This window comes from Lactuca serriola, chromosome 2, assembly GCF_051521515.1.
Source record: "Lactuca serriola cultivar US96UC23 chromosome 2, Lser_US96UC23_V15, whole genome shotgun sequence".
Taxonomy (NCBI): Eukaryota; Viridiplantae; Streptophyta; class Magnoliopsida; order Asterales; family Asteraceae; genus Lactuca; species Lactuca serriola.
This window is the reverse complement of record NC_136409.1, coordinates 84,379,687-84,451,775: the sequence shown is the minus strand read 5'-3', so window position 1 is coordinate 84,451,775 and position 72,089 is coordinate 84,379,687. Positions and strand designations below refer to the sequence as shown.

Here is a 72,089-nt window from a genome sequence, read left to right as displayed (position 1 = left end):
AAAAAAACGAGCATGAAACAAATCGGAAAACTACCCCGATGAACAGGAACAGAAAACATAAGTTTTCATGAACGTTGCTTGAACAAAATTTTGATTACATACCGCCAAAACACCAATAATCTTTAATATATGTGCAGAAAATCACCAAACCAAGAACCGATACTTCAAAAATCAATTGATCTTCAAAGACCCGCTCTGATACCACTTGTTGGGATGAAAACCCTAATTGTGATTTGATGAACAAGATGCGGAAAATAAGAACAAACACAAATAATGAAGATTATGTCAAATGATCACTCGATTTATTCAATATGAGGAATAAATTACACTTTCAGCATAGACTAAAAAATCTAACACTACATAAGAAATCTCACGTGGCGGCTACATTTTGCCTCACTCTTAACCCTAATTGTGAATAATACATGACTATTTATAGGGAAAAGACAAGTCTTGGGATTTTAACCTAGAATTCATCAAAGGGGCCCATTGCCATCATCCATGGAGTGCTTTGAAACCCTACAAAAGTAGTTTTATTACTCAAAATAAAACAAATGAAGAGTAGAGTCCGTAAACCAAAGTTAGTTTATACTTATTTGCAAGTCATATAACCATACTTGATATGACCTAGAGATCTTTCTAACGTTCTTCAGGCGTTAGGCTAAATGACATTTGTTCACCCCAGGCATGTCCGCCTAATTGTAGCTAGCAGTTCAGGTGTGGGATTTTCAGTCCCAAATAGATCTATTCACAAATCTCACGCTCTCCCTCCAGGAGACTCTGGTTATACTAAAAGGATTTATCCATGTACACCTAAGGGTAAAGTATTGAAGTAGAGCCTTACGATTCTGTATAATCTAGTTTACAAGCTAGAGACAGTATAAAACAGTAATTATCCATGAATAAATGTACTTTATACTCTTGAGAAAATATATAACATAAACTAAATCTGCCATAGTTTATACATATTCATCCATGAAATCTGATTTGGTAGAAAACTGCCTAGTGGGTTATCCCAAACTATACCCATTATAGTTTATTAGAGTTGATATGGAAAATGCTTTGTAAAAACCTTTCTGAAAGCTATGAAGTTAGATTTCTAAAATAAAAGTTTTCCTTATGCTCAACATATTACCAAAAAGGGATAAATATTCGAATATGATATTAAACGTGGAAATCGTTGGGCTGTATTAATAATTTTAAAACTTAATAAATACTTTGTGTTTGGCTTGTATTCCCCCCTGAAAACATTAAAACACGGAAAATGTAGGGGTATGAACTCACCTCGGGCGATTTGAATGAAAGATCGATACGGAATGTCGGATGTTCAAGTGAAGCCTTGAACACGATTTGATCCTAATTAACATGTAATGACACATAAAGGAGTCAAATAAAGGTATTTCTCTACTAAATGTGATGGAGAACCACTCTAAGAACTTGGGACTACGTACACTAAGTGCTAGAACCTTAAAGGATTGCATGAGGAAGATTTATGGCCACCTTAAAGGTGTGTACAGCCATGGGTGTGCGGCCGTACACTAATGATGGAAGGTGCTTTTGCGGTGTTTTCAAGGTCCATACTTGCATCCATGAAGTGTTCTAGGTCTATACTCGGTTGTAGTGCAAGTTAAGGGTCCTAGAAGTGGGTTTGTGGTCCTAAGGTGTGTGTGTGGTCGCACACAGGAGTGTGTTGCCGCACAAGTGTGTGTGCGGCTGTACACCGGTGTGTGCGGTCATACACCCTACATGATGATGTCCAAAAAGCCAATTCTAAGGTGTAGCAAAGCTAGGTTCATGTCCAACTCGAATATGGAAGTCCAACTCTCACTTTGGAGGGTCTTTTAGGAGTGTGAGGCCACCTTATATGGGTGTGCAGCTACACTCCCTCAACGAGATGAAGAATATGACGGGACTCAATGATTCAAGGCTTAGATTAAGTAGTTCTTCAAGTACAACAAGTTAAGGGATGGATTACTCACGTTTTTTGAAGCCTTGGGAGGGTTTGTGGTTGAAGAAGCTTGAGAGAAATGGTGTTGTGTGCTGCCAAGGTGTTAAAGGAATGAAAGGAAAGGGGTCTACCCTTTATATAGGGGTGGGTGTGCTGCCTAGAAGTGAGTGTGCGGCCAAGAGCTGAGTGTGTGGCCACACACGCATGTGTACGGTCGTACACTCCCCCTAAGGGTGTGTATGGCCCAGTTTTGTCACCCTATGGCTTGCTAACTCATTCCTAAACTCAACCTTGGTCTTACTCATGCTTAGAACTCTCAAATGAACCCTTAAATATCACGAGAAGTCAACAGAACAAGTTTAACTTTGATTGAATTGGCTAAGTGTACAAGATAAAAGTTTCGGGTTTTCACAACTGACTACATGACCCATAAAATTTACACTGCGGAGCCAGAACTCGCACTTGGAGAGTTTCACATACAACTTTTCCGTCCGCAGGGTTTCTAAAATTTGTCGAAGGTGTTGGCTATGATCTTCTTCGCTTCGAGAGTACACGAGAATATCATCGATGAAAACGATTACCAATTTATCAAGGAATGGGCGGCAGATTCGATTCATGAGGTCCATAAATGCAGCGGGGGCATTTGTTAGACCGAAGGGCATTACGACGAATTTGTAATGACCGTAACGAGTTCAGAAAGCAGTCTTAGGAATGTCCTATTCTCGGACCTTGAGTTGATGATAACCAGATCTCAGATCTATCTTTGAAAAGTAACTAGCTCCTTGGAGCTGGTCAAATAGATCATCGATTAGTGGAAGTGGATACCGGTTTTTGATGGTGAGTTTGTTTAATTCTCTATAGTTGATGCGCATCCTGAAAGATCCGTCTTTCTTTTTAACGAAAAGAACTGGAGCTCCCCATGGCGAGAAGTTGGGTCTGATGAATCCTTTATTCAGGAGTTTGCTTAGTTGGCTTGATAATTCTTGCATTTCAGCAGGAGCCAACCTATAGGTGATTTGGCGATTGGAGTGGCTCCAGGCACTAGGTCGATTCAGAATTCGATTTGTCGTTCTAGGGGTTTTCCTAGAAGATCTTCTGGAAACACATTTGGGAAGTCACACGCCACTGGGATGTTGTGAATGCTTGCTTCCTCTTTGGTTTTATCCACCACATGAGCGAGGAAGGCGTAGTTCTTCTTTTGTAGACACTTTTGTGCCTTGATACTTGAGATAAGTAAAAGGTTTGCGTCGGGTTTATCTCCATAGATTATTAGGGTTTCGTGATTAGGAAGATGAAGGCGAACGACCTGCTCGTGACACATAATATCAGCATGATAGGGGCTTAACCAATCCATGTCGATGATCACATCAAAACTCCTAATATTTACTGGCATCAAATTTATTTGGAAAGAGTGGTTGTTTAGTGTTAACGTACATCCTATATAGACATCTTTGGTTGTTTCCGTTTTCCCATTAGCCATTTCCACCGTAAAGGCTTCGTTGAGCTTCTGGGGTTGTTGATTTAGCAAGTGTTTGAATTTATTACTAACAAAACTTCATTCCGTCCTACTATCAAATAAGATGTATGCATACGAGTTGTTAAGTAGGAACGTACCGGTGACTACGGCTGGGTCTTGTACTGCTTCACCCTGACCCATTGTCAGCACTCTCCCTGCTGCTCCTTCCCCTTGATTGTTCGTTTTGGGGATGTTTCGCCTGAAATGACCGGTTTTCCCACATCCGTAACAAGTATAGCTGGCTCCAACATTGGTGTTGTTGTTGTTGTTGTTATTGTTTGTCATCTGGTTCTGTTGCAGCTGAGTCCTACAATACTTTGTTGTATGGCCCTTCCGGTTGCACCTTGTGCAATTCATCTCTCTGCACTCCCTGTGATGGTGGAAGTTGCATTTGTTACACTTGGGGAGATTTCCTGAATACTGCTTGGGAACTTTTGGCGTGGATGAGGCTGGAGCATGTGGTGTGGTGGTAGCTTGTGTTTCAGCATGGACAGACACTGTTTGTTGCTTCTTAGAAGATTCTGAGTATTGCTTTCCCTTTCGCTTGTTGTTTTTCCCCTTCTTGTTCTCACCTTCTTTTTTCACCTCTGCTTCTGCTGTTTTGACACCCTTTTGTTGCCATGATCATACAATTTCTTGGCCACTCTCTTGGCACTGTCAAACGTCTTAGGGTTTGTCGCAATGACATTCCCTTAGATAGGTGCAGTCAATCCCCAGATAAACCTCTCAATCTTTTTCCCTTCTGAGGTGATCATTCCGGGACATAGAAGAGATAGCTTACTAAACCTGGATGTGTATGCATCGATATCGGAGTTTTGAACCGCGAGGTTCCATAACTCTTGTTCCATCTTCTGGATTTCGCCTCTTAGACAGTATTCAGCTAGAATCATTTCCTTAAGTTCTTCCCAGGGCATCGCATTTGCCACCGGGAGTGTCATGGCCTCTACGTGGCCATTCCACCAGGAGAGGGCCTGGTCAATGAAGGTGCAGGCTGCGAACTTGACCTTATACTCATCCGGACACCCGCAGATTTCAAAGACGGATTCTATTTTCTCGACCCATCGCTTAAGGACTATTACGCCTCCTGTCCCATTAAAGGTCCGAGGTTTGGCATTGGTAAAGTCCTTGTATGTGCGTGTTCGAGCAGCTCCGTGTTTCGTCCCTTGATTTGTGCTTTCGGCTCCTTGCCCGTTGCCTTCTCCGTTGTTTCCATTGTGAATCTGCACAAGAGTTGCAGTGACCGCAGCGGACACTGCTGCCTAGAATGCAATCGGGTTTATCTCAGGTGGGGTCGGTGTTGCGTTGTTTCCACGGTTGGGTCTTTGAGGCATCTTTTTGTCATGGAATGGAAAGGTGTTGAGTGCCTATTGTTTTGCGAGTTTGGGATTCCATAGATTAGGCGTATAGTGTGTGTATTTAAGTAATTTCATGCATTAACATAAAACAAGGAAAATAAAACACATAGCAGATGACAACATCATGATAAAAATTAAAGCATTATCATTAATACTAATAGTTTTGATACATGAAAATTTTCTGGATGGCATACAGTACGTGGGGGAAATATAAAATCCGACAACATAACGACCCTATGAGTAGTGTGGTCACTTAAACATAGAGTTGATAGTACATAGCATAGTACGCCTAATAGAAACCTAATACTAATAGGATACCCTACTAATCCTGATCATACGGAGAAGTGTCTAAAGGTGGTAGCGAAATCATATCCCAAAATATTGTGCCAACAACTAAGCCATCTCGGTCATTTCTCCGATGACCTCATCCCTTTCCTGCTCAGCTTGCACGGCTCGTGCCTCTAAAGTGTGGTTACCTCTGCTTCCAGAGAATGATCCTCACCAACGGGATCCGCTGGTGGAGCAGGGTGGTCCTGGTGTGCCTCATCGGTAGGTGGTTCGAAAAGGGCCTCATTCGCGTCCCTATCTTCCTCCATGTCTTCGTCAGTCCCCTCATACTCATAGTCGGTATCAGTGTACTCGTCGGGCCCAACGTCATGGGCTCCCCCTTGTTCTTCTTTGGGATCCTCCTCAAGCATCCATTGAGCCACTAGCGCTTGATAGAAATGTACCCCTTTGCTGATCATCATCCATGGTGACTGCATGGGGCCGCGGGAACAAGTCATGTTTTGATTATTCCTATAGTATATTTTAATTATTTAGATTTGAGTTCTATTGAGTTATTGGGGAATGAGGTAGGCTTTTAGATTCATTTCCCACTGTGATTACTCCCAAACACATGTTGGTCATATTCTGAATAAATATAGTTGATCAGGATATATTTATCCCTAATATAACTACATAACTGCCTAGGTTTAATCATAGTGTTCAATTTCCTCCGGAAGCTTTTATTAAATATCGTTAGGTTATTATCCTAAGTTACGTACATAAGTGTGAAATTATTGTTTTATTCAGAGTTATTTAGTCCCATTGTGTTTATAGTTGCATATCATGTATGGTTAGATATGCTAGTTCACTATAAACAATGCTTTGATACCAACCTGTCACACCCCCGAACCAGACGGCGGAAACGTTCGGGGGATCGTGTGACTAACAATTGAATTATCATCACAATGAATACACATGAAACATAACACATTCATCACCAACATTTCATATTACAACTGACATTGTTCACATCAAGTACATTGCTATAAATACATAAGTTCAACTATTAAAGTACGATGAGTGATGTTACATAAAACAAAGCATACGCTCTTGAAAATCTTCCAGCCTAACGATTACCTGAGAATACAATTTATTTTGAAAATGGTCAACATATATAATGTTGGTGAGTTCATAAGTATGTTTGAGTAAAAGTCTTTGTATCTTTCGTAAAAACCTAGAAAATCCGATATTTTCTTTAAAATGTTTGAAAATGATGTGAAAATCAAGTATAAATGCATGTGTGAATTTCACAATAGTAACATATATAAAAGTAGTTTAGATTTCTTTATAATGTAGGTAAGTGATAGTTGTATATTAATCTTTTCCCAGAAAATCCGATATCTTCCGATTTATAAAATTGTCGAGGTTCTTGTATAGTTAGGTAAGTTGTTTCGTATTGACACAATCGAAGGGTTAATCTCCAAAGTGTTAACTTTTGGTATTGGATCTCTATATGAGCCGTTATAATCATACATGATAATGGCTAGGTTGCTTGTCTTAACATTTTTCCAAATGCCGGTATTTGCTCAAGGTTTTGTCGCCCAATACTGGCCTAGTCTAGTTGTAGCGAACAACTAAGGCGTGGGGGGTCACCCCGTATAGATCTATACACAAACTTTCGCTCTCCCTCCAGGAGACTCTGATTATAAATACAAGCTACGATTGTACACTCAAGGTGCCAACCGACACGTCTCACTAGATTCTCAAACTTTCGTACTATGTTTAATGTTTACGTGTATGTTATGCGTTATCCATCCAAAGGTACATTTATAAGTATACAAAGTTCAATAGTTATGTAAAGGTATAGTTACGATTTACTAAGCATGTAAATTTCAGTCCAAGCCCAATTAGCATGTAAATGGATCACAAATGTCCAATAACATGTAAGTGGGTAATTTGGGCCCAATAGGTATGTAATTGGACCACAAAGGCCCAATAAACATGTGACCCATAACTCAAGCCCAAATTAACATGTAAATGGATCGTAAGGCCCAATAAAAATGTCATGGAAAAATATTGGGCTCAATATACACTTGAACGGGGCTTTAAGGCCCATTGGCCACGTAAGATGAATATTAAGCCCAATAAAATTATTATCGATGTTTTCCGTCCATTCGTATTGTTTCATTGTTTATTTTAGCTCGTGGTTTACCAAATTTTATTATAAAAAGTCTCCTTTTTCATAAAACAACATTTTTGGTCAAAAGCCTCAAATTTTCAATTAAGGCCCAAAGTTTTGCAAAAATGACACTTTAGTCCATAATTTGTAAAAATTTGTAATTTTGTCCCTGTAAGGTCAAACCTTGAAATATGATAATGTTTAAAACAGACTCAGCGTCAGCACATATCTCAGTATCAGCATCAGCGTGTAACTGCTCAGTTTGTATTAGTTTAGTTTTGTAACAAATCTTGTAGTTATCGTGTTTCCTTAGTTATCTTGATTAATTGGCTAAGCGTATCCCTGAATTGTAGGGATTGTCTAGAATAGCAGTATATATTATCTTGTACAGGTTTGTGAATTGTCACGCTTTTCACAAACCCTAATCTCTGCTTTGTGCACACGATAATCTCTTTGTGAGATTATCTTTCTTAGTGAAAGTTTTTCTTCGTGAATTGCTCTTGTTCTTATTTATCGTCATTGTTTGATATATTGATTGATCTGAAGGCCTCTTCAATTGGTATCAGAGCAGGTTTCTTTTATCAAACAAATGGCTTCATCTTCCTCTTCATCAAACTCATCAAATCATCCTTCTGCTAAAATTCCTCCTTTTGATGAAACGAACTTTGCTATGTGGAAAATAAAGGCTCTATATGCCTTAGAGTCTGTTGATGAAGACATGCTGGACATCGTTGAGAATGGTCCTTATGTTCCGATGTATCAGCCCCTTAAAAATAATGTTCCTGATGGTACTATGAAGAAAACTCCCAAAGAAAACTGGACGGCAGATGATAAGAGAAAACATGGTCTAGATGTTCGTGCTCGTGCCGCAATCAGCTACTCTCTGCCATACAACATCTTTGGGCTGGTTCAAAATTGCATCTCAGCAAAAGAGATGATGGATACTCTGACTGTATCTTTTGAAGGAACTGAAGAAGTCAAGGCTACTCAAATAAATGATCTTAACCGAAGGTATGAACATTTTTTTGCTAAGAAAGGTGAAACCTTGACTCAAACCTTTAACAGATTCAATACTCTTGTTAATGATCTTCGGAGACTAGATCAGTTGAAGCATAGAACTGTTCTAGTGCAAAAGTTTTTGGATTCTCTGGGTGCAGGTTGGGAGAATCATGTTGATGTGCTGAAAAACAGTCAGAAGATCAACTCTATGGACCTGCAAAGTCTCTATGGAAATCTTCGATACTATGAAGAATCCAAGCTTCAAAGAAAGGAACTGATGAAAGATTCTCAGCCTGAATCTTCTGTAGCCTTGTTCTCCAACAAAAGGCTGGTGTCAGATTCAGACACTGAAAGTAATTCAGACACTGATTCATCTAAAACTGAAACTGATGATCTTGAAAAAGTTGTGGCTAGTGCAGCTTTGATTGTAAAGACCTTTGAAAAATCAGGTCGAAACTTCTCAAAGTTTCAAAAGAAGATGGGTGGAAAGTTCTCAAAAGGTTCAGCAGCTGATAAAAGGCATGGTGCTGATAAGAAAGAGAAGGCTCAGTGCTTTAACTGTGGGAGCACTGATCATTTTGCAAAGGAATGTAAACAAAAGAAACAAGGCTCAGATGAATACTGGAAGCAGAAGTACAACAAGCTGATTGAGAAGCTGAAAGCTGAAAACTTGGAACATAAAGTGCTTGTAGCTGAAGAAGAAAAATGGAAAACTGATGAAGAGTCATCAGATGATGAAGTCAAGTGTCTAATGGTCAAAATAGAGGACCCGGCTATTTCTGATAAAGACAAAAGTACTTTTGACACTGATATGTCTGATGCTGTTGAAAATTCCAGGAAGCACAACATTGACTCTTCTTCAATGTACCAGGTTAAAAACTTTGTTTCCTATTCAATGAATGAAAAAATAAAAATGTTTGAGTATTTGGGTGTCATTAATTCTAAGAAGAATCAAACCATAAGAAATTTGCAAAATCAAATTGATCTTCTTGAAACTGATATATCCATGAAAAATAGCATTATTGAGTCCACTCAGGAAAATCTTAGAATTACTAGTTTGTCAAATTCATCTTTGTCTACTGAAATTGACAATGTTAAAAATCTTTTGATCAAAGAACAAATTGTGCTTCACACTTGGGCAAAATCTCATAAGAATGCTAATTATATTATTTCAGCTCAAAGTCCACATTCTTGTGAGAAAATTCTTGGGGGTAATTTTGCAGAAGCTGAAAAAGTTTTTAAATCACAAGAAAAGGACTCTGAGGTCTATTCCATGAATGAGATGGAAAACAATTTCAAAAATAAGTTTGTCAGTAACTCTTTTATTAATCAAAGTTTAATTGATGAATACTGTATTACTAATTCTGATGGTATTACTGAGTGTAATGTTGAAATTACCGGAATTGATCCTACCTCTTATCCCGCACATCTTGTTAGACCAACCCCTCTAACTGAGAATATTATTGCTTTTCCTATCTCAAATGGAGTGTTTCATGCTGTTCATGAACAACTCAAGCATTTCCCTGATTGCAATCCATCTGTGAATGAGTCAAAATCAGATACTGATAGTTCATCACCTAACACTGATCAAACTCCTTCTGACACTAAATTCAGTCGTGACTCAATGATAAACAAAAGGACTCAAAGCTCTCTTGGTGAATCTTACATGTCAAAATGTGTTAAATCAAAAAATTTTCTCACCAAGAAGAACTTTGGTACTCGAGTTTGTTACAGATGTGGTGATTCCTCTCACAAGATCAGTGAATGTTCTTTTGATAAATCATCCTCAAGAGCTGAAAATATTAAAGTTAGAAAAATGGACCCTTAAGTCAAATTCTTTAAACGGTCTTCCTAGGGAGTGTTATAATCTATTGTCAAATAACTTTGTGAATGACCCATCTTCGAATGGGTCAGTATGTTCTAACTAGTTTCTCAGCACTGCAGGGTCAGGAGCATCTTTGGTACTTAGATAGTGGTTGCTCAAGACATATGACAGGATCAAAGTCTCTTCTGGAAGATTATGTCAAGAAAACTGGTCCTGCAGTTACTTATGGAGACAATGGAAAGGGGTTCACTAAGGGATATGGAAATATCAAGTGCAACAACGTGATTTTTCAAAACGTTTCATATGTAAAGGGTCTCAAACACAACCTTATTTCTATCAGTCAATTGTGTGATGCTGACTATGAAGTTCACTTTACAAAGAAGGAAGGAAGAGTTGTTAACACTGACAAGAACATCGTACTTTCAGCAAGTAGAAAATATGATATATATGTTCTTGACATGTTCTCAAGTGACAAGGCACTGATGCAATGCTTCTTTACAAAGTCTCAGACGAATCTTAGCTGGACTTGGCACAAAAGGTTTTCTCATCTGAACTTCAAGAATCTATCCAAGATATCCAATCAAGATCTAGTTAAAGGGCTCCCAAAATTCAGCGTTGTGAAAGACAAGATGTGCTCAGCTTGTGAACAAGGAAAACAAACCAAGTCTTCTTTCAAACCCAAGTCATGTTCCAGTATATCAGTCCCTCTTCATCTACTCCACATGGACTTGTTTGGACCTATTCCTGTTCGTTCACTAGGTGGAAATAAGTATACTCTAGTGGTCGTATACTCTAGTGGTCGTATACTCTAGTGGTCGTTGATGAGTTCACTCGATTTACATGGGTAGTTTTCTTGAAGAAGAAAAGTCATGCTGCACAGGAAATTATCTCACTGATTCGTAAAAATGAGACACTGACAGGTCTTAAAGTTAAGCAACTAAGAAGTGATCATGGTATTGAGTTCTGAAACTCAACTCTTGAAGAATTTTGTGATCATAAAGGAATTGGACAAAACTTCTCAGCTCCTCGTACTCCTCAGCAAAATGGAGTTGCTGAACGAAGAAATAGAACACTGATTGAGGCAGGAAGGACCTTGATGATCCATGCTGGTCTTCCTATGTCATTTTGGGCTGAAGCTGTCAATACATCATGTTTTACTCAGAATCAATCTCTAATTCACAGGATTCACAAGAAGACACCATATGAAATGCTGAAAGATCGAAAGCCAGACGTATCCTTTTTTCACGTGTTCGGATGTATTTGTTATATTATAAATCAGCGTGACCCAAGATCCAAGTTTGAACCTAAGGCTGATAAAGGTATTTTTGTTGGGTACTCATCTATTTCAAAGGCTTTTCGTGTTTTTCATGTGAACAGGCAATGTGTCGAAGAATCCATTCATGTGAAGTTTGATGAGGAATCATACACTGATGAAAAAGTCACTCATTCTCCTTCTATTTTTCAAGAGCTTCTCTCTTGTCCATTCAATGAAGCACCTTCTGCTGGAGATAAGACTGATTCCTCTGATTCTATCATTCCAGTTCCATGTTCCTTGAATCAAGATACTGCAGCCACATCAGCAGATAATTCATTAGGTGCTGATGAAACCCTTGAAGCTGAAGACTCTCCTGAAACTGATAATGTGTCAGTGTCAATCTCTCCGGAATCAACATCAGTCATTGAACATCGAGATCATCCCGTTGATCGAATTATAGGGAATATACATGATGGTGTCCGAACCTGATCTAGTGTACTTAATAACTTTTGCATGTACGTTAACTTTGTTACAATGATCTTACCTGACAAAGTACACACAACTCTTCAAGATGTTGATTGGATCAAAGCCATGCAAGAAGAACTGAATGAGTTTGAAAGGCACAAAGTTTGGACTCTTGTCCCAAGACCATCCGGGAAGACTATCACTGGAACTCGCTGGGTCTATCGTAACAAGGTTGATAAAGATGGAATCATCACTCGCAACAAGGCAAGGCTTGTAGCTCAAGGGTTTACTCAAATTGAATCCATCGATTATGGGGAAACTTTTGCTCCAGTTGCTCGCATTGAAGCAATCAGACTGTTTCTCGCATACGCATCCTACATGAATTTCATTGTCTATCAGATGGATGTGAAAACAACATTCCTTCATGGTGTGTTAGAAGAAGAAGTATTCCTAAATCAACCCCCAGGTTTTGTGGACAAAGATCATCCTGATTACGTGTACCGGTTAGACAAAGTTGTTTATGGACTGAAGCAAGCTCCCAGGGCTTGGTATGAGACGCTGACATCGTATCTACTTGAAAATGGATACAGACGAGGAGCAATCGACAATACTCTCTTCATCAAAAACAAAGGCTCAGATATGGTTCTTGTTCAAATTTATGTCGATGACATCATTTTTGGCTCTCCAAATGAGACACTGAGCAAGGAATTTGCAGAGATCATGTCTCAAAGGTTCGAAATGAGCATGATGGGGAAGATGACTTTTTTCTTAGGTCTTGAAGTTCAGCAACAAAAGACATGTATTTCCATTTGCCAAAGTAAATATATTTCTGACCTGCTTGTTAAGTATTCTCTCAGTGACTGCAAACCAACCTCTACCCCAGTGTCTAAGACTGATAAGATACATGCTGATCCAACTGGAACTGATGTCAATCACTCTCTGTATCGAGGAATGATTGGATCTCTCTTATATCTCACAACAAGTCGTCCTGATATCATGTTTGGAACCATTCTCTGTGCTCGATTCCAAGCTAATCCCAAAGAATCTCACCTCATGGCTGTCAAACGTATTTTTCGATACTTGAAAGGAACTCAAAACCTTGCACTGTGGTATCCTCGCGACTCTGCATTGAACTTTATGGATACACTGACTCAGATTATGCAGGATGCAATTTAGACAAAAAGAGTACATCTGGTGGATGTCACTTCCTTGGCAATCGTCTCATCAGCTGGTCTAGCAAGAAGCAAACATCAGTAGTCATCTCAACTGCAGAAGCTGAGTATGTTGTTGTTGGGAGATGTTGTGCTCAGCTCTTATGGATTCAAAATCAGCTTCTCGACTATGGGATCAAGTTCTCAAAGACTCCCATATATTGTGACAACACCAGTGCCATTCAGATCACACAAAACCCTGTTCAGCACTCGAAGACAAAGCATATCGAAATCAGACATCACTTCATCAGAGATAATGTTGAAAAGGGAAAAGTTGTTCTTGAACATGTCAAGACTTCGGAGCAACTTGCTGATATCTTCACAAAGGCACTGGATTCTCAATCAATTGCTTACATTATCGGAGAACTGGGAATGATTTCCTTGTAATTAATTTTGCTGTTTAATTGTGCTAATGTTTGATATTGTCTTATAAGCTGATGTACATTGTGTTGATGATGACATACTGATGATATTTGCTACTGAGCACTTTGGTTTGATTTCTTATCTTTATCTCTTCTTCAAGTCTTCTAAATAAAAGTTGAATGATTCACTGTATTAAACCATACACTGATAACAACTTGAAACTCCTTGCCGATGGTTAGATCAAAACACCAAGATCTATCACACGCAACTACCCCTTCTTACCAATCTTACACTGACTCTGTGATTCAGTGTGCCAAAACACACACTGATGAGAGTCTAAAAAATCTTTGTCGATGGTTAGATCAAAACACCAAGATCTATCACACGCAACTACCCCTTCTTACCAATCTCACACTGACTCTGTGATTTGGTGTGCCAAAACACACGCTGATGAGAGTCTAAAAATCTTTGCCGATAGTTAGACCAAAACACCAAGGTTTATCACACGCAATAATCCCTTCTTTACCCTCCTCTTATTCAGTGTCTAATGATTCAGTAAGATAAACCACTCACTGATAAAGTCACAACACTTTGTGCCGATGGTTAGATAATATAACTAGTATCTATCACACGCACCAATCTACTTGCTAGCCCCGATTAAGCAAGTTGTACATTGAATTGACGAAGAAATATTTTTCAGCATGTAACTTCTGTAACACTGATCTCAGCGCTTCCGCAAACACTGATTGACGTTTCACCTTCAGTCAACGGCTCTTTTATCCAACGGCTATTTTCTGCTCTGACAGGTTGTTACGATGCGCCGTTATTCTTAATGAAGATAATCATCACCTATTTAATGAAGATAATCATTACCTTTTTAAAACCCTTTTTTCTTTTCATTCCATATTTAAACCTCTCTCTCCCTTGGTTTAACCTTTCCTTCCACAATTTTGAACTTCTCTCAAAACCTTAGAATTCTAAAATACTCTCCAATGGCGGCATCTCTGTTCACATACTCCTCAACTTCTCGAAGGGTCATTCCTGCCCTAAACTCTCCTCCACTTCCAATTCACATCAAGGCAACAAATGTCGTCTTCAACCCTGATATTCCAGAGGTTCATCGAGGTCTTGGACTCGATGATTTTGTCAATTTCTTAGCTTCTTGCCGCCTACGATATGCAATCAGTGATGTTCCGTCCGAGTTCTTCCCCGAACAAGTATGTGAGTTCTACTACACTGCAACTGTCAATGAAGACAATAGTGCCATCACCAGGACCATTGGCCATGGAAGACACTCTGTCTTCATCACCGCAGAACTTCTCAGTGCTGCCTTAAGGTTACCAATTTTCGAACCTTTCTCTGAACCTCCGACTATTGAAAGGTGTAAACGTATGTTTGATCAACTGGGTTATGATCACTCAAAGGTTGGTACTCGATCAGCTCTTATTTTGCGTCAGTGCATGACCCCAGGTTGGAAATTTTTCACTAGTGCTCTATGCAAGTGTGTGGGTCACAAGTCTCGCAGTGGTGATCAGTTGAGCAATTATGAGCAACAAGTCGTCTACTCCCTTCTTCTCAACAAAAGACTGGATTATGGGGCTCTATTCTTTGATCAGCTTGTTCAGCTTCTTCGTGCAAATGTGCGCGCTGATCATGTTCCATTTCCACTCTGGATTGCCCTGGTGTTCGACAAATTCTTCGCTGCAGACTACTTTTCTCACTCTGGGAATCCAATCCAATGCCCTCGAATGTCCGTTCGTATGTATCAGGATGACCCTTTGGATACTGACATTGGAATCTCCGATAGGATGAGAGAATGGATTGCAAATCTGTACACTGTGCCTTCTCTCACCGCTGACACTGATGAAGGAGGTGCTGATGGTAATCATATGGATCATGCTGATCAAGAGGTTGAACATCATGATGGTGGTCATTTCTCCCCTCAACTTTCTCATCACATCATCTCGGATACTGACAAAGCTTCCTCAGCACCAAAGGATTCCATGAATCAGGGGGAGCAACCATCTCAGGGGGAGCATCCCTCACAAGGGGAGCATCCCTCACAGGAGGAGCATCCGTCACCAGCAGCTCACCACTCTTCTCCAAGGATGCAACCTAGCTCTCTGGTTGCCCCAGTTGCCTTAATTGTTCAAATTCCCGCTTCAGCATTTTCTGAACTGATGACACTGACTCGGGACATGAGTCAGCTTCTACTTCGTATTGAGGCTGATGTTCAACAAATCAAGGAGGTTCTCTTACTTACTCCTCCCTCTAGTCCCAAATCTGATGATGCTCAAAAAGGGGGAGATACTGATGATGATGTTGATGCTGATGATCATGCTGATAGTGAACCAAACAATCATGAGAAAGACACAGAACCTGCTGACAACACTATCATTCAGCCTGAATCACCCAAGCCCATTCCTGAGTCTGATTCTGCGGGGCATAATAGTCCAACTGCTACTGAAAAAGTATTTGAAGATAGTGAGCATGATGAAGATGATGAAGAGCATGATGAACCTGATGATGAATGCCAAATTCTTGATATGAACTTCATTGATCCTCTTATTCCAGTTCAGCAAGAAAGTTCATATGACCTTGAAGAATCTCATCCGATATTAGCCAATACTATTGCTGATCCCATCTTTTCGATCCAAGGAGAGGATTCGGACGTTGCCAGTGAAGAATCTCATCCGCTGTCTCGAAAGCGTAAGGTAGCAGATACTGACTTGGATCATTCTCAAACTGATACTTCTCTGACTGTGAAGAAACCTAAGTCCATTGTCAATATTTCAAACCTTGCCGCTGAATGGAACATGTCCCCTGATCAAGTCAAGCAAATTCTTGATGAAGCCAATCGAGCTCAACTTCTAAAGAACATTGCTCAAGCTGATGAATCTCTTATTCAGCACAAACTTCAGGCCAAGGGATCTTTTGAAGCTCAGATGCAGAAGTTCCTGGAATTTCAGTCCAAGGCTCAGTCTTCTCAACCTCCTCCTGGCTCTAGTAAGCCTAAGACTGACAGTGTTCTTGACCGGATTGGTCGAAAGAGATTTGAAGATGTTCTTAATCGGCGAATGTGTGGTGATAAGATCATCAAAGTCAAAGCTTCCAAACGTCGAAACGAGAAAATCCTTACATTGCTGATCACTCGTCAAGGTCCTCAGCATTCATATACTGAAGTTGTCAAGAGGGATGAGCTTATCAGATATGGATATTCGGAATGGATGGAACTGCTCGATCTAGCATCCAAGCAAACCTCAGCTCACTCTTCGGAACTGACTTGTGCTCTTCATCTGCTGATCAAGAAAGTTCAGCGTTTGGATCTTGTTCCTAAAGAACGACCTCAGCATCAAGGCCAAAGGTCGTCAGTTCCTAGATCTCAAAGAACCAAGTTTCAAGTTGACGGTGAAGATGTATTGGTTCTAGACTTTGGTGCTGGTGAAATTAACAATTCACTTCCTCTCAGTGTTGATCCGGTTCAGCATCAATTTATCTCAGCTCCTGAACACGGGATGTTCTATCTTGATAAAAACAGGAGGATGTGCTTTTAGCGAACTACTGAGATCCCAAAAGCTCCAACCACTCATCTTGTTGGCTTAAGGCAAATGTGCATGAGTCATCAAGATCTATCCGGAATATTTCACATTCTTATTGCCATGGAGCTGCTGAACAGAAGACAGGATTTGCTGGATAGTCCTTATTGGCCAGTCAAAATTGAAGCTGAAGCTGAGTATGAAGAATTTCTTTCCAGAGGTGTCTTAATTTAGTTTGTTTTGAACATCATCATATTGGGGGAGATTGTAAGGTCAAACCTTGAAATATGATAATGTTTAAAACAGACTCAGCGTCAGCACATATCTCAGTATCAGCATCAGCGTGTAACTGCTCAGTTTGTATTAGTTTAGTTTTGTAACAAATCTTGTAGTTATCGTGTTTCCTTAGTTATCTTGATTAATTAGCTAAGCGTATCCCTGAATTGTAGGGATTGTCTAGAATAGCAGTATATATTATCTTGTACAGGTTTGTGAATTGTCACGCTTTTCACAAACCCTAATCTCTGCTTTGTGCACACGATAATCTCTTTGTGAGATTATCTTTCTTAGTGAAAGTTTTTCTTCGTGAATTGCTATTGTTCTTATTTATCGTCATTGTTTGATATATTGACTGATCTAAAGGCCTCTTCAGTCCCAAATGTCTAGAAATTCACGATTTTAGTCGAAAAATATATATTTTGACATTTAAGACCTAGTTTTACAGAAAAGTGCATTTTCATCCCTTTGTTTGTAAAAATTTACATTTTTGGCCTAATTTTGATAAAAGTTACATTTTTGGTCCAATTTGAAAATAAATGTTATTTTCACCCCTAAATTTGGTTTATTTACATTTATGACTCAAATTTTGCTCAAATAACATTTTTAATCCCAAAAACTTCATTTTTTTCGCAAATTTGGGCCCAAAACCGTGAGGCCCAAATGTTTGGCCCATTAAGCTCAAATTTGCATTATTGGCCCTTTTTAAAGTATGTTTAACATAAAAATCCCTTTTTATACATGTAGGACCTGTTTGGTCCCTATAAAAACATAAATGTCTCTTTTTGCCCTTATCTTTTGTTTTCTTGACAATTTTGACCCTTGACAAGGTTTTTGTTTTAACTTTTATATCTTTAACACATAATCACTTTTGGCTTGATAGTATGATGTATATAGTGTCTTAGTTCATGGATCTTTACTCAATGTCACTTAGAATGTCGAGATTTGTTTAGATCTAACACATTTTTACAAAATAAACTAAGAATTCACACAAGACATGCATATAACACATAGATCTACACATTTTACTTGCATTCTCCCCCAAAAAGCATGTAAAAACAAAAAACAAGGGGGGTATGAACTCACCTTTGCTTGATGTTTCGGTTTTTGAAGAAAGAATGGAAAGGATTTTGGTCCTAGCAACACCTTGAAGTGGATCTCGAGCTTATGAAGCTTCTAAGGTGTGATCATGGAATAAAACTATGTAAGAAGGAGTTTTTAATGTTAAGATGAAAGAAGATACTTGTGTTTGACAATAACTTACCAAATATTGGAATGACTTGATGAAGATCCTTAGAACTCTAGCCGATTTTCGAGATCTTGAAGGAAGGAGGAGATTCTTTGAGAGTGTTTGGAGAGTGCTTGGAAAGTTTTTGGAAGAATGTGTATGTGTGTGTGTGATTAGCTCTTGGTCGAGATATCAAGAAGATAGGGGAGAGAAGGATGAGGTGACTTTGCATGGAGATATGGGAGACCATGCATTGTTACATGGTGAATAATATGGAGGTTGCACCTCTAAAATCAACACTCATTTCATTTCCCTTTTTTTTTGTTAAATGGTGTTGGGCCGAGATTTTGGGCCAAGAAGGTAAGAATGGAATAGTTTGAGCCCATTAAACTTTAGTTGGGATTTTTGGAGCCTAATTATAAAATTTTTGGCCTATTGGTCCTTTAGGGTAGTTCACGGCCCAATAGTATAAAAGAATGGGTTTTATGGTCCATTAAGGTTAATTGGAGTTGTTATGGCCCAACAAGGCCCATTAGGGTTAGAATGAATCATTCTAGGCCCAAATGGTCCAAAACATTATAGATTTGTGAATGGGGTCCATTTAGAATCCAAATAGGGTTTCCAAGCCCAAAATGGTTGAATTGGATGCTTTTTGGTCCATTAGGCCCAATAAGGAAATCCTAGTCCAATATGCTTATTGGTCCATTAGGCCCAATAAGGAAATCCAAATAAGGTTTCCAAGCCCAAAAAGCATTAAGTTAATTGTAGGGGCAATATTTAGTATTATTTAGAATTTAATTAATGGCTTTAACGCGGGTCCCGACCAACTCCAAAACTAGGGTTTCTTGACATTAGGGTTTTCTAAACCCTAATTAGGGCTTCAACCCAAACACCTGCCAACTAGGTCCAAGGTTTAGTTTTAGATTAATTTGGGTTTCACTAGGTCAGGGCGCCACCTACTACCACCTCGAGCGATGGTGGTCGACGATGGTTCATGGCGGTGGTGGCAGTTTTCGAGTTAAAATCTGACCACAAGGTTCCAACACGACGGTTGATGGCGACAGAAGGCGACAACCATCATGGTTGGCTGCCATGGTGGTTTCCCACGTTTTCCGGCCAAAGAACCCACACATACACACCTCCTAAACATGAAATAACACTACATAAACACACCCACAGCCGCCTTCGCGGTGGCAGGCGATGGTTGGAGATGAAAGCCACCACCTCATGGTGGTGGATTTTCCTTTCGAAATCTAGCCAAGCAATTACACACACACACACGACACATGCAAGTTACGAGCACAAGCACCCACTTGGTGGCGTGCGACAGTCAGTCACGAGCAAGCTGATGCGGAACAGAGTCAGTAGCAGAAGGAGAAGGGGTGGTCGCAGCGAGGAACGAGAGTTGCACCTTTACCGGAGAACGACAGCGACGACCCCGATTCATGCTTTAGGTGACCCATTGCTTCGGTGTCTACGTGTTGCTCTTCATTGTTTTCGGCAGCTTCACCGACGGTTTAGCTTCAGTGGTTTCCGGCTTCAACAGGCAAAGAGGCGGTGGCCGGATGTAGGGGATATAAGGATGGCGGTTGTTGCATGAGATTAGGGATAGGATTTATGTTACCTTATAAATGGAGGCTAAGAGGCGGGTGTCGGGTTTATGCCCGGTCCATAATCAAACTTAACCCATTATTACACTTCCAGTCCCTCCCTCTCAATTTCTTTTCAACTTAAATCCATATTTTACCAAACAACCCTCAGCCTTCAGAATTCCTTACAATCCAAGTCCAAAAGTTACAATTTAACCCTCAATATTCACAAATATAACTTTTAACACCCCAATGCATACACCCCGTTAATAATACGACTAGAATTAAAATAAAGTATAAAAATTACATCTCGAAGTTTTAAGTATCATTATTTATTTATTTACTTATTTTTGCTCTAAACAGAATGTTACATAAAGATAAACATATAGTGGTTGTTTTAACTATTCGTCAACCAAATGTCTAATTTGTTATTATGACTTGTCACACTTAACGATGAATTTAATATAAACCTATACGTTTCTTGTTGTTCTTTTTTTCTTTTTCAATAAAAATGATGATTGTATTCAAGCCCGATTTTAGGGGGGGGGGGGGGGTGCATTCGCATAGGGCCCCAAAAAAATGGGCCTTAGTTTTAATTAAATTATATATTTAGTAACTACATATATATGAATTTATTCAAGTTTTTCCATAAACGTTGGGTAGCCCAATTGGCATATGGGTGCCTTTTGTCTAAAATTAGTTTACGTTCGATTCTTCTTGTTGACATTGATTTAAATAAATATATAAATTATATCACCTTATAATATATATTAATTTTATTGTATATTTTATTCTAATATAATTAATTTAATGTAATTAGAGTATCAAATTTCAAATTTAAAATTTCAAATGAATAATCAGTTATTAATTTAATGTAATTAAAGTGATAAATTTAAAATTTAAAATGGATTATTAATAGGTTGACATGTAGTATATAATATTAATAACTAGGTTATAACCCGCGTTAAATGCGGGGAACGCATAAAAAAATACAAATGTCTATAGATATTGCATAATAATTATAAAAAAAGTTATGGTTATTGATATTATTGAAATGTGTAGAAAATACATTGAAATCGATAAATATCGATATTCATTGAAGGACCTCTTTGCATACAACATTTTTTGTTTTATTAGTTGAATGGTTTTCCTCGTCACATATGGTTATGATATTGGTATATAAGCATAAGAATTCTAATTAGACGTTCATTCCATAATAAGATTATTTAATTTAAGTTTATATTGACAACCAATATACTTTTTTTTTCATTGCATTAAATTTTGACAACTATTTTATTTATTCAAATAAAGTCATAAAGTATAATTTATGGAATGTTAAATGTTATATAGATTTAATTTTAGTATATCATCAATGAAATTTTTTTCTAAATCATGATTGGTTTATTTTAAATTGATTATGAATATAAGTGCTAGCTTTTATGTTTATTTTTATTTATTTGGTGTTCGCAAGGACTTTACATTAGTTTTGATGCAACTTTGAATAATTTTAATATATCATCAATGTAATTTGGTATATCTTTCAATTGTATGAAATTTCAAATAATGACATTTCATTACTATTGTGATAATTTAATTTATATATTGCATTTTTACTAATCTTAACGATCTTATTTTTTTTAATAACCATAACGCTTCTACTAATTGTACTTACAAATCTCCTAATATTTTATAATTTTTATCTTACTTTATAATTTTCATAACTATACTATTTACAAGATTGATTGTCTTAGCAGTTAGGTTTTTTTTCTTAATCTACTCAATTTTATATTTCATTGCACAATATCATCGTTTGTATGTCTTCTGAAATTTCATTTTAAAAATGCCTAATGTTTACATCTTGATGTTTTTTTAATAAACTTGTGTAATATTTATGGTATATATATCTTGTTTGAATTAACATTTACTTCCTTCACTGAATTTAATTCCTCATTAAACGGATATATTTTGGAAAGTAATAATTATAATGGGGTGAAATTATGGATGAAATTCCTGAAGAAAATTATTTTTGAGGGAATTGTATTTTGTAAAGTATAATACTATGACAAAATTCGAAATATGCATATTTTTGTGTAAATTTATAAATTTTATTGTTACTATATAAAAGTAAAACAAAGTAGGTTGGTAAGTTAAATAAAAAAATAATTTCAATGAACATATGTAACTAAAAAATGGAATTTGGAAATGAAAATTTAAAACTTAAAAGTATGAAGACATGTGATAAAAAAAGTGTGAAAGAGCTTTAACCACATTTGACTAATTTGTTAATGAGAAGATCATAAATGGACCATCTTATAATGATCAAAAAATTATCTCCTATATGACAAAAAGTGAATTCTATAATTAATGGATTCAAATTGTTTTAAGTAATGCTAAAATAAACATGTATATTGAAGTGTAGATGAACATGTCATTTTCATGCAAACGACATGTTTTATGGTATCATGTAGAAAAATACTTTAGAAAATAAAATGTTTTAAACATATATACTTAACTTAGATCCTGATCTACCAGGTTCATGAACCGTTTCTCCCTTAAATTTTCAATAATCACTTTCATGGGATTAGTCGACACAACCTGACCAAGAAAATCTTGAATAAAAAATAAACGGTTGTTGTATTATAGATGTGTAATACAATAAATATTTACGTGTAGATAAGATAAAATGTTAAAATAAAATCTTACTAAATGCAACACGAGTGTCCAGATTCATGGTTATCAAATCCTAGAAAGTCACAAAATTATAAAGATTCACCATAATAGCAAAATCATTTGATATATGAACTTTGGTTGTTTTGTAGAAATTATTCTTATGCTTATGATCAACCAGCATGTAATCTCCTTCATTAATGGTCCTACCAAGACTACTAATTTCCCTTATAGATCCTTCAACAAAGAGGGCTTCAAACGATCTAATGAGATTTTTTTTTACTGTTGTTTGTATTTTAGTGTCATGTAAGTGAAAAAAATGGTTAAGTTTAAAATTTCATAAATTAAAAGCAACATAATAATAAAAAGAAAAAAATATACCTACTCGTAAATTAAAATCATGTCCAAATTGCTCAACACGTTTGGATTGTATTTTAAGTTTGCTTCCAAAGCAAGAGTACGTGAACACGAATGTTTCAGGTTTACTTGGATGCATTGATGTCAGCAACCTTATCAAAGACGATCTCATTGTGATTATTTTGTACCATGGGTGTAAAATGAAAGAGAAAAAAACAATTAGAATTAGAAAAAACTTTTATATGAAATAAAAAAGGCATATACAATGTATTTATCTATAAAGGGGTATGATTCATAAAGAGGTATGAAAGCTATTATAATTGTCAACAAAAAAAATTTCATACTTAATTTCAAATGATGCATAAATAGATTATATATTATATCCTATTAAAAAAACTAAAAGTGTAATAGCATCATACCAAAATATTTTAAAATCATAAAAAAAACGGATTCTTATGACATAATAATAAAAAAAAATCATAATCATCTCTAATATATAAAACTAAAATTTTCCTAATTAGTGTCAATTCCAAATATAGTTAATTTATGTTTTTTTAAAGGTAGATACTATATTTTCCTGTTTATTTGAAAAGTTTCAGAAAAATAGTTAACCGATTTCATGTAATTTGTGAAAGAAAATTGAAATATATGAATACATATATTTGATATAGGAACAAAAAAATAATCAAAAAAAATATAAAAAGCGAAAGAAGGTACTGACCTTCTACTGCACAATAGCAAATGTTTGAAGCTGAGAATGATGATGAAAGTTATAAACAATAAGAATGATGTTGTAGGAGAATATTTGAAGAAATTCAACGATTGAAAATAAATGTGAGCCGTAGATTCAATGATAAATCATATATGTATGCGATAATTTGAATCTAATTGTTTGGTATTAATGGTTTTATAATAAAAATAGATTTTATATTAATGGTTACTAATATAAAGAAATTTTTATTAATGGTTGATATTAATGTCTTAATTGAAATGATTTGTTACTAATATATTTTTAAAGCTGACCATATTAAAATCTTCATGACCGGAAATTCAAGATTTAAAATATGGAAAGATTTTATTGGAATTATATACATTCCATTTTAACGGATGTAAGTTAATTTTGTTTGAAAATTAGAAAGCTTTAATTGGAATGAAATATATTCTATTTGAAGAAGATGATATCAGCAATTTGATCTAACGGTAGAAAACATAAGATTGAAATACAATCAAGAGTCCAGATTGTTTAAGATGATGTCATAAGGTTTTTCTTTTAATAATATTTAAAGATGATTTTTAATATTATGAAAATAAAAAAATAAACTTATTTATTTATTAAAATAGAATTTTTTTTAACAAAAATAAAATAAAATAATGGCAGTGTTTTTTTTACACGTATAAAATTTTGGCTGCAAGGCGAATAATAAGTTCTAGTTAACACTTAAGCAAAAGTGGGGCATACTATACAATACTGTCCTTGTCTCTCTCGCCTCTCCATAGTTCAGAACCCAAAAAAGGCAAACCTGTAAATCGTACGAACAAGTTCGATTCCGGCATCTTCGATACCTTCACAAGTCTTCCATCTCTGCCTAAGAATCTATGCAACCGTATCGTCGCCTCTACTTCTGGTATGATTCCCCCTATTTTACTACATATTCTAGGTTTCCTTAGATTTTGTTCATGATCAAGCTTTGTCAATGTTGTGTTCGCCTTTGAAATCTAATGTCATCATATCTCTTTGTTCTCTGTCTCGCGTTTTTACGTTTTTGCAGTCAGCATTTGATTTTTTTTTTCAGTTCCAATTAAACAGATCTGTTCGTTACTCCATCATTTTCAGAAATATGATATTTAAGGTGAAAAATACTCTATAAGTTTTGGAGAAAATCTCATTATATAACCTAAAACCATCTCAAATAGTATAGATACAGCAACATTGTTGCTGAAACTACTCTTCACCCGTTAAACCCTAACTTTTTATATATGTGCAATCATTTACAAAAGCGTGGCATCATTTTCTCAAATAGTTTTTAGACATCATCATTCTGACAAAACCTAATGGCCATTCTATTTCTTCTAATCAATGATAATTTGTATATCACAGAATCCCAGTTTCCACATTTACACCCCATTTACATTCGTAAATTATATTTTCCAGATTTTGCAGAAAAACTTATAATTCTGGAGAGAATCATGTTTGTGGTTGGGTCAAAGAATTTGGGATCTCAAATTAGCATGCTTGATGTTTATTAGAAAGAACAACATGGGTCGAGCATCTACACCTCTCTTGATTCTAATAGCTCTTGGTTTCTTCTTTGGTACCTATAATTTGGTGACTCTGGTAATTCACCATACAAGTGATTCCCTGAAATTAGGGGACAATGGTTCAGAGTGGTTTCATGATGCCATTAGAAGCATGACAGAAAAAAAGAATTTAAAATACCATGTTGCCCTTACAGCTACAGATGCACCTTATAGCAAATGGCAGTGTAGGATTATGTATTATTGGTATAAAAAGGTGAAGGACTTACCTGGATCAGATATGGGAGGTTTCACTAGGGTTTTGCATTCGGGAAGCTCTGATAATTTGATGGAGGAGATTCCAACTTTTGTGGTTGATCCTCTTCCTGATGGGCTTGATCGGGTGAGTCATCTTTTTTTCTTTTTTTTATAAAACAAAGGTTTATTAAAGGGCTTAATGGAAGAAATAGCAATGTACTTATGTTTGTTTGATTATTATAGTATCCTACATTGTAGTTTGAAAAATCTGCCCAATTATAGCAATGAATATTGGTTTGTATTTGGATGACATTGCTATAATTCGATAGGGTTTTCAAAGTACCTTAATAAGAAAAAAGTTGGAAGTAGAGTGATGTAATACAAAGAAATGAAAGTAGGATGCTATAATAAACAAATAGTGATCTTTTTACATCATCTCCTTCACATAATGATCTATCATACTAAGATGCTATTTCCTGACAATGGAATTAAATGGGAACATGACTTAATCGGTTAAGTTATATTTGTATGTTTCTTTCTGACTTAATGAAAAGAGAACGATTTAACATCATACTTTCATTTCTTTCAATCACAACAGTTTGCTTTCAATGTTTTCTTATTAAGGCATTATACATTTACAATTCATCCAATTATAGCATTGCACTTTCGATCTTTTTCTTATTAGGGCAATTCACCTTTGAAAAATCATCCAATTTGTATTAGTGAAAGCTGCTTTATATTTTAATGACATTGCTATACTTGGTAGTTTTTTTTTTTTTAAGTACAATGCTGTAACATTAAAGAAAATGAAAGTATGATATTACAATAAACAAATCAACAAAAGTTGGTTGCTATTTCTTGCATTTGAGTGAATGATATGATAATTGTTATTTGCAGGGTTACGTTGTGTTAAACAGACCTTGGGCTTTTGTGCAATGGTTAGAAAGAGCAACAATCGAGGAAGAGTGAGTTTTGTAATATTTAATGACTGGAAATTAAATTTGAGTGGATTTTAAAAAAATAGAGCATTCTATTACAGATACATTCTAATGGCAGAACCTGATCACATATTTGTAAACCCTTTGCCAAATTTGGCACGTGGAGAGCATCCAGCTGGATTCCCATTTTTTTACATAAAACCAGCTGAAAATGAGAAAGTCATGAGGAAATTTTATCCAATGGAGAAAGGTCCTATCACAAATATTGATCCAATTGGCAATTCTCCAGTCATTATTAGCAAGGTAAATCCTTATTTACTTCAATGCAAAAACCTTTTGTTTTGTTTTTGTCTCATGAACTGAAGGAATACATACAACTTTTTTCATTTTGTTAATTTTCATTTATGGGTTGTTTTTTTTTTCCATCATGGAATGAGAAATTGCAATATAACTCATTCTCTCTTATGTAATCTTTAATAACTTTTCTGGTCATGCTTTTAGTCCCTGGGGTATCTAAGTTAACAAGCCAGGTGTTCATTTTTTTTGAAAATGACCATTATGTCCTTGTCTTCCTCAAAACCCCTAATTTTCTTTCTTTCAGATTTAATTGATTTTTTTTTTGTTAGTATGACTTTTAAAGAAGTAAAAGAAAGAAAATTAGGGTTCTTGAAGGAAGGATAAGGAATCTAAGAAGACAAGGGCATAATGGTCATTATCAAGACATAAATCAATGAAAGTAACTAGAATGGGGTATTTGTTGCATTAACCAAGCTTTTTGATTTGTGTACTTACATGTTGAAGTTGTTATTCAGCATGTTTTGGAGAAAATTGCCCCCACATGGATGAATATTTCATTGAGAATGAAAGATGACCTGGAGACTGATAAAGCCTTTGGGTGGGTACTGGAAATGTAAGTCTGTCTTGTTATGTTATTATGTATGTTTGATAAAAATTAAAAAAAAAAATGAAATTTTTTTATTGGTTTGAATTTTGTATGGATGAAATAAATAGGTATGCCTATGCAGTGGCTTCTGCATTGCACAATGTCCGGCATATTCTTCGTAAAGACTTGATGTTGCAGGTTTGTTGCATTATTCAATCTTCAATTAATCAATAGGGAAATCTCATGCGTATTTTAAGTTGATTCCTATTATTCTATTTTGAAATAGGAAGAAATGACTATTTTAATTTTATTTGTTGGATTTTTCAGCCTCCATGGGACGGAGAAGTTGGAAAGAAGTTCATTATCCATTACACGTATGGTTGTGATTACAACATGAAGGTAAATCTACTTTCACATATATTCTATCAAATAATCACAAATCACAAACCAAATAGGTAATTTTTTTTTTTACTACAACACTACAGGGAGAGTTAACTTATGGGAAGATTGGGGAATGGCGTTTTGACAAAAGGTCATATCTTCGTGACCCTCCACCCAGAAACCTCCCTTTGCCTCCTCCAGGAGTTCCTCAAAGTGTCGTATGTCTTCTAAAAACTGTCCTTCGTTTCAATCTCTTAATTTGCATTCCTTCTATTCCATCCAAGTAATTTTTAATCACACAAAAAATTCCCTTATTTTAATTAAATTTCAATTTATTCCCATTCCTATAATAATCCAGGCAATCAAACATGATATGATATTTTTGCAGGTAAGACTAGTGAAGATGGTGAACGAAGCCTCCGCTAACATTCCTGGATGGGACAAATTAAATAGTTGAGATGTCAGATAGATAATTATTAATTAGCAGATCTGCATATCCTACTTTTGGTGCATTCATACACCTACGTATATATCACATCACATCACATCACAGATAAGATAACCTACTTTAGAATCCGCAAATTTTAAGGCTTCTTTATGCTACAACATATTTTTGGCACCCATGATCTGATATGATATGATTAAACAACCAACTCGTAGAATTTTATTTTCAATAACACAAAATTTGCAAAATGTCTCACTTAAAGACACTGGAACAAAAAAAAGATTCTAAAGTGTGTATAGAATAGATTATAGAAGACATTAACAATTAACCTCCTCATTCTCATTCTCATTATTGAATAGACCGAGTCAAAATGGTGGTATCTTGGATTACTCATGTGGCATGTGGGTTGGAAGGGGTGGGAGAGATGGAAACAACTACATTGAACCTAAACTTCATCCATTTTGCTTTGCTTTTTGGAAGGGTAACAGGCAAGAACTTGGGCATCATTGGGAATTGTTGAAATTTTAGAAACATCTTTCTCAGTCAAACGGTTGATGCATTTCCTAACACCTTGTTTTGATGAAGATACATGGTCCATTATTCAAGAGAAATTAAATATCCTCTTTACTTTTATAGTTTTGTTCCTATTTATGTTCTACCTATCTATGTGAAATAATGACAAGTGTCGTAAAATATTACGGATATTGACTTGGATATATGTCACAATGTTTGGCGACAAACATTTCTATGCCAGCCGAAGTGCACCAACCAATCCAACATTGGTTCAACATTGGTCTCAAAGCATAATGGTGTACTTCATGTTTTAAAGTTGCACTAACCATTAACTTAATATGACAACAAATAAAATAAATAATAAATAAATAATAATTAATATATCATATCATTTAACCAATATTTATCCAAAAATGAGATAGGGGCAGAATAATTTATACATATATTTAATCAATTGATGATTGAATTTGAAGGAAAAGACAAAATCTGTTTTGTATTCATTTACCAATCCTTGTGGAAGCTAACCTCATACATTAAATTATTGACTTTGTCAAACATTTTTGACCCCTGCATGCATGCATATGGATCTTGATCGCATACCCGTGAAACATAATCATCCACCTGTCAATCAATGAAAATACTACATCTGTCAATAGATTTTAATAACTTTTTATTATAATGAAGTATACAATGAATTAAAGCACAAGAACAATAAACAACAGATAAGTACCCAAAACAGCGGTCACTTCCTTTTAACAGGAAGTCCTTCACTTTGAGATGTCAAATTTGCAATAATGCAGGTGACGCCTTTCTTGTGTGATTGCGGCATTTGAGAATTGAGATGCATTTCTCTACTATAAACAAATTTCAGAAATAAATCATAACCACTTTATGACAGAAATGTTAAGAAAGATATTAAATGGAAGAAGTATTTACATAAACAATTTATAACATTTTGTTGAAAATGCTTGTTTTCATATATTTTTAAATCCCAGTAAAGGTACCTTGTTTTCTAAATTCTAATAGAGAGAACTCCCATAGAGTTATGAAACCTTATGATTATCTTGTTAGTTGTTGATAATCGGCTTGAATATAAAGAATGATTACAGAGAAGTAAATAAGCAGAATAATTTAATTGCAATCATGTATAATACGATTCCCTATTTTTATTTATAAATTAAAACAATTGACCTAATATTTATTTTGACTAAAAAATACACTAACATCAGAAGGTAAATAGGCAGATATTTTGGTTCAAGCATTTTGTCAAACAATTATTATGCATTTCCCTTTGCCACATTATCTTCTTTTATGAGACCAACAACTCCATCATCCACGATTCTCTAAACACAGTTGCTATGTGTTCTTCAATCACAAACATATTCCAATTCCTCATAATTATGATTATTTTATTAAACACTACAATTAATACCTGTTTTTATGTAACTACCAGATTTTGCTACTCTTTGATTTCTTATCGGCTAAATTACAGCAACATTTGAGTAGTACGTTGAAAGAGAAAACAGAGATGGAGCAAAAGAATTATAAAGATTCATTATAGATGCCAATAAGATGACCTACTTCTGAACAAAAGTGGAACTCCTTTTCCATGTATTACCAAGTGCTTGCCAAGCTCCTGATCAAAGTTCACCACAAAAGTGTCAATAGCCTTTACGCCCTATAGGATAAAAAATCAGAGATTTAGATTTAGAATAAAATGAAAACGGGAAACCATTGATAATACAAGTTATTAAACTATCATTTAAAAGTTGCCTGGCCAAGGATTTTGTTTTCAGTGGCTTCCACAAGCCTTTCAAGAGCAGCCTTGCGCTTCTTATCATCTTCACTTTCTTGATCTTTATCAAATACTTCTTGATGATCTTGATCCTCTTTTTAGAATTCTGAGACTTGAAGCTCGTTTTGCAACTCAGAGATACTATTTGCAATTGTCTTAATAACCTTAGCAGCCTGTGAGCACAAAATTGTGATAAGAAAGAAATTTAAGCATAGTAAAAAAACAAAAAAAAAAAAAAAACCTTGATCGTTGACCAAAACAAAAACCTAGATCGGGCAAGGGTGAGTGAGAGTGAAAGTGAGATAGTAAAACCCTAATTCTATTTTCACATTTCTTTCTCCATTTGATTTTTCCCGAGACATAGTACAAAACTTTTCGATTTTTTTTTCTACAATCATAATACTACTAAAATTTCTCTTAACACTCTTATTATGAAATCTTGTGTCCGTCTATATTAGCACTGCCCAATCCATCGCAAACCTTTCGCAAAAGATGGGTTGGTCCATTGTTTTTAAATTGTAAAAGAAAAAAATTGTTATTTGTTTATATGTTTAGAAACCAAACAAAAAATAAACAAACATACCCCTCTCTCTCTCTCTCTCTCTCTCTCTCTCTCTCTCTCTCTCTCTCTATATATATATATATATATATATATATATATATATATATATGTTTATTTTTTTAGAAACCAAACAAAAAATGAACAAACATACCCTTATATAATGCTCATACTAGGTTATAGCTCGTGGAAATCACGGATAACAAAGAAAAATAATACTATTGATCATTAAAAATAGTAACAAAACATCAAATATTTATAAATTTTATTAAACTAATAAGATATAATTTATAAATTTGAATAGTGTATAAAAAAGACAATCACTCATGCAAATGATATTAATATATGAAAAATAAATATATACAGAAGTGTAATAAAAATAAATAAACATAACACAATAAATTAAAAAAAAATTAACTAACAATTGTTTATAAATTTCTAAAACTTCTTTATACACAACATTGAAAGTTTTGTTTGTAAGGTTACAATCATTATCTAAAATTAACTATTTTAATCAATTTTCACTTTGAACTCTAGATAAAACAACATACATTTGCCATGAAAAAACAGGATCTTTGAGATACAAACGACATGTGTTGCAAAAATTATTCTTTTATTAAAATACATAAATGCTTAAAAACCATGAAACATATTTGAATTAAAATTAATAGCAAGATATTCGAATTAAACTTAATAGCAAGATATTCGAATTAAACTTAATAGCAAGAAAATTGGGAATATTGATCCGTTCTAAATTAAAAATCGATGGTTAATCTTTATGCTTGTGTAACGCCCCGATTTTCAGGTATTGAGTTATGTTGAATCTTTTTGGTCTTTGGGTCTACTCAACGAGTTGGTTGCCCTAGTCGTCGAGTAGCAGCGGGTTGGTCCACGTGTTTTAGTGATCTACTCGCCGAGTCCAAGAAGGGACTCGACGAGTAGGAGCTGGCAGATGAAACCCTAAATCCTAGGGTTTTGCACCCTATTTAAAGAAGCACAAGCCTCTTTTGGCCTCTCTACAGTCCATTGAGAGTCCAGAAAGGCCCTAACTCGAGTGTGTATGTATTCTTTGGAGGTTTAAGCTTGGAGGGAAGTTTTGGTGAAGGAATCACTTGGGAAGCAAGCTAGTTGAAGCAAGAGTTTGAGGGTTTCAAGTTATGCATCAGAAAGGGCTATCTTGATGGTATTAGATCGTTTTTCCCTTGGCTCATTTTCTCCTAAACCCTTTTGTTCACGAGTTTAGGAAAGGGTTCTTGTGTTTAAGCCAAGATCTGAAGTTGTAACTTCAGATCTGGACTCCCCTTGGCTTCTAGATTCATGAAGCCATTAGCCTTGTCTAGTATGAGCCTTCACCCAAGTATGTGACTTTATTGCAAGCTTAATTGTGCCATTTTAGGGTCTTAAAGCCTTGCATGCACGTAAAGTTTGTAACTTTACGTGATAAGCATGCCTAAGGAAGTTGGATTTGCAATTTGGGGCCTTGGCATGGCTTAAAAAGTTTCTGCATGGTTAAAGGGCTGAAGGGACTCGGCGAGTCGCATAGTCAACTCGGCGAGTCATATGAAGATAAGCATTGAACTCGATGAGTTGGATGAAAAACTCGGCGAGTCTGATGAAGATTACCGTAGACCTGACGAGTTGGATGAACAACTCGGCGAGTCGGTTAATGTTTCCCCAAATTGATGAATGCGTGTGAACCTGTCGAGTTGCAAGAAGGAAACTCGACGAGTGGCCTTAGGGTTCGATCACGAACCTTAGGAACTCGACGAGTCACTCCGGAAACTCGGCAAGTGAACGAGTATCTTGAGGAACTCGGTGAGTAGCCGAGGGTACCTAATGAGTAAGGGTCAACATGGACTGTTGACCTTGACTGTTGACTTTGACTTGGACCAAGGGTTGACTAGTTGACTTATGGGGTACCTTGAAGAGTTGGGAACTTACGAGTATGGTTATACTATGATAATAGGTGGTGGAGTTTGTGGCAGTGATCCGAGAGTTGGAGTTTATTTACCGAGTCGAAATTTGCAAGGTGAGTTATCCTCACTATACTATGGGTCTAAGGCACCAAGGTCGGCCCATTGAATATGTTATCCTAGTAGTGTTAGTATGTTGAGTGTGAAGTTAATGTTACATGCTCAATGGTTATGCCAGTTAGGTATATCTGTAGGACTACCTGTGTTATATGATTATTTGCATGCTCAGTGGTTATGCCAGTTAGGTAGATCTGTATGACTACCTGTGTTATATGATTATCTGCATGCTCAGTGGTTATGCTATATGTTGATATGTTATGTGGGATGGATTGAGGTGGGACTGCTCCGTGCGCTAACCAACAGATCGGGGAGCATTCCAGTTACGAGCTAAGGGAGACTTGTACTGTGGGCTCGATGGCAAGCCAAATGTGAGTTGTGGGCCCGAAAGGCAGTCCAGACTCACATTATGGGCCCAGTGGGTAATCCAGTCTGTAAAGTTATGGACCCGCTGCATTCTGTTCAGTTGTTATGTTATGATGTTGTTGACATGGTTATGTGGACTATATGTGTATGGGTATTTTGGGGGAACTCACTAAGCTTTCGGGCTTACAGTTTCAGTTTATTGTTTCAGGTACTTTAGGAGATCGGGGCAAGGCAATGGCGTGATCGTACAACTCCTCACTTTTTATGAATTTGTTTCTAGGATACTCTAATATGATACACTTTGAAAACAAGTTTGTAATGTTTAATGGATTTGAAATGTTTTAAGGCTTGAATTTTTATGGGTGTTACAAGTTGGTATCAGAGCCTTCGTTTGAGTGAATTGGAGGAACATTCATGTGAATCTAGTCTCAAATCAAGGAAAGATTTTCAAAATGGTTTTAAATTGTTTTCAAAATAAGTAAAGGAGGATGCAAGGTGTACGATCAGCGTGAGCTAGTAAATAGATCCCAAAATACCATACAACTATTTGATTATGTGATATGTTAAAACAACATGCTAGTACTAGGCTATGGATCTTCAAGAGTTACATGATAGAATTGCCTGATTACATGATGCCTGCTAGCCTAGGGTTTTCCTTATATGAGATTGACATCATTACTGTAGTTACTTGTTTATGCATCACGGTTGTATATAATCAAGATCTTATAGCCTGAGAATGTTTAATTCGACCTTAGGGTAGGATCGGATATTTGAAAGTCTATAGGGTCCAGCGTTATGTATGGCTAGCATACACTAGCACTGCAGGGTTGATGGAAGTTTCAGGGATGGGTGGGTAGTGAGAGGTCGTGAGGCCAGTCGTGCGATAGTTTAACATTCCTTTAGGAGTGAGGGTTGGGCGCCAGCTATGATATGTATGTTGTTAGGGTGTTGTGGTGATACTTGAGACAAATATGGGTAGGTGTGATAGGTAGTATGGGCCCGTACTACTGAAAGCACAGGACCCATATGCGTAGCAAGGAAGTCACAACCCCTAGGGTTTAGTCGGGAGTTGGTCCCCTATTGTTATGCGACCCTCTGATATCTGTTGTTGTGTTTTCAGCATGGTGATGACGAGACGTTTTGTGACTGCATCCGGGTCAGGATCATGATCAGGGACGGAGGCCAGGAGGTGCCGGTAGCACCTGATCCTGTCGTACAGATGGGGACGGATGAGCTAGACGCTAGGATTCGAGAGGTCCTGCATGATGAGGTTGCCACTTTGTTCCGAGCGCAGCTACCGTAGATGTTTGGGTCTATTAAGACCGTTATGGTTGAGTATAACTACCGCAGTAGCTGCATCAGCTGTAACAACGTCGGGAGGAGGTGGAGTTGGACGGGGTTTCTAATACCAGGACTTCGATAACATGAAGCCCCCGACATTTGATGGTACTCAGGATGAGATTAGAGCTATGAGGTGGTTATCGGACGTAGAGGGCTATTTCTTCACGTGTTCATGTCTTACTGACCAGAAGGTCAGATGTGCCATGAACCTACTGAGGCTAGGGGCCAAGGATTGGTGGATACTGACGACCAGATTGTACACTGATGATTAGAGAGTTGTTGTTACTTGGGAGCAGTTCAGGGAGATGTTCCGCGCCTGCCATGTTCCATGGGTGGAGCGGGAGCGGTTGGCTCAGGAGTTTTTGAGTTTGAGACAGGATGGAGAGTTGGTGATGGAGATCACCCGTATGTTCACAGAGAGGGCGATGTTCTGCCCAGATTTTGCTTCCGAGCAGGCACATATGACTTGTTATCTGAGCATGCTCAAGGCTGACATCCGTCAGTTTGTGTCTACCCAGCGATGTGATACTTTGTTGGAGTTGCAAGAGGCCGCTAGGCGGCGTGAGTTGGAGATCGAGTTGCAGTTGAAGGAGCAGCGTCCGGCCCCGACACAGTCTCAACCGGCACCGAAGCGGTCTAAGACCGCTGATTCTAGGACTGGGGGTCAGCAGAGCCGCACGTGTAGGAAGTGCGGCAGGAGTCATTCTGGAGTGTGTCGGGCAGGTAGCGGATGCCATAGGTGTGGCAAGGAGGGGCATTATGCGAAGGATTTTATCCAGGGCGCCTCGGTTTCGGGTATGAGGTTATGCTACCACTGCGATCAGGTTGGCCATGTGAAGTCCAACTACCCATTGCTAGCCACCAAGTCGGCGCAGGTTCCAGCGCCAGCTACCTTGAGGATCGCTGATGGGAGGCTTGTTAAGGTCGAGCCCCCGAAGGCTCAGGGGCGTGCTTTCCAGCTTACGGCAGAGGAGACCAGAGCAGCACTGGATGTGGTTGCTGGTATGTTTCTCTCCTTTACCTCTTTTATTATATCTTTGTTATGCTTATATCTGGTACATGTGCTTACGTACATTTTTAGTGAGCTCCTTGCCTGCTTTGGTATTATTTGACTCAGGGGCGATTCGGTCTTTCGTCTCTTAGACGTTTAGTAGGGGGTTTGGCATGCCAGTTGACGAGCTAGAGTGTCCGTTGCGAGTTTCTATCGCCAACAAACATGGAGTTTTTGCTTCTTCGGTCTGCTGTGGATGCCGGTTGGAGATCTTCGGAGTGATCTTTCTGATAGATTTGATTCTGATTCCCATGGGGGAAGTATGCGTGATTGTGGGTATGGATTGGCTTACTTGTTTCAGTGCCATGATAGATTACGAGGGCCAGAGAGTGGTAGTTCGAACCCCAAGTGGGGGAGAACTGATTGTATATGGCGAGGGCACCAGAGTGGGGTCAGGGTTCTGTTTAGCCACCAGAGCTCGGCAGTATATTCAGCACGGATGTGCAGGTTACTTAGCGTACGTGGTGGATACGCGGGCTGGGGACCAGACTTCAGTTTCAGAGGTTCCATTGGTGAGGGAGTATGCCGACGTGTTTCCGGAGGAGTTGTCAGGGATACCTCCGGAGAGGCAGGTCAAGTTCCGGATCGACTTGGTGTCGGGTGCGGCTCCTACTGCCAAGGCATTGTACCGTTTGGCGCCACCCAAGATGCAGGAGTTGTCTTCACAGCTGCAGGAATTGTTGGGCAAGCAGTTCATTCGACCTAGCAGTCCTCCATGGGGAGCATCGATCCTCTTCGTCAGGAAGAAGGATGGCTCGCACCGGATATGCATTGATTATAGAGAGTTGAACAAGTTGACGGTGAAGAACCGTTACCCACTCCCGAGGATAGATGATCTCTTTGATCAGTTTCAGGGGGCATCTTGGTTCTCCAAGATAGATTTGAGGTCGGGGTATCATCAGGTCCGGGTCAGAAAGGAGGACATGGAGAAGACCGTGTTTCGGACTCGTTATGGTCATTACGAGTTCGTGGTGATGCCGTTTGGGCTCACCAACGCGCCGTCAGTGTTTATGGACCTGATGAATCGAGTCTGCAGACCGATGCTGGATCGCTCGGTCATCGTGTTTATATATGATATCTTGGTGTATTCCAAGACTCGAGAGCAGCACGATGAGCACCCCAGGGAGCTGTTGGAGGTTCTGTGTAACACCCATAGATCAGGGCTAGTCAATTTGAGACGATAAGCATCAAAAATTACTTTTTGATGGAAGATTATTTAGAAGGATTAATCTTAACTAAGTTTTAGTATATGTCACAAGGCTTCCGTGCATATAAAGAACGCCGAAATCCGAGTTATAACGAAGAAGTTATGACCTGTTGAAGTTTCGCGACAGAACCGACACGGCACAGCGTAACGTAAATAGTGAATTTACGTTAGAGCAATATTTGGCCTTAGCGATCTAAATGAAAGTCATAGATTACGTTAAACCGAAAGCGTGCATGAAAAGAACGCCCAAATCTGATTTCGTATGAGGAAGTTATGATTTTTCGAAGTTTCGGCTTAGCAGTGTACAGCTCGAAATTCAAATATGAGATCGAGCGATATTTAGCCGAAACAATCTAAACGAAAATTGAAGATCTCTTCGATAGTAAATGGTAAAAAGACAGACAAAAACGGAATTCGGATGAAGAAGTTATGAATTTATAACAGAGTTTTCCTGTCTCGGCCTACTAAAAATAATATATTAATATTAAAGTCAAAATTAGCCGACGAAGTCTAAATGAAAGTTGTAGATCTTGTTTTTACCCACACGTGGATATAAAGAACGTCGAAAATGAAGTTTGTATGCAAAAGTTATGAATTTTTGAAGTTCGGGGCGCGAAACCCCAAAACTATCAGAACTCACGAGGTGAGCATTAATGACTCACGAGGTGAACAGATGATGGACGTCTTCCAGGGCAAGTGGCCATGACGAACGCAATGACGTATCGAGCTCACGAGGTGAATATTAGAAACTCACGAGGTGAATATTAGAAATTCACGAGGTGAACCCAGAAAATTCACCCTATAAATAGAATTCAAGGGGCAGCCGAGTTTGGTTGCTCATCTCTTACTCTCTACTCCCGATACTCTCTCTAAGCCCTATTTTAACCCCCCGAAGCCCCGGTATCATCCCGAGACCCGAAGCGAGTCCCGAAGCACTGAAGATCCCGAGAAGAAAAGAGTTTATGAGCCGAAGCTCTGCTTGCGAGAAGCCCGGTGTGTGAAGATCTTCCAGATCTACGGAAGAATACTACTTCTGCAAGCCGTAATGTTGTCCGATCATCTTCTGATCAAGTGAGTGTGTGGTCACTTTCATCTTACACATAGATATGAAGTATTTTATAAAATACGTGCTATGTGTATAATATAAAGTTGTTTATATGTGTGGGTGTATAGTCCCTTTCATAAACACGAGTATAATACAAGTATTGTTTGAATGTATTTAGTATATTTTTGGGTGAGTGTGTAGTTACTTTCTTCTAACACATAAATACGAAGTATTTGCTATGAAATATGTGCTATGTGTTTATATATTATTTGTCTATTTGAGATGGGCATGGAATTGAAGTTTTATATAGGTTTTAAATGAGTTAAACTGTATATATGTATTTTATCGCTACAAATATGTTGGGTAGAACATGGGTAGACGAAATAGTTAGTGTGTGATGAAGGATGAGTTTGAGGATGAGACGAAAGATAAACCTCGGTAGCTATGGATTTAGTATTGTAAAGATAAGCCTCGGTAGCTATGGATTTAGTACTGTATATAGATGAACCTTGGTAGCTATGGATTTGATACCGTATAGAAGAACGCTGGTAGCTATGGATTTAGTACTGTTAGATAGACGATGATAGCTATGGACTTAGTACCTGTTAGATAAACGTTGGTAGCTATGGACTTAGTACCTACACTGGTAGCTATGGATTTAGTACCCGATAAATGAACCATAGCAGCTATGGAATTAGTGCTTTAGGAAAGAACCTTGACAGCTATTGTCTTAGTGCCTAATAAAGAAACCTGGAAGCTATTGTCTTAGTGCCTATTATGGAGTGAACGAATAGATGACTCTTAGGGTAGACCGTTAAGAGTAAGGAAGATAATGGGGATGGGTAATTGGAATGATCGTTTGATGATTGAATATATAAGATATAATATTGTGGGTTGAAACCCCTATATGCTCACCAGGCTCCCAAGCCTGACCCACTCAGTTTTCTTTGCATTACAGGTAATGGCACAAGAGTATAAGTTGGTGGACTTGACGAGAGATTTTGGATTATAGATCAGTAGTTATAAATAACTGTTGCAAGGTCTATTTTATATTGTTTATGCTTTTGGTCTGTATCGGAACATGGCATCCCAAGATTTTGTTATTTAATAAAAATACATTTCTTTAAAGAAATGCTTTGATAAATTCTTATCATATGTTTTTTTGGGAACAAATTTCGCAACTGTTTTCTATAAACGATTACTCTGATTTTAAAAACAAAGCATAAACAAATCGGTCTTTTCTGGCCGTGAAATTGAGGATGTCACATTTTGAGACGAGAACGACTGTATGCCAAGTTTTCGAAGTGCGAGTTTTGGTTACGAGAGCTCCAGTTCTTTGGGCACCTCGTTAACCAGGATGCGATTTTGGTCAACCCGGCCAAAATCGAGGCAGTTATGCAATGGGAGGTTCCGAAATCTCCCTCAGATATCAGGAGTTTTCTGGGATTGGCAGTGTACTACTGGAGATTCATTCGGGATTTCTCCAAGATAGCAGTACCCCTCACTCGTCTGACGAGGAAGGGGGCGGATTTCCGGTGGGGTTCCGAGCAGCAGAGGGCGTTTGAGACCCTCCGTCAGCGGTTGTGTGAGGCTCCAGTTTTGACACTACCGAAGGGAGTTAACGATTTTGTGATGTTTTGTGATGCCTCCATCACAGGTTTAGGAGCAGTTCTCATGCAGAGGGGACGGGTGATAGCTTATGCATCGCGGCAGTTGAAGCCGCATGAGAGGATATATCATACTCATGATCTGGAGCTGGGAGTAGGGCTGGCAATTCTCGACACGACACGCGACACGACCTGCAGCAAGACACGAAATAAATGGGTTTGAGTTGAGTTTTTCAACCCGCCAACCCGCTAACCCGTTTATTAAATGGGTCATATATGGGTTTCTCAAAAAATAAGCGGGTTGACCCGCCAACCCGTTTATATTCTTAATAAAAAAATTATTTTATTTTTAAATGTATTTATGTATCAAGTATTAATATTTAATAAGTATTATATAATATATATCATTTATTCATAGACCATTTGATTGTTTTGACATTATTACTCGTGGTAGATGGTCTAAGGTCATAAGTCGTAACCTCTAAGGCTAAGTTTGTAACATGTTTCTATGATTGTTTTTAATTTTCATTTGGATGTTTAAGACTTAAATATCTTAAATTCGGACCCATGAACCCGCCAACTTGTGAACCCGTATAAATAAATGGGTTGGTGGGTCATATATGGGTTTATGTTCCAAACCCGCCAACCTGTGACCTGTATATTTAAATAGGTCGTGTTTGGGTTGGCATATTTTGACCCACCAACCCGCCAACTCGCGACACGCCAACCCGAACACGAAACGATTGTCAGGCCTAGCTGGGAGTGTGGTTTTCACTCTCAAGATTTGGAGGCATTACCTATATGGGATCCGTTGTACCATTTATACGGATCACAAGAGCTTGAGGAATATCATGGACTAGCCGAATCTGAACCTGAGGCAGCGCAAGTGGCTGGATGTAGTCAAGGACTACGATTGTGAGATCCTTTACCACCCTGGTAAAGCGAATGTGGTTACGGACGCATTAAGCCACAAGTTAGCTGGATCTTCCGCCCCAGCAAGGTGTATGAGGATAGCGGTGGACTCCCCGCTGGTGAGTTTGATCAGAGATGCCTAGGTCGAGGGCATACGACTAGAGAACTAGAAAGTGGAAAGGATCAAGGGCGAAAGCGATCGGTTTGTTTAGGATGGCTGGGGATTATTGACCCGATGTGGCCGAGTTTGGGTTCCGACGACTGGTGGAGCCAGGCAGACAGTGATGGAGGAGGCTCATAAGTCTCATTTTTCCATACACCCGGGGGCCACCAAGATGTACAGAGACTTGAGTTTGAGTTACTGGTGGCCATGTATGAAGCGAGAAATCGCTTGGTATGTCGAGAGGTGCTTGACCTGTAGGATGGTCAAATCCGAGCATCAGAGGTCGCATGGTAAGTTGCAGCCTCTGGAGATCCCCATGTGGAAGTGGGAACAGATCACGATAGACTTCGTCACGAAGCTGCCAAGGACGGCGAACGGGTTCGATGCTATATGGGTAATCGTGGATCGATTGACTAAGAGTGCTCATTTCTTGGCGATACGGGAGAGTTCTTCAGCCGAGAGGTTGGCTGACATATATGTGCGTGAGATCGTTGCTCGCCATGGGATTCCGGTCTCCATTGTCTCAGACCGAGATGTCAGATTTTCCTCGCGTTTCTGGCAGAAGTTCCACGAGGAACTGGGCACACGCTTGCACTTTAGCACAACGTTTCATCTGCAGACAAACGGTCAGAGCTAGCGGACCATTCAAACCCTTAAGGATATGTTGAGGACGTGTGTCATTGATTTCGGTAGGAGTTGGGATTCCCACCTACCTCTTGCAGAGTTTGCTTATAACAACAGCTACCACTCTAGCATTGGCGCCCCGCCTTTTGAGTTATTATATGGGCGCAGATGTCGCACCCCGGTTTGTTGGGGTGAGGTTGGGCACCGAGTGATGGGACAGACGGAGGTACTCCTACAGACTACCGAGAAGATCCAGCAAATTAGGCAACGGTTACAAACCGCTCAGAGTCGACAGAAGAGTTACGCCGATAGGCATCGATCTGAGTTAGAATATCAGGTGGATGATATGGTGCTCCTGAAGGTCTCACCCTGGAAATGTGTGATTCGCTTCAAGAAGCGGGGGAAATTGGGTCCCTGATACATTGGACCGTTCAGGGTCAATGCCAGGGTCGGCAAGGTGGCGTACAGGCTAGAGCTCCCGGAGGCGTTCAGTCGGATCCATAACACTTTCCACGTCTCACAGTTACGGAAATGCATTGTGGATCAAGAGGCAGTGGTGCCATTGGATGATATTTAGGTAGACGAGTGCCTGAATTACATGGAGAGGCATGTGGCCATACTTGAAAGGAAGACGAAAGTTTTACGGAATAAGGAAATACCTTTAGTGAAGGTACAGTGGGAGCATCGGAAGGGATCTAAGTGGACGTGGGAGCTGGAGGCAGAAATGCGGGAGCATTACCCAGCATTGTTCATCACACCGGACTTCGAGGGCGAAGTCTAATTCAAGTAGGGGAGAGTTGTAACGCCCTGATTTTCAAGTATTGAGTTATGTTGAACCTTTTTGGTCTTTGGGTCTACTCGACGAGTTGTTTGCCCTACTCGTCGAGTAGCAGTGGGTTGGTCCACGTGTTTTAGTGACCTACTCACCGAGTCCAAGAAAGGACTCAACGAGTAGGAGCTGCCAGACAAAACCCTAAATTTCAGGATTTTGCACCCTATTTAAAGAAGCACAAGCCTCCTTTGGCCTCTCTACAGTCCATTGAGAGTCCAAAAAGGACCTAACTCAAGTGTGTATGTATTCTTTGGAGGTTTAAGCTTGGAGGGAAGTTTTGGTGAAGGAATCACTTGGGAAGTAAGTTAGTTGAAGCAAGAGTTTGAGGGTTTCAAGTTCCGAATCAGAAAAGGCTCTCTTGAAGGTATTAGATCGTTTTTCCCTTGGCTCATTTTCTCCTAAACCCTTTTGTGCATGAGTTTAGGAAAGGGTTCTTGTGTTTAAGCCAAGATCTGAAGTTGTAACTTCAGATCTGGACTCCCCTTGGCTTCTAGATTCATAAAGCCATCAACCTTGTCTAGTATGAGCCTTCCCCCAAGGATGTGGCTTTATTGCAAGCTTAGTTGTGCCATTTTAGGGTCTTAAAGCCTTGCATGCACGTAAAGTTTGTAACTTTATGTGATAAGCATGCCTAAGGAAGTTGGATCTGCAATTTGGGGCCTTGGCATGGCTTAAAAAGTGTCTGCATGGTTAAAGGGTTGAAGGGACTCGGCGAGTCGCATAGTCGACTCGGCGAGTCATATAAAGATAGGCATTGAACTCGACGACTTGGATGAACAACTCGGCGAGTCCGATGAAGATTACTGTAGACCCAACGAGTTGGATGAACAACTCGGCGAGTCGGTTAATGTTTCCCCAAATTGATGAATATGTGTGAACCTATTGAGATGCAAGAAGGAAACTCGACGAGCTGCCTTAGGGTTCGATCGCGAACCTTAGGAACTCGACGAGTCACTCCGGAGACTCGGCGAGTAACGAGTATCTCGAGGAACTCGGCAAGTAGCCGAGGGTACTCAACGAGTAAGGGTCAACATGGACTGTTGACCTTGACTTTTGACTTTGACTTGGACCAGGGGTTGACTAGTTGACTTATGGGGTACCTTGAAGAGTTGGGAACTTACGAGTATGGTTATACTATGATAATAGGTGGTGGAGTTTGTGGCAGTGATCTGAGAATTGGAGTTTATTTACCGGGTTGACATTTTCAAGGTGAGTTATTCTCACTATACTAAGGGGTCTAATGCACCAAGGCCAGCCCATTGAATATGTTATGTAACGCCCGTAGATCCGGGATAGTCAATTTAGAGATAATAGGGGTCGAAAATGACTTTTCGACAAAAGATTATTATGAATAAATAATGTTAACCAAGTTGTAGAATACGTCTCAAGGGTTCCGTACATATAAAGAACGCCGAAATCCGAGTTATAACGAAGAAGTTATGGTTCGTCGAAGTTTTCCGGCAAAACCGGCGCGACACCGGGAGACGTAAATAGTGAATTTACGATGGAGGACTTTTCAGCCTTAGAAATACAAACAAAAGTTTTAGTATACGTTAAACTTAGAACATACAAAAAAAAGAACGCCCAAATCTGACTTCGTATGAGGAAGTTATGAATTTTCTAAGATTTGGCTTAGCAGTGCACAGCCCGAAACTCGAATTTTAGATCGAGCGGTTTTTGGCCTACGCGGCCTAAATGAGAATTGAAGATCTCAATAATAGGAACTCAATGGTAAAAAGACAAATGAAAACAGAGTCTGTATGTAGAAGTTATGAATTTTACGCGGACATTTAACAGTATAATCTTCTCGTACTATTAAATTTAAGATCGGTCGAGAATTAGCCGATGGAGTCAAAATGAAAGTTGTAGATCTTATTTTTACCTACATGCGGATATAAATAACGTCAAAAACGAAGCTTGTATGTGAAAGTTACGGATTTTGGAAGTCGGAAGTGTGCTGTGCGAAAATAGGTGACGTGACACAATCTTGGCCATTGCTTTCTCCCCAAGTCTTGTCACCAAATGGTGACATGTGGCACCAAGTTCAGCCATATTTCACCCTATAAATAGAACCTCTCCCACCCTCATTTTTTTTACACATTTCCCATTCTTTCTTCTCTTTACTCTCTCTCTCTCTCTCTCTCTAGCCCCGAAACCCCCCGAAAAGCCTAGGGAACCTCCCTAGGACGTGGCGGAAGCCCCAGAGTGCTCGACGGCTCCGAGAAGAAGAGCTTTTCGGCTAGGGAACGCTGCTCCAAGCAAATCCCGGTTTTCTATAAAACCCGTTGTAAGTGAGCTACGCCTACACTATTTTTAATATAGCTTTTATTTAATTATAGTAACATTATTAGGAACTTATAATAAGTACTTGGGCTATTATTATGGGTTATATAAGTATTTTTTAACGCTTATATAATAGTAACAATAGCTAGACTATTAATTAGTCTCGGCAAATAATAGACTAAACTCTAGTGGTAATAATACTAGGTTTCGTTGAAAAAAATTATTTTTAAGAAGCGAAGCGCTGTCTGAGTTCGGAATCACCACCTTTTCAAGTGAGTGCATGCTCCCTTTCATCTTACACATAAATATGAAGTATTTTATATAAACTACGTGTTATGTGTGCTTATTATCTGTATACTTGCTATCTATGATGGATGAACGATTTTATACAAGTTTTATATGATTTAAACTGTATATGTATTTATATCTACGTAATATGTTGGGTAAAACATGGGTAGATGAAATATGAGTTGGATGATGAGTTGAGATGTGATATAGACCATGAGGTAAGGGTGAGAGGTGGACGATGTGAGAAGCCTTGTTCCCAAATGTTGGCCCCGTTATCTAGCAGAGTATGGATGACAACCACGGACTATTCTAGACAGTCCAGTGGAACACTAGCAGGCTCGCAACCTGTAGGTGTTGTGAATGATGTGTTCACCGGTGTACTCTAAAAAACCATTGACATGTATTACGAGTGGACTCTCGAAAATGATACTGTCAATAAACGAGATAACCCTAGCAGCTGTGCTTGAAGGACAATACTGGCAGCTGAGCCTCACATAGAATGTCACAATTCTGGCAGCTGTGCCTAAGTGATAGAACTAGCAGTTGTGCTTGACAGCTACGTCATTGACAACGATGGACTTCGTACCTATTTCTTAGGATAATCCTTAGGAATGAATGAATGAGAAATAGTTGATTCTTATGGTAGATCCTTAAGAGTAAAAAAGATAATGGGGATGGGTAATTGGGTTAACTGTTTGATGATTAAACATAATAATTATATTATTGTGGGTTGAAAAACCTATGTACTCACCAAGTTTCCCAACCTGACCCACTCAGTTTATTTATATCACAGATGTTGATATGAAGTCACATTATACTGAGAGATTAAGGAGATATAAATCAATAGTGATAATGAATGTAAGTTCTGTTTATGCTTATGTTTCTGTATTGACGATGACATCCCAAATGTTTTAAAATGAATAAAAATACTTTTCTTCGGAAATGCCCTGATAACATATTTATCATGTTTTACTAGGAACAAATTTCGCACATTTTTATCAAAAAGAGGTACTCTGATTTTTATAAAGCATAAACAAAATCGGTATTTTCTAGCCGTGAAAATGGGGATGTCACATGTTATCCTAGCAGTGTTAGTATGTTGAGTATGAAGTTAATGTTGCATGCTCAGTGGTTATGCCAGTTAGGTAGATCTGTAGGACTACCTGTGTTATATGATTATCTGCATGCTCAGTGGTTATGCCAGTTAGGTAGATCTGTAGGATGGGTTGAGGTGGGACTACTCTGTGCGGTAACCAACAAACCCGGGAGCATTCCAGTTACGGGCTAAGGGAGACTCGTATTGTGGGCTCAATGGCAAGCCAGATGTAAGTTGTGGGCCCGAAAGGCAATCCAGACTCACATTGTGGGCCCAAGGGGTAATCCAGTCTGTAAAGTTATGGACCCGTTGCATTCTGTTCAATTGTTATGTTATGATGTTGCTGACATGGTTATGTGGACTGTATGTGTATCGGTATTTTGGGGGAACTCACTAACCTTTCGGGATTACAATTTCAGTTTATTGTTTCAGTTACTTCAGGGGATCGGGGCAAGGCAAATGCGTGATCGTACAGCTCCTCACTTTTTATGAATTTGTTTCTGGGATACTCTGATATGATACACTTTGAAAACAAGTTTGTAATGTTTAATGGATTTGAAATGTTTTAAAAGTTTAAATTGGCTTGAATTTTTATGGGTGTTACAACTTGATATATGTTCCTGCATCATATTTCACTCTACACATTGACTTTGTTGTGCTCTATCGACGCTACAAAATTATATTCTCTTCCCACCGATTCAGGGTAGGTGTTATAATTATTCTACTCTACACTTCATGACCTTTTCAGAAGAAATTAATTGACAGCGACAATTTCTTTAAATGCAAACACATTGTTATAGAAGCAACGACAAACCTCAGATTATTTCGTAACGACAATTTCTTGTTTAGAAACTTGTGGTCATTTTCGTTTCTTCGGAAGATAAATGGTCAAAAGTAATTAACTAAAGTGGTTATTTTGGTAAATATACCAACAAAGTTTAATAACTTAAAAAATAATGAATATAGCTCCATTTTTATTTATCATTAACTACTTAACTAATATGATATTAGGTGGTTCTTTATTTTCTTTATAAGCCTCTTCATTCCGATTGGTGTTCTAAAAAAATAGATGCATCCTGAATATAGAAATATCATTAAATGGCAATCACTCTCCTTGAAACTAACTTAATAACTAACCATTTAAAGTTTATACTTTAATTCTGAAAGCTGCAAGGCCATAATGCCCTCTTAAGTTGTTTTTTTATCAATGAAAATTTCATTAAAGGAAAAATGCAAACAGGCCACCAGAAGCTAGTTGGGATCTTACAAAGAAAAACGATGCCTAAATTTAAAGTCTAACACTAACAACAATCCATAACCGGGAACCAATAGCAGCACGACACTCAAACCAAATCTAAGCATTAAAGCTTGATATAAAAAACCAAGGCATGAACTATAAAATACAGCAGCCCTAAATTTTTGACCAACCAGAAGCAATGAAAACCTATCGATCCCAACAGAGACTTACCCAAGCTAACCTGTGCAGTTTGCAAAAAATGTAACAGCTCTTAACTTGTAAAAAAACCAAAAGCAACACCAAAACTTTGTGAAACATTTTTAAAATGAGAATAAACTTTGACCAAGACCGTCCACTCAAACTATCTTTCAAGTACCATTTTCTTTATTCCAATAATAAGGAATACATCTCAAGCACATCAAAACAACTCCAAAACACCTCTCCCAAATTTTAGAAAATGAAGCAACCAAAATATTTTATAACTTCTAGCTTGCCCCATTATTCCTCGATTTTCGATAACCCAATTCCAATTTTTCTCATCACCAACTCTATAACATCTCGTATCCTAACTCTAGCTTGCCCCATGAATCTCGAATATCGTTTTCAAAACAAACAAATTTTAAGAAAATAAAGTATCTCAAATCTTTTTGACCAAATAGATTCATGGAACTTCTGGATCTCAAATCATACCAACTCAGATAAATTTCAAGATAATAGAAACTAATGAAATGAGAAAAAGAAAATTTACTACTTTCCTTGCATGTATTAGGAAGATAACCAACTTACCCTTGAATGTATTTAGCCTCTAGAAATTAGCTTATTGACCTTCCAATGAGTAGCCTACATAATGCTAAAAAACTAATCATAATTAGCATGTGACTATACAAGTCAATATAAGATAATGATAAGGGAAATTTTTTAGAAATATGATCTATTTTAATTTATTTCAATTATTTTAGCATCCTACTATGGAGTGACCCCACATACTTTTCCTTCCTCATCATGTTGAGTGTTGACCGTGCTCAGAGCAATCTTGGAACCTAGTGACAGTTGAACAACCTGACACACACATGGAACAAATAGAAAATTTAACATGCTCCATTTGAATTAATACATAAAAACAGTTTACAAGTCCGTCTATCATTCCTGCATTTCTCTATAACAATCTCATTATATTGTTTCCAGGTAGGAAACTCTATAAAATACAATGCATTAAGTAACCTCTTGCTTTTCATCCAATCTGAACTCTTCTATCAAAAGTCTTTCAACTTCTGTCTGCAGCCAAAAATCATTTTTAAATCCATGACAATAAAAGACCCACCATCCATGCTCAATTCTAAAAAGAAAATCAAAAAACCTTTCTATACCTTCATCCAAAATTTTAAAACTGCATAATAAACTCTCATCAAAAGATCCTGAAAACCAAGGTATTGTTTTAAAGAAATGATGAAGCTCAAAAATGAAATATAAATGTCATAGACAGATTAGGAGATCAAGTGTAAAAAACTTACGGTTCTGCAATTAAATCCATAGGTGCAAAAACTAAAACCCTATCATACAAAAACAATGATCGGAAAAATCAAGAATATGTAGTAAACCAACATATTAGCAATAGTAAATACAAAGAAGGGACACTCACTAGTATGTCATATGTAATCAATTACTTTGTCATTTCCATCTGGTTAATTATGAATCCAAATGATGTTTAAAACATAAAACCTAGAAACTGAAACCAATCAATATCCTCAAAAACCAAAACAAATTTCCTACAAATAACGGATCGTTACTTTCATAGCATACAAATATAAAGATAGAAAGACTTGGATTTGTAAGGTGGGAGAGGGATAGTTGAAATTGTCGGAGACAAAAGCGATGGAGCACATTACAACGACTATTTTAATAGCGAAAGTTAGTAAAGCGTTGGATATGTACCCAAAGGAATGCATCTTTAATGGCTATGTTGATCCTTAGCTATCAGAGATGGAGTCGGTGCTAGGGTTTTGAAGAGAGGTGCGGTAGAGATTTGCTTCTTGATTTCGTTCCTAAATTACTGCAATTAGGTTGAAATTATTGAAGATAATATTATTAATGAATGGATATTGTTAAAGGAAGCAGGGTTAAAAGAGTAGTTTTATTTTGATAGAAAATAGATGTACGAGGAGACACGTGTCAAAAAGGACTCGTTTATTAATTGTGTGCTAGAATGCACCAATAAGAATTTAGTAAACATTAAATGTATATTAATTGATATCTATACTTAGAATTCTTTTTGTGGAAACTAATTAAATTTGGCATTAATGTCAATAATAATATTCTTTTAGAATGAATTCATATATACAATAATAAGAGTGTATTCTAGCAGAACGAGAGTAACTTCTACTAGAATACACCCTCAATCTTCATATTTCATACAACTTTATTGTATTTTACGTGAGTGAGTCCTAAAAGATTGTTATTGTTGACATAAAAACCTACATACGAATTCATTCTGAAAGAATGTTATTGCTGACATTAATGACAAATTTAATTAGTTTCCACGAAGAAAAAAAATTTAATTATGGATATCATTAAATATACATACAATTATGGAAATCATTTAATATTTATCTTTATTTAATTAAATAATAATTAAATTTTACTAAATTCCTATTGGTGCATTTTAGCACACAATAAATGTAAGAAACAATTTAACCTATCCCCCCTCCCTCTCTCTCTCTCTCTCTATATATATATATATATATATATATATATATATATATATATATATATATATATAAGCTTAGGTTATTTTGCTTTTATTAACTATTGTGTGCCAGAATGCACAGATATGGACCAACGAATGGAATTAATCAATGGACATGATTTGAGAGTGTATGATATTACAATGGGGTAACATGTACCATATAATTACACAAATTTTAGCAAAAGGGTATTTTGGACAATTAACTATATTTATAAAAGGAAATTTTCGGATTTTTAGGGATAATAAATTCTCCTAATTTTAAAAATATGAATTTTTTATTAATTCAATTTTAATTCTATCGTAATTTGTAAACATAACCGATTTTATTATATCAGAATATTTTTTTGCTAGAATGATGTTCTTTCAAAATTTTATTCTATTAGAATATTTTGAAAAATAACAAAATTCTTGAATCCAATATTGAAAAATAACAACATTCTAATATATTCTTATACATCCGAACTTAAATACAAAGTCATACATATTCTTACAGACTAAAAGTTTTATAGATTTTAATATAATTATACATATTCTAAAAGAATATCAACAAAAATAAATAAAATTCTTAAAAAATAACAACATTCTTAAATCATGAGTATGATCAAACTTTATTCATTCTTCAAGTTATTCCTATTATGTCTTCAACAAATTCTTCCAACCATTCCTATCAAAAATACAACAAAACTAATAATGGTTAAAAACATGTTACTTGCAATTAACTATCACGTTATATATTCTGGTAGAATACATAGAATATGACAGAACATATAGAATACATTTTGGCAGAATACATAGATTTTATTCTGACAGAATACATAGAATCCAATCAAAAGTATTGTATTTACTACTAATATAATTTTAGATTCCAAATATACAATAACGAGGGATAATAGAAATTGGAATTCAAAATCACAAATTGAAATAAAATAATACAGAGACAAATTAATTACCTTTTTAAACAATTACATAAAACATGTGTTGCTAGTAATTTTGACAGAATGCATACCACAAGGTTAAATTCTCTAGATTCTCTTTCGGGCATTTCAACAAACACTTGTTAGGCATTATCATCAAACAAGCTAAAATCATGTGAAAGGCCATATGAGATGAAAATTGAACTTAAAACTTGAGTTTCTGTGTGTCAATGTATTGATATCTGAATGACTCTATTTTTTTATTTTTTATTTTTGTCTTTTTTACCTTGGAAATGCTCCTGATGTCAAAAAATAATTAGCACAGACTATAAATTTGCAACATCATAAAGGGAGTGGCATCTATATAGTTTAAAAATCAATCTCCAAAAGAAAAATGTTATCTAGTGTACCGTTAAGATCAAATGTGAAAATCATCATGAGAAAATCATCTCATATTAATATCCCAAAAAATCATCCAACACAACTTCAACCAATTATTGCATAAAAATGATGCTTTATATGCAGACTGGAACAGAAAATGATGATGGTGGGTCACTCTTTTATCGGGAAGTAACAGATGGTCGTGATGACAATAGAGACTTTAGTAAGATGTGGTGAATGACTGTTTCAATTGTATTTCGGGTAAAGATTAGTTAGAAAAACTTACCTCCAGGATTTTCATGTGCATTTGTATTGCACTATCACTTCAGGACCTGTACACACACAAATTAGGAATTTTCTCATGTAGAGAGAGGGGGGATGGCGGAGGAAACAAGGAAATGGTGAGAATTTGAACCTCCAATTTTGGGTAATTCCTATTGTTTCGGATGACCGTCGTTTCCCTTGCCCGTTTTATACTACACAATCTTCACAACAATGTACTCGTTTGTAATTGGGTGAAATCCAAATCCGAACATCACCTCCTGTTCCTAAAACTACTTGCATTTTGGAAGCTCCAGATAATCCCGAGAAAACGGGATTGACAGTAGTTAGTTGCGGAACTGAATCAAGGATGAAATCGGCATGGAGGTGGAGACTGGAATTCTGACGACGCCATTGATGCCTTTTTGGATCCAAGATGGAGGCGGATATGCAATCGACGAGGGGAACAAACAAAGAAGATGGAGGAAGAAAAATAGGTTATGATGCGACTGAATAGAAGGATGCGTATTAGTAGGTTTTTGACCAGGTTAAAAAAAGAATAACCGCATTCGCTGCCTTCCATACATCATATTTCATATTGATATTATTTTATCAATTATATAGATAAACAATAAAAACAAAAACAAAAAAATTATTAATTTTAATTTGCATATTTAATAACTTAGGTTAATTATTTAAAATTAATGAAGCCATAAATATACACTATCATAAAGTGGATAAAATAAAATTGTTATTAAGATGAGGAGATAGAAAATAATACTAGCATAGATAAATGAGTTGATAAATAGTAAAAATATAGACTCAAACGATACTGAGTGGTTGAAAGAATATTAATAAGTTAAAAATTAGCTTTTATTAAAGATGTTCTCAGTTTCGATTTTTTCTTAAAAACTAAATATATTAATAATAGAATGGTTATTGATATTTTTTTATTAACCAGCCTAAAATCATTTTTAAAAAAATGTAGACCATACCATTTGAACCGTCAAAAAAATGTAGACCATACCATTTGAACCGTCTAAACAACATGAAGCCAAAATTTACGACACCATGTTTTTCTATTTGGATAATCTAGTGTTTGGATAAATTAGTTTTTAGCTTATTAATTTAGTGTTTATTAGCTTATTGCGGTGGGAATAAATATTTTTAAGTATTTGACAAACAAAACAGCTTATATGAGTAAAATGATCAAAAATGACTTCCTCTTATATGTTAACATATTTTTCTTATTAAACAAAACAGTTTTGTTTTGTAAATAATAATAATAATTTTCTTATACATAAGAACTAAAAAAACATTTACCACATTATTTTTACATCTATTTTTAAATTGATCGGTTACATCTATGAAATATTCAAGAAACATGAGACCATAATTTTCTTATCCATAAGAACTAAAAAAACATTTTGTAACATCTGGATTCCCAGATATCCTATTTTGTTCTTTTATTTTTGGGAATTTTGAGGAGACTCGGCGAGTTGGCGTCTAAACTCGCCGAGTATGGTTGCGGATTTGTATGCGAGTTCACAGCTGGACTCGGCGAGTTCATGAGTGGACTCGGCGAGTCCACGCTGTTTAATGAAACCCTAATTTCCAGGGTTTGAGACCTATTTAAAGGCCCTTATGGCCGTCATTTGCGGCCACCAACCCCCAGAGAGAAACCCTAAGAGATCTAGAGCGTTTATGAGGAAGGAGAGGCCATTCTTGATCCTTTTGTGGGTGTTTTTGCAAGAAGGAGGTGACCAAGGCAAGAGGAGGCTGAAGGAGGAGCGATTGTGGCGATTTCTGAGTTCTTAGAGATCATATTGAGGTATTTTGCTCGAACCTTCTTCAGTTTTGATGTTGATTCTTAGTGTTAGGGTTTTCTAACCCTTTTAGAGGAAGAATAAGTGGAGCATTTGGTCCCTTCTCAAGTTTATGTCTTGGATCTGGACCCAAAGAGGTCCAGAGACCTTAACCCTTGGAGCTTTATGAGTCATTTTAGGAGCCATGAGCTTATGATGTCATTTTTGGGGCTAAATCACCAAGTTAGACCATTTAGATGTTATATGAGTGTCAAGGTCTGAACTTTACGTGATTATCATGCTTGGGAAGGCCAGATCTATGAATGTATGGAACAGATCTGACCTCAGGAGGCCTATGGAGTTTGTGCATGGCATGAACTCACCGAGTCCGAAGAACAGACTCGGCGAGTAGGATGAGGGTTTCCCGTAAATCACTCAGTGAGTGGACTTGCCAAGTTGGGTAATAACTCGGTGAGTCATGAAGAGTCAGGGGGACTGGAGTTCAAGGCGGAACTCGCCGAGTTGTTCTTGAGACTCGGCGAGTTGAGTCGAGGTGGCCCCGCGATTCATGCCAGGTGGAACTCGTCGAGTCAGGGGAAGTACTCAACGTGCCAAGAGAGGGACTAAGAGAGTCAGTGGACACGTGTAGACTCGCCGAGTCGCCCTAGTGCACTCGACGAGTCGTGTCAAAGTTGACCGTTGACCTTGTTGACTTTTAGGGTTGAGTACAGTTGTATTTATGAGAGTATTACTTTATGTGATTAGGCGGAGGCTAGATCACATTTCTTCCGAGTCATATATTTACCGAGACACCGAGGTGAGTCTTCTCACTATACGTTACCTAGAGTGGTATTATGTGTTGACTAGAGGGTCTTATGTGTTACGTATGAGATTATGTGCTATGTGATATATGTATGTTGTATGATGTTATAGACCGGACCGGAGGGTCCAACGAGCTATGACCGGACCAGAGGGTCCAACGAGCTACGGGACTGGAGGATCCCACTGAGACACATCGACCGGAGGGTCGTATTATAGCCTCGAGTGGCGTATGTGTTGTATGCGGTATTTTGGGGAACTCACTAAGCATTTATGCTTACGGTTGTTATGTTATGTGTTTCAGGTACCAGTAATGAGCGCAGGAAGGCGTCAACATGATTCGTACACACGCACATTGGAGTTTATATATTATGATCTTGGGGTTTTGTACTGATACAATGTGGACACAATGTTTTTGAAATGATTTTTAATGATATTTTATGGTCGTTCAAAAGTGAAAAATTGTTCAAATTTTTACGGTGTTACACATTTATCATGCAAAACTATATAAGACCACAAATTTCATTCCAAATCCATATTTTCCATCAAGCACAGTTATAACCCATTCCATATTATCCAAATTAGTTTCATGATACTAAATTACACCATAAAATGAAAATACCAAAAAATTTCAAAACAAATCATACGTCATTATGTGTACGAGTGTTTGACCTTGAGAAAATCTGTCCAACAATCATATTGTGTAGTGCACTCATATACATATCGTTATTTCTATGTTGTCTACTTGATACTTCGTCATGTGGCTCAATAACATTATCGGGTCCTTCATCATTGCGCGGAATATAAGATTCTTCTTACGCTATCTAAAATGTTGCATCACCACTACCGCTCATTCTAATGTAATTGTGAATCGTCATTGAAGCTAGCACAATTTTCACTTAGGTCTCGAAGTTGAAATTTACATGCGTGTCTCTTAGTAATACCCATCGAGCCTTCTAGACTCCAAAAGTTCGTTTAATTACATTGCGAAGTGACGAATGATAATAGTTAAATTATTTTTTGAAGCCTTTTGGTTCTCGCACGGCACGAGTCTGCCCACGTCGAAAATCAGGAATATGATAACGGATGTTTGAACCTCTGTACGGAGCAAGATAACCTTTTTTATTTGGATATTCGGCGTCTACAAGGTAAAACTTACCTATAGAGGTACAAATAACGCATATGATTGTTATTTATTTATACCGTTTGAAAATATAAAACTTCTATTAATAAATAATAATACTAACCATCGGCTGGAAGTGGACACTTAACTTCACGTCTCCTTCGCGCTTCATTGAAAATTTTCGTGTCATGTGCGCTCCCCTCCCATCCAGCCCACGCAAAGGTAAAGCACATGTTGAAATCACATGCTACCATAATATTTTGAGTAACGTAATTCTTTCGTCCAATGTATTTGATTTGGTAACGTTGCGGAACATAGGCCTTCACGTGTGTTCTATCGATAGCACCAATACAATCCTATAATTTCAAAAAATATAATAAGTTACCAATTATTTTTACAATTACACAAATTCACCAAATAACATAATTTTGCAACAAAATAAGTACCTTGAAGTATGGATAATACCGAGGGTTATTTAAAATATGTTCTGGAATAGTTTCGTTGAAGTTAGCATTTGGTTTGATGATGTCCTTACTTAGGTTAACCACAACATCCAAGACTTTATGAAAATGCCTATGGATTATTTCCCCATAATGGTTAAAGAACTCTTGAACTAACCGATTTCCACATCCATACGCCAAGTACAACAAGAAAATACCAAGGGACTCTTGAATAGATACACGACGTGATTTCTTTAACCCATAATGTGCAACAAGATCACTACATAACATGTTGAAAACTGGGGCTTGTAATCTGAAAAGTTCATAACATCAGCTCTCATGATCGTTAAGTATTTCATTGATAAGCATGCTTCTTGTGCGCGAAGATGAACGACGACGTCGGCTCTCATGATCGTTAAGTATTTCATTGATAACAGGTTGTCGTTGATGTATACCAAACGAAAAAAAGGAAGAAACTTTAAACCTGATGGTAGATGGCTTGAAGATCGTCGATGGTTCCAGGGTCAATGGCTAGTTGAGAAGAGGGAATAGCGATCGGCAGCAGAATTGTGGAGCAATTGATCGACAAAAGGGTTTATGGGTTTTATGTATCGCTTTTTAGAGGGGTAATCAGGTAATTTCTCAAATAACTAAAAATAAGCAATAAGCATCCCCTTGCTTATTAAAGTCAATTTATTTAGCTTATTCCTACCATAATAAGCTGATTTTTAAAGATTCATATCCAAACATTTAAACTCAGCTTATTATGGTGGGAATAAACAATAAAAAATAAACATCCTTTTTTTCCCTATCCAAACACCCCCTTAGTGGGTAATTAGTAAATTTTAGGGATGAGCATGGGTCGGTTTTTGACTAAAACCAAACCAAACCGTAGAAAGTCGGTTTTTCGATTTTTAAACCCATATAGGTTTGGTTTTTGCATGGTTCGGTTTTTCGGTTTTCCGGGTTGGGTTTATGGGTTTTCGGTTTTAAACCGTGGGTTTATGAGCTCCTATTTTTTTTCTAGTTTTTGGGTTCAAACCTAGTGAAAATACGTTGCAATAAATAGTATTGTATCTACTTTAAATATACCAAAATAAAGAGTATGAATTCTAGTATTATAAAAACATAAAAATGTTTAAAATATCAAAGTTTAACACCATTAACAGTTTATTGAAAATAAACATAAAGTATTAAAGAGATAAAGTCTAAAGTCTAAAACTAAAAGTTTAAAACATAATAAATAATATATATGTGGGTCGGTTCGGTTTTTATGGGCGGTTTTATACGTCAAAACCGAACCAAACCATTATTTTTCGGTTTTTGTAAAATTCAAACCTAAACCGTCGGTTATTGTTTTGGTTTCGGTTTTTCGGTTTCGGTTATATCGGTTTTTTTCGGTTTTTCGGTTTTTCGGTTCGGTTTTTGCTCATCCCTAGTAAATTTGATGTTGACTAAAAAAAATCCCCTTGTTCTTTGATAACCCCTCATCCATGTTGAACTTGTTCTTGATAACCCCTCGTCCATGTTGTACATGGACTATAAGTATCAAAATATTCCTAGCTTTGATCCACATTCCACCCTTTGTTCCAATTTCCAAATTCCAAGTATCGAAGAATTTTGCTAAAAGATGAAGGAATAACCCAGTCGATGTGCCGCCATCTAAAATGAGCAAACAAGAAAAAAAGTATATTCTATATGTGCCACCATCTAAAATGAGCAAACAAGAAAAAGTTATATTCTATTATCTCCGGTGTATAATGTATTTATCTTTAACAAAATTGAAATTTTCAATTAATATAATTCTTAAATTGATGTAATTATTGTCGTTTTGGATAATGCAATATTCTCTCAACAAAATGAGTTATTTCGACGTAGTTGACATGATACTATTTCTTCTTCCATCTTAACAAATGCTATATTTAGCTTGAGCTTGACACTTAGTTTCATTTCATCCTATTATTAATAGTTAGAAAAAGATCTGGATCGATTTATAACATTGATATAAATTAGGGGTTGAAACATTATTTCTGGAAATAAACTGAAATAATCTTAAACAAAATGCATAACATGAGGGGTTGAATATGGAAAATTATAATAAGAAAAGGTCAGATGATTGTTTACAAATTACAAGGGGAACGAGTCAAAATTAAAAAATGGATTTTTTTTTTAATTATGGGAATTTCCAAGAAAACGCATACCATCGCAGACGAACAACATTGGACCACTGACACTCAAAGGTACATTGTTCTTTTTTGTGTAGTGAAGGGTTCATGTTAAAAAGATTAATAAATTATTTGAAATGTTATTTTATTATTAAAGGTGCTCAGTTTAAAATGAAAGTTTAATGTTAACGTGGACATCACATGAAATTTTATTTTATGTTGTAAAGATATCAGTCAACTACCAAATATGCCTATTTTAGTTTTTCAAAAATATTATTGCTAAAGTTTCAAATTTATTTTTCCGCTCCATTTATTTGAAAATTATATTTGTAAGCGGCTAAAGGGATTTTTGTTTTCTCTATATCAACTCATGTTTTAGATAAAAGAAAAAATCATGTTTTACATAAAATGAGTAAGGAGGTGATTGTGATTGATTTTGAAGTTTTGTTTTGTAAAAATGTTTATTAATTTATACGGAAATATTTTTTTTTTTTTGAAAAGTGATTAGATTAAATATACAGTGACAAAACTATTAACTAATAAATATTTTTTTTAAATGTTTAACAAAAACTACTTATACATGTAAAATGACAAGACATATTTATATACCGGCAATATATACGTGTGTTGTGCAGAATCCTCTCTAATAAATGAAAGTTTTTTTTGTCATTTGTCACATTCTTATTCAATTTGCCAAATGTCATTTTATGGTTATTTAGAAATTTTTTTCCACTTGTCATTTTATGAGTTTTTCTATTTTATTAAATTTCATATAATATTTTAATGTCATAATTACAATAAATATAGTAATAAATTGATATTAATTTCACTAATAAACTTATTTTTTAGTTTCAAAATTCCCAAAATTAAAGCTCATTAATTTCTTTATTTATTTAAATTATTTGTTTAAATTTAAAAGATAAAAAAACATTTCATTATAATAAATCATTATTTTTCTTATTTTCTTATAAATTCAAAATTCTCAAATATTTTGACATTTATATTTAACTTTTTTTTATTTTTATTTTAAATTAACTCATGTAATACATGGGTCTACATCTAATATTATAATATAATTAAATATTAATATCTTATTAAAAATAATTATATCGGTATTATTGACTTTGAAATAATATTTTTTACATTGTAATTACTTTAAATATAGGATAAGATAAATACATATATAAACTAACACGTCTCAACAACATCTATTCTTAGATAATATAAAATTTCATTAACTTTTGATTTGTTGTATTATTTATTATTATAATAATTAATCAATTTGTATAACTATCTTTTAGAATTGTATTATCTTAATGATATATATTCAAACATGTTTTTTTTCTCTAACAATAGTAGTTTGATATATCATTTTTCCTCATAAAATATATCAATAAATACTTTCTTCCATTTACATACATAAATAAAAAGTTATAGTCTATATATAAAATCAGTTAACTCTGAAAAAAATATTTATTTACACATTTACATAAAGACAAATGTGAGTAATGAAGTCTACGGGTGCAAACGAGTCAAGCTACTCATGAGTTACTCGATATCGAATCGTTAAAAGCTCGACTCAAAATCGATTTAAAACGAGCCCGAGCAGAGCTCGAGCTTAATATTAAGCTTGTTTATTAAACGAGCTCGAGCTCGAGCCTATGTCACTACACTCGGTTAGGTTCGCGAGCCTAAACGAGCCTTTATAAAAAAAAATATTATTATTTTTATATGTAACGCCCGTAGATCCGGGCTAGTCAATTTAGAGATAATAGGGGTCGAAAATGACTTTTTGACAAAAGATTATTTAGAATAAATAATCTTAACCAAGGTTTATAATATGTCTCAAGGGTTCCGTACATATAAAGAACGCCGAAATCCGAGTTATAACGAAAAAGTTATGGCAAACGTCGAAGTTTTACGGCAAAACCGGCACGGCACCGGGAGACATAAATAGTGAATTTTTGATAAAGGACTTTTTAGCCTTATCGATCCAAATAAAATTTGTAGTATATGTTAAACCAAGAACATACAAAAAAAAGAACGCCCAAATCTGACTTCATATGAGGAAGTTATGAATTTTCTAAGATTTAGCATAGTAGTGCACGACCTGAAACTCGAATTTTAGTTCGAGCGGTTTTTGGCCTACACAACCTAAATGATAATTGAAGATCTCATTAATAGGAACTCAACGGTAAAAAGACAGACGAAAACAGAGTCCGTATGTAGAAGTTATGAATTTTACGTGGACATTTAACAGTATAATCTCCTCATACTGTTAAATTTAAGATCGGTCGAGAATTAGCCGACGGAGTCAAAATCAAAGTTGTAGATCTTATTTTTACCTACGCGTGGATATAAAGAACGTCAAAAACGGAGGTTGTATGTGAAAATTACGGATTTTAGAATTCGGAAGTGTGTTGTGCGAAAATGGGTGATGTGGCACAATCTTGGCCATTGCTTTCTCCCCAAGTCTTGCCACTAGATGGTGACATGTGGCACCAAGTTCAGCCATTTTCACCCTATAAATAGAACCTCTCCTACCCTCATTTTCTTCACATATTTCCCATTCTTTCTTCTTTTTACTCTCTCTCTCTCTCTAGAACCTCTCTCTAGCCCTGAAACCACCCGAAAAGGCTAGGGAACTTCCCTAGCACGAGGCGGACGCCCCAGAGTGCTCGACGGCTTCGAGAAGAAGAGCTTTTCGGCTCGGGAACGTTGCTCCAAGCAAAGCCCGGTTTTCTATAAAACCCGTTGTAAGTGAGTTACGCCTACGCTATTTTTAATATAGTTTTTATTTAATTATAGTAACGTTGTTAGGAACTTATAATAAGTACTTGGGCTATTATTATGGATTATATAAGTATTGCTTAACACTTATATAATAGTAATAATAGCTAGACTATGAATTAGTCTCGGCGGATAATAGACTAAACTCTAGTGGTAATAATACTTGGTTTCGTCGAAGGAAATTATTTTTTTTAAGAAGCAAAGCGCTGTCTGAGTTCGGAATCACCACCTTTTCAAGTGAGTGCATAGTCCCTTTCATGAACATGATTTTAATACAAGTATTGATTGAAGTATTAATTAAATGTTTATGTGCAAGTTAACTGATGTTGCCTGAAATACGTGTTAAAGAACATACCTGATTATATATGATGATTTAGGATAAAGAGTAGACCTAAATTAATTATGAGGAATATTGGGTGGTATTTTCTTATGAGTACAAGTGAGTTATACTCAGAGAATAGAACTTTAGTATATGTCATTTATCCGGGAGCATGGATTAGACACAGTCATTGTCCCTAGTCTGAGAGTATGGATTAGACATAGTCAACTGTCATTAATTCGGGGGTATGGATTAAGACATGGCCAGTTGTCCTTAGTCCGGGAGTATGGATTAAGACATAGTCATTCGTCCCTAGTCCGAGAGTACGGATTAGGCATAATCATTCGTCATTAATCCGAGAGTATGGATTAGTCATTCGTCCCTAGTCCGAGAGTATGGATTAGGCATAACCATTCATCATTAATCTGAGAGTATGGATTAGGTAAAGCCGTTCATTTCTGATCCGGGAGTATGGATTAGGTAAAACGGCTAATCTTAGGTCCGAGAGTATGGATAGTCTCATTGTGAGGATCGACGGGGTGGAATAAGAGTTGTTTATATATATGGTGAAATTGTATATTTTGTGAGCTTTAAACTATATATATGGTAAAACATTATGGGATTGAAATCCCTATGTACTCACCAGGTTTCCCAACCAGACCCACTCATTTTATTTATATCACAGGTGTTGATATGAAGTCACATTACACTGAGAGATTAAGGAGATATAATTCACTAGTGATAATGAATGTAAGTTTTGTTTATGCTTATGTTTCTGTATTGACGTTGAAATCCCAAATGTTTTGAAATGAATAAAAATACTTTTCTTCGAAAGTGCTTTGATAACGTATTTATCATGTTTTATTGTGAACAAATTCCACAACATTTTTATTAAAAGATGTATTCTGATTTTTATAAAACATAAACAAAATCGGTCTTTTCTGGCCATGAAAATGGGGATGTCACATTATATATTAAAATAAAAACATATTTGGGGATTAGGAATTAGGGTATTAGTAAACGAGCTTCTTAACGAGATCGAGCCGAACTTAAGCTTATTTAGGCACGTTAGACAAAAAATGAGCCGAGCCCGAGCCTGAGTTGAGCTTGTATAATTATCTCCGAGCTCGAGCCTAACTCAATACAAGAAGCTCGAATCGAGCAGAGCTCGAGCTCGATCCTTGTATAACTTAAACGAGCCCGAGCCGAGCTTGACAAGGCTCGGGCTCTACTCGGCTCGTTTGCACCCCTAATGAAGTCATTTTACCTAGAGAATATCACAACGTCAAATATATTCTATGTCACCTAGGCATGATAGTCATGCAATTAAGTCATATTTAGGGTTATCAGTACACTTAACTGAACCGTATTACTACCCTTAATCCGCTTTTTGGTTATCCGGGTCCAGTTTGAACAATTCGGTTTCGTTACTTGAATAACACACTAAATCCAAATTGTTGCATTCGTCTTCTTTTATTCATGTAATCTCACCAACTTGTTTAATATCATCTTGATTATTATATTTCAGCAACTATTAACTTGGTCAAGCTTTGCACTCGTGTACATCGAGTCATGTAAATATATCATATATCATATATTAATATAGAGATATATTGTATAGAGTAAAGCGTATGTAAATACTTATTTGAGTAAAAGTATTAAACCACATAAGTCACGTGTTTTAATGAATTAATTAATATAATACTATAACTTTTTTCAATTAAAAGTAATTATGTAAACAATCATCACATTTTAAACCTATAATGTAAAAAATGCTAAAGAATGAGCAATCTTATCATTCTACTTAATTGGAAGAATTAATAATCTAATTATTATCTAAAATAAAAAAATCTTGTAATTAGAGGAATATATGGTTGAGATGTGTTACCACTCTACATTTTGGTTTCACGGGAGATATAAGAAACTACCCACGAAAACATACAAATGAAATACAAAAACTTCATCAAAAGTGAGAATAAAACACATTGTAACAAAATAATTCAAATATTTTAGCGGCAATACATCCATTGATATTTTGTGCAAGGAAATGAAATTATGCATACACATAGGTAAAGAGATATTATGAGGAAACCCTGAGAGTGCAATGGCCATGAAATACCACTAAGTATGTATAAGTTAAAAAAATGAACATAATTTAATGAATATGTTTCATAAAATACCATTAGGTATGTATAAATTACAAAACATTTGAATGGTTGTTATTAATTATGTGGAAAATAAAAAGTTTTTGAGGTTTCAAATACATCAATAAATACTTTCTTCCATTCACATACATAAATAAAAATTTACAATCTATATATAAAATCAATTAACTTTGAAAAAATATTTAATTACACGTTTACATAGAGACAAATGTGAGTAATGAAGTCATTTTACCTAGAGAATATCACAGCACCGAATATACTTCATGTCATCTAGGCATGATTGTCATGCAGGTAAGTCAGATTTAGGGTTATCGGTACACTTAACCGAACCGTATTACTTCCGTTAATCCGCTTTTTTGGTTATTCGGGTCTAGTTTGAATAATTCGGTTTCGTTACTCGAATAACACACTAAATGCAAATTGTTGCATTCGTCTTCTCTTACTCGCGTAATCTCATCAACTTGTTTAATATCATCTTGGTTATTACATTTTGGCAGCCATTAACTTGGTCAAGTTTTGTACTCGCATACATCGAGTCATGTGAGTATATCATATAACATATATTAATATAGAGATATAATATATGGAATAATGCGTATGCAGTGTTGCAAAACTCGGCCTACTTGACCGGTTACTCGGAATCGGCCCTCCACCGAGGCGAGTAATGTGAACTCGGTAAAAAAACTCAGATTAAGTCAAACTCGGTCAAAAATCGGTCAACATCTCTCTAACTCGGGCCTGCTCGGTATTACTCGGTCTTACTCGGGCCTACTCGGCCAACTCGGTCAAACTCGGTCAAATTGTCATAAAAAGATAAAAAAATCAAGAATTTCAAGATTAATAAGTATAATACACTTAATGATTTATTATTTAACACACACATGTGATTATTACTACATATATATCTTAAATTTTCAGTAATTATTTATGAAGTGAGACATTTGTGTGTATTTCAGTTTTTATGTAGTCACATGTATCTAATTTTGTTATATATTTCAATCAAATTGTGATTTTAACTTATGATTTTGACATATATAATTTTCCCAAAAATATTTCTACATGAATTACCAAATCCGAGTACTCCCCGAGTACTCCCGAGTACTCGCTACTCCCTAGTCGGCCGAGCAGGTACCGAGAAGCGAGTTCTACAACCTTGAGCGTATGTAAATACTTATTTGAGTAAAAATATTAAATCATCCAAGTCACGTGTTTTAATGAATTAATTAATATAATACTATAGCTTTTTTAAGTTAAAAGTATTTATGTAAACAACCATCACATTTTAAACCTATAACGTAAAAAATGCTCTAAGAATGAGCAATCTTATCATTCTACTTAATTCGAAGAATTAATAATTAGAATCCTAATTGTAACAGCATGGTTTCCAGGTATTTACACTTTTAACCTTGCTGTGTTAATTTTTGGCACTTTGGTCCAAACATGAGGCGTTTGGCATAGAACACTATGCGTTCAAACATCAGGCGTTCTATGATGGACGTCAGGCGATTGCAACAGTCCGAAAGTAATAATTTTTTTTAATAGAATTGATCGTTTCATCTTAATCTCTCTATCACTTTCAACTTCCTCTCGATAGAACACTATGAAGTCGTCAAAGCAGGAGTGTCCAAGAAATTACATGAAAACCCATGAAATAAGAAGATTCGGGGACAAGATGGAAAGAGAAAATCAAGATTCTGGAGAGCATTGGTTGATAAAGAATAATTTTCAAGTAAATCAAGAACAATAGTAAGCCAACTCAAAGGGTTTTCAAATCTCTGAATCATTTAGCGAATCCTCAAAGAAAATTAGTAGATGGGTATGGCAAAAACGAAAGAAGAAATAAGAGAGAAGTATCAAAGAGAGAGGGAGGAGTGGAATTGAAATGAGAGAGAAGGTTTGAGAGGTGTAACATTCCGACTCCCAGGTATTGCATTTATTGATTTATTTATTTTTGGCATTTAATGAGTGTCTCGACAAGTTGTGTGTCCGACTCATCTAGTAGAGTTGGATTAGTCGTGTGGGTTTAATGACCGACCCGATGAGTTAGAGAGCCGACTCGCCGAGTTGGCGTTGTGTGAGGAAATCATAACTCCCCAGGTTTGGGGACTATTTAAGGAAACTTATGACCTCATTTCCGTCTCACTAGCTACCCAATTCCCCTGTGTGAAACCCTAATCGACCATTGAGCTAAGAGAGAGTGATTGAGCTAATATTTGAGTGTTTTGGTGAATCTTTTGGAAGGGAAAAAGTGAGATACAAGCAAGGAACGAGGAGAGGCCGTGCGATCCAATATTCTTTCACTTGGAGCTTCTGTTGAAAGGTAAAAGCCATCGCCTTACTCATCATGTTGTTTAGATCTTGTTAATGAGGAACTTTTGGGGATTTTCCATATTTCCTTGAGATTTGGTATGACTTGTGCTTGCCAAGCATTGAGACATCAGATCTGGACCTTGTGAGGTCCATAGAGCCTAAAGGTCCCAGCTTTATCCAGCCATAAAAGAGTTATTGTGCTTAAACACCTTAGTTAGAGCTTGTAGTGGCATTATGGAGCAAATATGCCATGCATGAACGTAAATATTGAAGCTTTACGTGACATTCGAATCTTGGGAGCCTAGATCTAGAGTTTTTAGTGGTAGATCTTCCTTAAAACGTCTGAATAAGAATTTGACTTACGGGACTCGGCGAGTCAATGCGCTGACTCGACAAGTCGGCTAGGGTTTTCCCCGATGAGTATGGACAAGGGTGACTCGGCGAGTTGATGAGACAACTCGAAGAGTTAAGTTGGGTTTTTGCAACGTTCTGAGGAACAATGGGAACTCGACGAGTCACATAGGTGCACTCGGTGAGTTGGGTCAACATAAACTGTTGACTCGAGTTTAACTTCTTTTGACTTTAGGGTTTGGTCAATCATGAGTCATGGTGTTTATGGAGGGGAAAATGGTCCTTTTCCCAATCCAAGAGTTAGAGAGGGAAAATAACTTAGTTTGTTAGAATTTGTGATTTAAGTGTTAATTAGAGATAATTATCAAATGTGACTAGGCGGAGGCTAGGTTCGATGATTCGTGTTCGAGGGGTACACATTTCCTTAGCTTTCGTACGAGGTGAGTCTTCTCACTATACTTACCATGAGTGGTATCTATGTGTGACCAAAGGGTCTTTTGTGCTTATTTGAGTTACGAGATATTATGCATTTTGTCTGTGTGATATATATGCTATATTCTGTGTTTTACTGAGATAGGACCGGAGGGTCCAAACCGAGTTGTGGGACCGGAGGGTCTCCACTAAGACAGGATTGGAGGGTCCAAACCGAGCTGTGAGACCGGAGGGTCCTCACTGAGACACATGACCGAAGGGTCCACACCGAGATGCATGAGACCGGAGGGTCCATGCCGAGTTATAGCCATGAAAGACTTATTTTTTTGTGTATATGGTATTTTGGGGAACTCACTAAGCTTCGTGTTTATCGTGTTATGTGTATGTGTTTCAGGTACTTCTCAGGACCGCGGGAAGGCACCGACATGATTGTACACAACTGCCCGAGACTATGTTGAGGATTTTGGGATTTGACTTTTATTGTGGATTTATGTTGACATTTGAGACACTTGTGGTTTTATGAAATATTATAAAAGTTTATCTGTTTTAAAAATGAAAATTTTAGTTTGAAAATTTACAGTGTTATAAGAGGAAAGCAATCAATGGAGAGGCGGTGATGGATCGATCATTTGTTGTCCGTGCCTAATTGGAAGAATGTGGCACGTAGATAGTAGACACCCAGTTCATTACTCGCATAATCCATTAGAAAATAAAAACAAATAACCAAAAAAAAACAGCCAATCACATGCAACTACTATTCACTAAGATGCCTCATAATTAACTATTATATAAAAGTTTATTTGTTATTATTTTTAAAAAGAAAAAAAATTACATCCTTTTCTTTTCACATTTCTTTCTCCGTTTCACATCATTGTCGATGTCTGGACGCCACCTCCAACTTCAGGTGCAGTTTTACCATGGTGCCATGGGAGTCCTATGCATCATATGAACCACTTCTTAGGGATTTTGAGCTAAATAATCCATGCGTGCACGTAAAGTTAGAAACTTTATGTGATATATCGACCCTAGGGAACCAGATCTATGATTTGGGTGCATTAAGCCCAACAGAAAGTGACTTAATGGATATAGGCTATGGGGGGACTCGACTAGTTGTTCATACGACTCGATGAGTTGGGTCGTGGTCCCCCAACTTTTCCTGTTACTGAGTAAACTCGTTGAGTCTAGGAGATGACTCAGCGAGTTGGACATGTTTTTAGATTGAAGGTTGAAGGAGAACTCGACGATTTCAAGGAGGAACTCGGCGAGTTATGAGCAAAATGTCCCGACTTATACGAAGAGGAACTCGACGAGTTCAAGGATGAACTCAGCGAGTTGTAAGTGAAATGTCCTGCTTGTATGAAGGGGAACTTGACGAGTAGCATCAAGATTTTAGGGTTTTATGGATTATGGAACTCGACGAGTTAATGGACCAACTCGGCGAGTTGGGTCAACCAGGATGTTGACTTTGACTTTGACCATTGGCCAGGGTTGACCATTAAAGGTGTATGAGTATGAAAGGGTAATTAAAGGAGATTGTTACGTGTAGGAGTTTGAGAGTAGTTGATCCCAGCATCAAGGACAGTTCAGCTACTTCACGACATTGAGGTGAGTTACCTTCTAGTAGACGTAGATCTAAGGCACCAATGTCGGCCTACTAGTAAGAGTTATAGTAAAGATGATTGTCTTTGTGATAATTATTTGGTATGTCACTAGATGTTATGATTTATGTGCTAGTATGCTATGATGTTATGTGATAGTGGTAGGAGGGGTAAGATAGACCCCAATACCGGTCGATAGTGCTGAAGGGGTATACCAGCACCCGGATAAGCTCGGCAATTTATGATTTATATGTTTATGCACTAGGATGCTATGTGGTAGACTAGGGGTGAAATAGTCCCCGGTACCGGTCAAAAAAGGACCAAAGGGGTAGGCCAGCACCCTGATATGCTAGGCAAGGTACCGATCGAAAGGACCGAAGAGGTAGGTCAGCACCCTGATATGCTAGGCTAGGTACCGGTCGACAGGACCGAAGAGGTAGGCTAGCACCCTGATATGCTAGGCAGATACTGTTGGGTTTTGAGCATTCTAACACTCCTATGGTGTACATGCATCCCTATAAACCTTGGATCTATGTTTTCAGATTATACATGCAAATAAGAACTTTCCAAGGCTTTAATCCTAACTAGCATACTGTGAGGCAACTATACTACATAGACTAATTAGATGACATAACTTTTGGTGTAGCTTGATGTCTTCAAGCTTTAAGAGCTTAGCCCCAATAGTGTGGAAGCCTCAAGTGGAATCACAAATCACCAAAACACCTTGGAAGACTTTGAGAATAAGAATACTTTGGTTCTCTCTAGTGAAATCGGCTAGCCCTCTTAGTGTACCCACACTAGTGTCAATTTCACTAACCAAGGACATCTTTATATAGTGTGGAGACTAGGGTTAAACCCATGACCTTTCATTTCATATGATCCATGGGTTAAACACTCCATGGACTATCCATGAAAGCTTAGCCCAACCTAAATGAACTTGGCCCATCACACACATATATCTAAGAGTCCATATTTAATTAGTTCATTTTGATCACTTAATTAATTCTTGATCAATAACAATTAAATAATATGATTCCATATTAATATATTAGAACTTATAATATATTAATATACTATTCTTAAAATATTATCTATATAAATTGTGTCGATGAAGTGCAACCCAAATGGACCATGCCTGGTCGGGTCAAGTACATACCAAATATAGTTATGGACTTAGACATTAATCCAATAGTCTCCCACTTGGATAAGTCTAAAACTATTATTGAGTATGACTTCAAAAAACCAACTGGCAATCGTAGCTCTTAAAGCAGCTGTCGAACTTTGATCTTGTCAACGAACTCTGACCTTTGTCAATGACTTGTCCATTAGATAAGGGATCATATATTCCTCCATTCTAGATATTATATGGACTAAGACATGGATTATAATCATTCTCTCTGTCCATTTTTTGTTTCCCGATTTACGATTCATGACGATTGGCTGATTGAACAAATCAAATCAGTCTTGGCTTGGCCAAGCACTCACATGTGTCATCATTAAATCATCGAGGGGCCCACAGATATCGCTTTTATCCCGAAGGTAAAAGGAATGGATAAAATTCGACTCATATGGCTTGTTATGCTACTTGTTGAGTCATACACAAAGGCACGTTTTAGAACATTGAGTTACCAATGCGTTTTCGTGCAATCAATGTACTATCAACTCATAGTAACAACTCATATCTCTAGGTTTGAAGAATATAAGATATTATCGTCTCATGATCACTTGTGATAAAATCCATGAAGTGATTCAAATGAGCGTGGGTTGAATCCAATACTCAGACCTTATGAGCACTCATGAGTGTTGTAGCACAACTTTTGTCCACCAACTTGGACCTCTACAAGCCAACCCATGACAGTCTTGATTCATATCTACTTCCAACATATGACCGATTGTGGATGGTTTGAATAACTTAGTCATTCCGAAAGAATAACCTAGTTATTATGGAATTCAAAACATGCAAAGTGAAACACAAGAATAAATGAATCTAATATGGTATCAAAACCTATGAATATAAATAAAACACTTTCTATTTATCAACATACTAATTACTTATTATTCATTGTTTTAGTTTTATCAACTTTATACTTGAATTAAAACACTAGGTGTCCCATGCTCCAAGCATGTACACTATGTTTTCTAAACAATAGCTTTGCCATACACCAAGTATGCACTCTATATTTATCTATGATCCTTTTCTTTGTGAACTAGATCAATTGAACATAATTTCAATGATTCTCTTTTCACACTCCCATATCCTTGTCGTAAATGTAAGAATTCCTAACATTTATCGAAATCTATTTAGATTTTAAACTTATATGCACTGTTCCTCTTGTAATAAATATGTACAAAGTCACAAAGACTTGTCAACAATCATTATAAGATATTCCAATGGAGATCAACTCCATGGAAACTAAGTCTCATATTCAAAGTACATTGCTTTGAACATGCTTCTTGCATTAGGTTTTCTAATCTTACACAGATAACTTCCACCTATGGAGACAACTCCTTATTCTCATTTTGACTATCACTTCTGAACAAGAGATGCCTCTTTTCAAAATATGTCAATATGGTCCTTCCAAAATTAGCAATATACTTCCAACTGTCCCTGAGCAACCAATCTTTGGTAAACCTTAGATTGTCCTCGACAATTGCTTAATCATTTTAGTCATATCCAATTCTAGACCTTTTCCCTTCTTAATGCCTCTGGTCATTTGGAAAATTTAGAAAAGACAAATATTATGGCATATGCAATCGATCCTATACCCAAAGAAAATGGGACACAATTAATGATGTCTCACATAAAGACATGCTTCTAGACCAGTCTTTTGCTATAGTATTTTTATTTGCTATGTTTTCAAAATTTGGCTATGAAGAGGGATGCCGTAATCATAATCGAATTTTGAGAACACAATATATAGAATTTCCTTAAGTTGAACCAATCCAACATGGAATTCATATATATATATATATATATATATATATATATTCTTGACTAAAGATGATTAAGGTCTCAATCTAAGCCTTTAGAACTTAAATGAAGTATATCCTCTCCCTTAATTATAGCAAAACTACTTTTTCAACCCTTGTAACCTCACGAATTCAAACTTTTGTTTTCTATAATTAACATTGCTAACTTGCAATTCTTATCATAATTATCATGCTCCCACTAACATGATGATTATTAGCATAACACTTATGCTCCCACTAGCTTTGACATGTATCCAGAAAACAGTTGGACCTCTAGAAGTCAATACTTTATTGACATTCTTACCAAAGTTTAGATTTCTGATACTAGATTGCTTTGATAAGGCTTTATCAAAATTATACACCTTATTTTAGATAGCTCACAGGTGTGTCTAAACAGTTTCAGAACTATGAAAAGGGATGCCATAATCATAGTCTCAATTGTTTAGTCCTTTTGCCATTTCTCATAAGTCAATGTTAGTGTGCCAGTTAACCACGCACGCTCCACTAACGACTTTGAGAACTGAAAATATCACAATTGCTATCTACTTCAAATCTACTTAGTGAAAGAATTTCCTCACCATCATTTTAATGAATCGGAGAGAAACCTTATGACACTTAGATTTTATGGTGTATGTGTTCTTACCCATGTGAATTTGTCAAACCATAATCATAAGACTAGGTTAGTGACAAATCCTAACTCATATGGATTGAACTTGTGCAATCTTAACTTCTTGCCACCTGGCAGCTCAAGGGCCCGCCATTGCTTCCAAGTAGCTATGCAAGCAATTGAGAACATGTAGACCTCAAATGTATAGCCAACTTAACTGGAATGGGCACATAAATGTCAACACGATAGGTTATAAACCTCTAGTTGTGTGCTAGTGATGAAATATAGGTTTTTATTCTTGATTACTTCTTGAAACCCTTTTAGGATCTTTTAGACTCCCACTGTCTCCTTGACCTATAAGACTTTCTTGCCAAATATTCAAGAGATAGTGTGGATTCTAATCAAGACAAACACTTCACACAATTGGCCTAAGTTGGTCTTTGTTTTATCCAAAAGATCACAACTTACCAATTTCAAATGTACAAGAGTAGAAAACTTTTACTCTAACATTTGACAAGTGTTTTAAACCTTCTTTAAGACATGTCACTCAAGTTACAATCTTAGAGTATAACTCTAAGAATTGTTTTTGGAACGATATATGAATCATCTTGTTGATTTAACCACTTCAACAATTCATAACTCCTCTTCTTAACTATCAGAATGCACTTAGAGGATGAATTGTGATAAGGTCTCAAAATCATTAAGATGATCTTAAAACATGATACTAAAGTACTCTCCCATCTTTTCAGACTTGAGAAACTTTTATCCTTCTGC

At 36.6% G+C, this 72,089-nt stretch overlaps 2 protein-coding genes and 1 long non-coding RNA gene across 3 annotated transcripts; 1 reads left to right on the top strand and 2 right to left on the bottom strand.

Moving 5' to 3' along the window:
- Positions 1-24,475: 24,475 nt before the first annotated feature.
- Positions 24,476-28,347, top strand: LOC145086476 (hydroxyproline O-arabinosyltransferase NOD3-like). Its single transcript, XM_079024237.1, has 9 exons — positions 24,476-24,658; positions 25,186-25,671; positions 26,424-26,491; positions 26,566-26,767; positions 27,277-27,374; positions 27,476-27,545; positions 27,675-27,746; positions 27,833-27,946; positions 28,117-28,347. Exons 2-9 carry the CDS (start codon positions 25,270-25,272, stop codon positions 28,183-28,185), a joined length of 1,095 nt encoding a protein of 364 aa, XP_078880363.1. The 5' UTR covers positions 24,476-24,658; positions 25,186-25,269; the 3' UTR covers positions 28,186-28,347.
- A 731-nt stretch (positions 28,348-29,078) lies between these two features.
- LOC145086475 (uncharacterized) lies at positions 29,079-30,951 on the bottom strand. The gene is made up of 5 exons (XR_013700463.1): positions 30,723-30,951; positions 30,460-30,654; positions 30,268-30,364; positions 29,417-29,540; positions 29,079-29,307 (listed from the first exon to the last, which is right to left on the bottom strand). It is a non-coding gene; the product is annotated as an uncharacterized LOC145086475 (long non-coding RNA).
- Positions 30,952-55,058: 24,107 nt separating this feature from the next.
- LOC145089364 (uncharacterized) lies at positions 55,059-55,899 on the bottom strand. Its single transcript, XM_079027808.1, has 3 exons — positions 55,615-55,899; positions 55,293-55,524; positions 55,059-55,204 (listed from the first exon to the last, which is right to left on the bottom strand). Exons 1-3 carry the CDS (start codon positions 55,897-55,899, stop codon positions 55,059-55,061), a joined length of 663 nt encoding a protein of 220 aa, XP_078883934.1.
- Positions 55,900-72,089: the final 16,190 nt, after the last annotated feature.

Coding starts and splice junctions, on each gene's coding strand:
- LOC145086476 (XM_079024237.1), top strand. CDS start 25,270: ATGTTTATTAGAAAGAACAACATGGGTCGAGCATCTACACCTCTCTTG. Junction 27,747..27,832: donor GTTGTGATTACAACATGAAG/GTAAATCTACTT, acceptor ACAACACTACAG/GGAGAGTTAACTTATGGGAA. Junction 27,947..28,116: donor CAGGAGTTCCTCAAAGTGTC/GTATGTCTTCTA, acceptor ATATTTTTGCAG/GTAAGACTAGTGAAGATGGT.
- LOC145089364 (XM_079027808.1), bottom strand. CDS start 55,899: ATGTTATGTAGTGATCTTGTTGCACATTATGGGTTAAAGAAATCACGT. Junction 55,525..55,614: donor GGTATTATCCATACTTCAAG/GTACTTATTTTG, acceptor TTGAAATTATAG/GATTGTATTGGTGCTATCGA. Junction 55,205..55,292: donor GTGTCCACTTCCAGCCGATG/GTTAGTATTATT, acceptor GTACCTCTATAG/GTAAGTTTTACCTTGTAGAC.